At 33.3% G+C, this 72089-nt stretch overlaps 6 protein-coding genes across 7 annotated transcripts; 4 read left to right on the forward strand and 2 right to left on the reverse strand.

The window, feature by feature from the left end:
* The first annotated feature begins 9141 nt into the window (after positions 1–9141).
* On the forward strand, positions 9142–21835 carry LOC136348476 (uncharacterized). The gene is made up of 4 exons (XM_066299320.1): positions 9142–9431; positions 9502–9608; positions 13096–13767; positions 17635–21835. Exons 3-4 carry the CDS (start codon positions 13100–13102, stop codon positions 18257–18259), a joined length of 1293 nt encoding a protein of 430 aa, XP_066155417.1. The 5' UTR covers positions 9142–9431; positions 9502–9608; positions 13096–13099; the 3' UTR covers positions 18260–21835.
* A 244-nt stretch (positions 21836–22079) lies between these two features.
* On the forward strand, positions 22080–34922 carry LOC136348373 (nose resistant to fluoxetine protein 6-like). 2 transcript variants are annotated; one of them, XM_066299167.1, is made up of 13 exons: positions 22080–22385; positions 22441–22628; positions 22681–22838; positions 27856–27935; positions 27990–28189; positions 28247–28416; positions 28466–28634; positions 31098–31285; positions 31336–31435; positions 31484–31673; positions 33921–34063; positions 34120–34243; positions 34301–34922. In XM_066299167.1, exons 1-12 carry the CDS (start codon positions 22133–22135, stop codon positions 34237–34239), a joined length of 1959 nt encoding a protein of 652 aa, XP_066155264.1. In that variant the 5' UTR covers positions 22080–22132; the 3' UTR covers positions 34240–34243; positions 34301–34922. The 2 variants fall into 2 exon arrangements, with proteins under 2 accessions (XP_066155264.1, XP_066155257.1); XM_066299160.1 differs by lacking the exon at positions 34301–34922 and having other exon boundaries at positions 34120–34285.
* Positions 34923–35860: 938 nt separating this feature from the next.
* Positions 35861–37084, forward strand: TfIIFbeta (transcription factor TFIIFbeta). The gene is made up of 4 exons (XM_066299458.1): positions 35861–36102; positions 36151–36302; positions 36354–36565; positions 36618–37084. Exons 1-4 carry the CDS (start codon positions 35957–35959, stop codon positions 36918–36920), a joined length of 813 nt encoding a protein of 270 aa, XP_066155555.1. The 5' UTR covers positions 35861–35956; the 3' UTR covers positions 36921–37084.
* LOC136348595 (COMM domain-containing protein 2) lies at positions 37016–38055 on the reverse strand. The gene is made up of 4 exons (XM_066299537.1): positions 37801–38055; positions 37587–37747; positions 37360–37530; positions 37016–37307 (listed from the first exon to the last, which is right to left on the reverse strand). Exons 1-4 carry the CDS (start codon positions 37865–37867, stop codon positions 37080–37082), a joined length of 627 nt encoding a protein of 208 aa, XP_066155634.1. The 5' UTR covers positions 37868–38055; the 3' UTR covers positions 37016–37079.
* A 117-nt stretch (positions 38056–38172) lies between these two features.
* beta3GalTII (beta-1,3-galactosyltransferase 6) lies at positions 38173–39661 on the forward strand. The gene is made up of 2 exons (XM_066299357.1): positions 38173–39143; positions 39194–39661. The coding sequence occupies exons 1-2, from the start codon at positions 38305–38307 to the stop codon at positions 39468–39470; spliced, it is 1116 nt and encodes a 371-aa protein (XP_066155454.1). The 5' UTR covers positions 38173–38304; the 3' UTR covers positions 39471–39661.
* LOC136348451 (uncharacterized) lies at positions 39651–41683 on the reverse strand. The gene is made up of 3 exons (XM_066299269.1): positions 41444–41683; positions 41313–41390; positions 39651–41258 (listed from the first exon to the last, which is right to left on the reverse strand). The coding sequence occupies exons 1-3, from the start codon at positions 41564–41566 to the stop codon at positions 39918–39920; spliced, it is 1542 nt and encodes a 513-aa protein (XP_066155366.1). The 5' UTR covers positions 41567–41683; the 3' UTR covers positions 39651–39917.
* Positions 41684–72089: the final 30406 nt, after the last annotated feature.

A 72089-nucleotide genomic window follows, 5' to 3' on the forward strand; every position in this document is an offset into this window, starting at 1 on the left:
TACTAACAGCAACATGGGCTTATTCGGTCAAATCGCATTTGTTGAAGCTTCAAGCAGTGGAAAACATTACCCTTGAAGGGAGCCTTGGCCTTGTTGTGTCAATAACCGCACGATAAGAAAGGACGTCAGTATCTGACCAATGTAGAATATTATCAAATACTATGCAGTTCTAAGAAGCCGCGGAACATCCAAATGAACTATGCGAGAAGGCAAGAAACTCGAACCACAAGAGGTCAAGACATTAATTTTTAGAGCAACGAATAATCAAGAGATTAGCCTATCCACAAAGAAGAGTCATTTGACGACTCACCTCCTGACAATAAATCTTTCGAGACCGAGGAAATTTATTCGAAAAATCTGAGTGTAACAAATCCCCACCTAAATAGTGCGTATTAGTTCTGACTTTATTCCCAGAATCCCCCATTAGGGGGATCACTTTTCCCCACAATTACAAACAAGACATCCTTCTCTTGGAATAGGGAACAAAAAGAGCCACATAACTTTCTGGTGTTTAGACTTCCTTATACCCAACCGACAACCCGTAAGGGAGATAATTGACGAAGTAAGAAACATCCTGGAGCACATAAAAACGTCGAAATGCCACCCGTCGGTGGAAGAGTTTTAAATAGGACCAGAGAAATCCTTTTGATTTACACTTAAACACTTAGAAGTTAATTTAAATTAAAGAGGGGGTGAATTGTCTTGAAGACGGCCGGTCCAGGTCTGTAATGATAGTTACCGTTAGACTGTTATCGGAAAGCAGAAGATCTTGCTAAAGATATGGGCGCGGCAAGTAGACTAACTCATCGGGTTGTGATGGCTGAAAAGGATCTCACTTTCATAAGCAGACGATTCTCAAGCAACTCAAGGTGTAGTTAAGGGTGTATTATGTTCCATTTACCATCGCCGGACCATTTTAGACCTGGTGCTGAATGGAAAAGGTTCGGCGAAAATCTGGGGATAAGATCCCTCTCTTTGTACCGAGTAGAGAAAGAGTACATCTTACTGATTAGAGATGGAAGCGTCGCCTTTTACAAGGGAATTCTCTAGTGCAAGTGGGGTTTATTTTAACTATAGAGCACGCGTGTGATGTATACATCACGCGCGTACCAACCTTTGGAAACATCGTTGGCCCATTGGAGAATGTTCGTTTTAGTGCACTGCTGATCTGGATGAAAAATACATTTTTAATAGGCACTATTCCTGTGCAAGAGACTTCATTGGAATGTAAATTTATTTATTTAGTTTTTTTTTACTATCACTTACCATCAATGAAAGGAGTAACTAACGTGCAGGTTTCAGCTTTAGAGTTATCTTCAGCAGTATGTATTACCTATATTGATGTTTAAACATGAGATGGCGCCACGTGCCTATTTCTCTTTCTCCACTCCTCCGATTTTCGAAATACCGAAAAAGCAGAAAACAAAGTTTTACTTTTTATTAATTGAAAATATTTTGGCTCATTAATTCGAAATGTTCCTCTTTAATATTCTAAGGCCAAGCACAATTTGCTGCGTTAACCCTTTGCAGTTGTGTTGATATTTAAAAAAAACTGCAGTCAACTTGGAAGTATTTTTTCTTTTTAATCAAAATGAAAATATTTTTGTTCAGACATACAACCTAATTTACTGGCCTAGTAGGTAAAATTAAAAAATACACAATTTTTTCTTTTATTCGAACCCTTAAACAGTGAATAATTATTGTAGATGGTGTTTGAAAACATGTATCAGCATATGAAGGGTGTTTCCTTGACTTATCGTAAGCAAAAAAGGGCTTAATAACAAAAGCCCGTAAAGGCACCATTTTAGAAATACAGGATGTTAAAAATTAAGATTTTTCTTAGTTTGTATATGAAATACAAAACTGTGCTTTTGGACACATATCATCGTTAATATTAGCTACTTTTGAGGGCTAATTTAATTTTCTTTTAGGCCAGAGACGGAGATTTTAAGGTTTATTTAAAGTTTTTTTGCCCCTAATTTCTATGCCACTGGAACAATTAGCATTTTAAAACTACATTTTTAACCGTCAATGTTTTCAACACAAAAAAATACTCTTGGTTAAAAACTCTAAAACGAACCGTATGTCATTTGTTCCAGTGGCCAGAAATCGGAAGCAAAAAATCTCACATAAACCTTAAAATCTCCGCTTTTGATCTCTGGAAAAAAAATGCGCTTAAGAATAGCTAATATTCATGCTAATGTATATACAAAAACTCAGTTCTGTACTTCAAACGTTGATTGAAATATCGTCAAAAAACTGAATAAACATTTATTTTTAACACTCTGTATCTCGAAAACAGAACTTTGCGGACCCATGTTAATTTATTTATAAAAACTTTTTCTTAAAATAAGCTAAGGAATTGTGGACAAATGTTTTGAAACAGCCTGTATATAGGGTGGGCCACGAGTGACGCCTCGAAATTTCGTGACAAAGCTAAGATAATTTTTAATTCTTTCTTTTTTGGGATGTTTACAGACGCACTAGGACTATATTTTTAAATTATTTTCAAAGTATACAGAGTATAGCAAACACATGTAATTAGTAAAAATTGCAATTTTTAAATGTTTAATTAAAAAAATAGTATAAATGTCCCCTTCGAATATATATGACTGTTTCTCTCCAGCAGAGCATTTTTGCACAAAAATAAGTAATTAATATTAGTCTGAAGAGGTTATTATCTGTGAAATCATAAATTTAAATAAAACCATTATGAAGCTTTAAAAAAATGCAGTTGTAACAACAATTTAAAATGATTCAGAAGAAAAATTTGGATTTCTTCTTGTTATTGTTATTCTATATAGTAATAATGACGTTGCGTTATTGACGATTTGGCATAATACATCGAAATTCAAATTTTGTAGTGATAAAGTCGTACGTGAAGTAAAGTGCTAAAAAATTAAAAATAGTTGCTGAAAGAAAAGAATAGACATCAAAGCACGTGCGCTTATTGCGGCTTACCACAAGAGTGGTAAAAGCAACCGACAAATTGCTAGTGAATCGCATTTAGTTCACTGCATCGTTTACTATATTGTAAAAAAAATACCAATAAACTAGTAGTTTTCTAATCAAAGAACGGATTGGAAGACCAAGAGTAAATACATCTGCAGATGATCGTGCAATGGCAGTGATTAAGAAAAGAAATAGACGTACAACAGCTTCAAAAAGTAGTACAGAAATAAGTACTAAGCGGTCAAAATCAGTTAATGTTTCTATGGTAAAACATAGCCTAAAGGAATATGAGCTTCGTGGACAAAAAGCTATGGAGATACCCCGACTACGCAATTTGAATAAATAGAAACGACTACATTAAGCCCGGGAATACCAACATTGGACGATAGACAACTAGAACAAAGTCCTATTGTCCGATGAGTCGATATTTGAATTGTTCAATTCACGAAGACGTGTGTTTGTTCGTAGAACAGTGAGCGAACATGCAAGAGAGAAGTGTCTTCTGCCTACTGTTAAACATGGAAATGATTCAGTAATGATTTAGGGCTGTTTTGATGGTACAGTTGTGGTTGGCATCGTGAGAATCAAAGGGATTTTGAGAAACGAAAGATACCGCGATATTTTAGAAACTTGTGCCATACCTTCTGGACTAATACTTTTATATCACAATTTTGTGTGGCAATAAGATAATGACCCAAAACACACCTTCAATTTATGCGAAGAATATTTACACGATTTAGAAAAGGAGGTATTGCTAAATTAATAGTTTGACCTACTCAGGATCCGGATTTATGTCCAATTCAATTATTGTGGAACGAATTAGACAGAAAAGTCCGCCAATTCATCTTTACATCAACCAGTGACTTGTTTAATGATTTATAAGCAGGTTAGGACGAAAGAACACCTGAAATCTTGGAAAACCTCATGGCATAGAAACGCCGATTATGCGCTGCAATTATTTAATGATGAGGAATACAAAATTTAACTACATGCAGTATTTTTCATTTTTTAATATGTTTTGAGTTAACTAAATTTTTATACAAGATTAACGAATAAAAAATTATGTCTTTTTATGAATTTTGGTGTCAATTCTGATGAAACAATAGGTGCCGAAATACGTGTGAACGGTAGTGTATAAGTTATATAAATACATTTTCATTTTTCGAAGTAAAAAAATTATAAGACTAATGTCTAAAGTAACAACAAACGCTAAAATAATACTGCACAATATGTAAAATATAAATTATTACAATTAAACTAAAAATATAAAAATTAAAAAAACAACGAAAAATAACTTGTATGTATGTAGATACATACGTATATATATTATCACTAACACTAATCTCAAGTTACAACTAAAGAACTATACAAACATGCAAAAACTATTATTGTTTCTAGTGTGTGTTGTCGTTCGAACTTTGTTACTATTATTATTATTATTTTTGGCAACAACATACGAGCGCAACAGTGAAACGTATTATGGCGCCTAGAGGTACTCACAAAATTGACTGTGCATAATGCAAAAATTGATAAATTTGTAAAAAGTAAATATTACTACATACATTTTTTGTTTTTTGAAAATCTATACTTACTGAAAATAAGTGTAATATGTGCTACAAAACAATGCACCAAAATAATTCTAATACAATAAAAATAAATAACAAACAATACTAAGCAAAAAGAGTAAGCACAAAATTAACCGTACAAACACAAATGTGTATATGATATAGTCACTTATTTGAAGAGGTTTAAAAATAACAATTAACATCTTCAATACTTGATAACACTTCCCTTTGCCTCCATTACGACCATCAAGCGAGTTATCAATTCTACCAAATTTTCTAGTCCCAATGAAAGAAATGTTTTCCCATATGTTAAAAACTATTTAAAAAATGTTTTCTAAATTGCTGAAGTTGCTGCAATTTTGCATTTCATTTTTTTTAATTTGCCACAAATTATCAACCAGGTTAGGATCTGGCAATTACGGTGGAGGATTTAATAATTTTGATGCCTTATACATATATTAACCAAAGCTTTACAATGCCAACGGTGTTCGTCGAATCATTGTCCTGATCAAAATAAAATAATCTCAGCATGTTCCATTTCTCTGCTGATGGTCGCGAATCGGCTCTTAAAATATCAAAGTAGACATTTTTGTCCATTACTCCTTTACTTTCCTTAAGTTGCCGATACCATTCGGACTCATAGCACTTCATAACATTAACGATCCACCTGCATGTCTTACTGTTTTCTTTATATTTTTGTCCTGAAATTGTGTTTGGTTTCCTCCATACGATTTGTCTTCCATTCGATCTAAATAAGTTCATTTTCGTTTCGTTTATGAAAATGACAATATTTCAAAACTCAATAGACTTTTCTCGATACTTTCTTGCAAAATTGAACCATTTCTGTTTATTATTTCTTCATATAAAAAGTTTCTTCCTTGCTATTCTGCCATTAAAGCCGCTTTTTCTGATAACTTTTCTTACTCTTTCAGTTGGTGACACAAGTTTGCTAATTCTCTAGTCTACTTTTTTATTAATTTAAGAACACTTTTCTTCGGATGAAGCTTTAATTCTCGTGCAATAAATCATTCATCTTTTTCAAAAGTGATCTTTTTTTGTCCTCTTTTAGGCTTGTCTTGTACCAATTCTTGATAACGATATTTGTTTATTATCCACTCTACTGTGGAATGTTCCCTTTCTATTAAATTACCGATTTCTCGCATAGTTTTTCCCATACGATAAAGCTTTATTATTAATTTGAGCGTCGCGATGTCGGTTTGCACTCTTTTATTTGCCATTTCTAACACATTCATGGAATAAATGAAATAGTTGAATAATTTTAGAATCCACTTATCAATTTCGAAGGAATTTACAAAAAAATTGTTTTGATAAATATTTACAGCTAAAATAAAAAAGAATATCATGTCCTGTACGGTTATTTTTATGCCGAAATTTTTTGCTTATTATTGTTTTCAAATTATTTTTATTGAACTGAAATTATTTTAGTACATTTTTTGTATCATATATTTTATATTTATTTTCGATAAGTATAACTTTTTAAAAAACGAAAAAATATACGTAGGTATATTTATTTATTTATACATATATATATTCAAATTTGAATTATGTACGGTCAATTTTGTAAGTAACTGTATATCGCAGCGGTTAAGTGCAAAGGATTAAAACCGGGGATGTGCGTCAAACATTCTTTCTGAGAAAGGTCTTTGGTGTTTCGGAGTACCGACTACCTCCTCTAATTTTTTCACTCACCAAAAACGAGGCACAACTCTTTGAAATTGTGGATACAAAATTTTCGGCACTTTCACCAAAGCCGCTAGAATATTTCGAGATTAAAATCAGCAAACGCGATAAATTTAGATGCACGCCACTGGTTTTTTGAACCATCTGCCCATCACCGCCTTATTTAGTACCCTTATGTAGTGTAAGAATCACAACTAATCAGTGAAATTTTAACTTTTAAAGTCGGTCACAATCTGAGTGACTTATTATAGATTTTTTCCAGGAAGAGTGCTTAAATCGTGATTAAAAAAAATCTTTTTTATTTCGGTGCATTTGCTCGCCTTCGCCACTTCTTCGCTTTTTGCCCTCTGATTTAATAGGATTAGAATCGCCGGTCGAATCTTGATAACATTATGGGACGAAGGTGACCTGTTTGTATTTCAATCTAAACTCATTTATATGCAAAAATACCACGAGTAGTTCCTTACAATGTGACCGTAGTAGATTTAGCAATTTCGTCAACTAATTTTTTGCGAACATTCATTTGGCAGTAATTGCGATTGCATCCTGTGCAAACGAAATGTACATCCATCACCATAAAAACGTTACCCGCTGCAATGTGCTTTCATGATCGTCTCTAGTAAAATGTAATGAAAACATGCATTAAATTGGGGTTCAACGATGTTGTCGTGTTCTAAATTGTCACTAAGGAAGTCCTACATCCTTGAAGCGCCATGCCATAAACCCCCATTCGATTATATTAATATAGCCTGACCAATCGCCAAAATGTCAAGGTTTTCATGTCATTATTATTATCAAGTTAGAATAAAAATATTCTAATTTATTTATAATAATAATAGTTAAAAAAGGGCAAACATCAAGGTTCGAGAGTCTCTTGTCCTAGTAGCAGTAGCAACTTCAGTGACAATACCGACGAGATATTATGCAAGGGTTTCTTCTGTCTAGAGTCAGAGCCCACCCTATTACGGCCCTGACGCAACGACCGTTTCCTCGTTCTATTAAAGACAATTCCGCAACACCGCGCAAGGTACCAGAGAACCACCGGACAGAGCTTAATTAAACAGTTTCTTAGTTGCATGCACCTGAAAGCGTGACCGGGTACACTGAGAAACATGCAGCAGCTCATCCTTCCGAAAGAAATAATCGTTTCAGCATCGCTATCTGAAATGATTTTGTTAGTAAACGTGCACGCATTTACTTCTTTACTGATAATACGTACACAGAGAGATTCATTCAGTGAGGTGAAATTCCAGACTTACAGCTCAAATACCATAATTTTATTTAAAAAAAAAGATACCTTATTAATCTTAAAAGCCATTAACAAATGAAAAATAACTCTTATTTTAGCAGCTGTTCAAAATTACCTCCTTCCATCTCAATGCACTTTACTATCCTGTTCCTTAAAGATTTTTTCACTCTAATTTGTATTTCCTCGTTGTTTCTAAATTCATCAGTTGCTTGTTGGACATTTTACCATAATTCTTTACGAGTATTAATTCTCCTTTTGTAAGCTATTGTCCTCATACCTGACTTTATTGAGAAGTCCAACGGGTTAAGATCTGGACTTCCCACGAGTCATGGAAACTCACTTTCACGATTGATGATGATGATGATGATGATGTGGAGAAACGTTAAAATGTAGGCGCGCTAGCAGCCACCATCGTTTTTGAGGATTTAAAATAATACGACACAAATTAGCTTATGGGTAAAAATCTGGCAAATGAAAGAGATGTCGGGAATAAACGAAAATACCTTTGTTGAGCAAAAATAGACATTTTTTCATTATGTTGAATAGATTTGACCTTAGTTGTACTTAGAAAAAATTACCCAAATACACCGATGGGTTGTTATTAGCGACCTTTAGGAACTACGTAAAAATTAAATCAAAATTCTTACTTGGCATCTTACAAAACCTAAGTATTCCAATTTTGGTGTTGATATGAAAACCTAAAAAGTTATTAAGGAATTTAAAAATAAAATTTCAACCTTTAACACCTCGTAATTCTGAAACACATAACATTGGTATAAGGTACGTTGGGTCCAATCGTCATATTTTGTTGTCTCCTATCTTGGATTTCGCCATGTCCCATTCCCAATTAATCGCCCTGTATAAGGTGTTTCTGAACACAGTGCCATAAATTCAACCACTTAATCTAGGTTCCAAAATATTGTGAAAACTTCATATAAATATGTATCGACAGGCCCTTGGGTTTAAATATACAAGATGTGAACGATTGGTTAATAAGAAGGGGTTCTTATTAATATTTGCAGAATATTTAGAAATAAATAAATGAAATTTTGTATTTTATTATAACTTTTATGCTCTTTTCGAATCTTTATAAACAATTGCGAAATTTTCCCAAGGGCGGGTAATGCAGTGCTTAAAATGTACCTAAATTTTTTTGTACTTAACTTTATTGACGTTTCTATAGGAAAAATATGAAATTTGAAGATTTTCGAATAAAAAAGGTACTCTTGTTGGAACTCGCAGTTTTCGAGAAAATTTAGACTTAAAATTTGGTAAATACTATTTTTTATTAAATGAACGTCAAGTTTAAACCCCAAAAACAATTAAAGTTACTTAGTTTAGAAGAGCGGAAATCAGTAATTTATTGTCTTACCAGAAACCTTTTAATATTTTTCAATTCATCGCTTTCTAAAATAATTATTCCCGCAGCAAAAAAACGACGACAATCTATAAAAAGTTGATTAATGAGGCCCCTGCGCAATAGTCGCTTACTGAGAATAATATAAGTCATATAATTGTCGTTTAAAAAACATATAAAAGTTTTTTTTCTAATTGATTTCTGCTGAACGAAAGCTGAGCCGATTTTGCTAGCTGTAGTATCGAGGCACATAAACATAGACAGACATTGCTTGTTTTTCAGTGTATTTTATTCAACTGCTACCAAACGAGTATTGTAGGTAGGAACGCGAGACACGAAACACCGGCAATGTCCTACAAATACCTTTCTCCAGCCAGCGAGCAGTTTCAACAGGTTGTTGGGTTCGGTGGTACCGCCGCAATAATGATCGCGGTGTTCCAAGAGCCTTCATTGTTCGTTAGATGTTAATCGAATTTGGTGGCTTATTGTTTTGTGAGTGATTAACTTGCAGCAGCAATTTTTTGCCGAATTATTTCGCAGGTACCCGATAATGGAAAATGTATGTTCATGGGTACCACCAAACAACGACTCGACTTTTTCTGCAAAGGTAATAACAATAATTTCGAACACTGATTAAGGCGAGTTCCATTCTAATAGCTTTGTTTTCTATTCCATAGGCATAACAAACACATCATTGGGTGGTACCGTTTGGCAGTTGAGAGCTCCCATTGTCGATGCGCAAAAGTAGGAATGTTGGCGATGCTGGACGGTGATAAAAGTTGAGGTAGGATGTCATTAAAAATAATTAATTACAACTATTAGATCATTTGGGCATATTTTTAGCATTATTCATGTAGTCAGATTTTTAATTTGATTAATACAGTGTTGGTAACGATTTGTGATAGAGGTAACGTAGATGTTATAGGAACTTGTTTTTAATAATTATCATTAGAATTATATATATCCAAAGAAAAATGCTAATATGACATGTTCATAATCAAAACGCCTAAGTGACTATAGATTTCTTACTTTATAATAAGAGTCGCTGCATAATTCTTGGCTGTACCCAAGTTTATCCTAACAGGTGCTCAACACACAGACAGTTTCTTTCTAAAAATTTTGATTAAATGTTGAATTTAGAAAATTTTAAATTGCACTCTGGTTTTTAAAATCTGGCATTATCAGCTAGTGATTTGGAGAATATTTAAAAGGGTTCCAATACTACATGAAAGCACTTTAGTACCATATTTTGACAACAACATAAAAATTTAAGCGTATTTCGTTCATTAATTTAGCCAAAAAATTCTACACACAAGGAAAAAAGCGAAGAAACTTTTAAGAGCAAACCAAAAATACAAAACTTTAGAGAGAAACGAGTCTATAAAATGTCTAATTCACTATTTTTTTATTGGAAAAACAAGGGTGTATCAAAAACGTTCAGAATACTCTCAAATATTTCGCATTAACCAAATTTGGAAATTGTTACGTCTCACAACATGTGCTACGTCTTTGATTAAGTGGTGTATTTAATGTTCCAACATATATCTACATATATAATTAATTACTCTTCTGTTAGGAAATCAGAAGCTTCTTGAAAGATCCAAAATCTTGCATGAATTTGTATTTTTATTAGAAAATCATCAAGTTACCAAAAGTTGTTTGAAAATGAGAAATTTTCTAGAGAAGTTCCAGAATTTCAGATTAATATAATTTGAAAATTGGTTACGTTTCCCAAAACTCGTTACTTCGCTAATTAAATGATAAATCTAACACTTTGGAATATATCTATGGAATTCATTCCGTTGGCGGATTTCATAAATACGCACCCATAATAGAGTTTATTTAACAATTTAGCAATTTATCATTCATAGAGGACAAAAAGTCCAGCATAAATTCGTTAAAAATTGAAGGAAGTATTTTTCAGGAAAACGCTGGAACATTGTGTTTAGTTGTACATTTTTTACATATGATGTATGTTATAACGTTTTTGAATTCTTTTTGACAAATTCTGAACATAATTCAAGTAACATACCCATGTCTCAATTCAAAAATTATTGAAATATTTGCAATTAGAGTGGCCTACTAAATCCGCTGACCTTACTCCTATAGATTTTTTATGGGGTTATCTGAAACATAAGGTGTATTTAAATAACTTCAATAACATAGAAGAGTTAAAAAATAAAATTACTCAAGGAGCTCAACACATAGTTTCTCAAATAATATGAAAAGTTCTTGAAGAATTTGAATTGCGGCTTGCTCACTCTCAGTAAGTTAACGGCTCACAGTACGAACCAGTTCTATCATTTCATTTTTCTATATTTTGTATTTTTTTTAATGTGTTGAACTTAGATGTAGATATGTTACATGAAATATAGTCTGAATTTTAATAGAACTCAAAAATGTCGTAATATTCATAAGGTTTCGTGAAAAAAAATATAAAAAAGGATATCTATCTGGTACATGGGTAATCCTGTATACATGTCTGTTATGTTACAAAATGCACAACTATAAATCATATTTTCGACTTATCCCAGTATTTTCATGAAAAATATTTTCTTCAATTTTTAACGAATTTATGTAGGACTTTTGGCGCCCTATATAAAGTGTTTCTAAAAGGTCTATACGAAAGCCTACCACAGATTTCTGAAGAGAAAACATAACGATTTACACTTATCTTTCTTGGTCCAAAAGTGGACGGTCTTCAAAATAAAGGACAACAAAATGAAGATTGAAAAGATGAAAAAAGTTAATAACTTTAGCGAAAAATCAGAATTTATTTATATTTTCAATTCACATTGTAGAGGACGCTGTCAGCATTAGGTTAACCACTTTTAAAGTGACAACTTTTTTATCACCCAATATAAAATTTATTTTCCTACATATTTTATAAAAAAAAAAGGTATGCCAATACGAGTCTTGACGGGGATTCCTTCTTGAGATATTTGAAATTTAAAGTTTGCTGTGTATCTTGACAAATAAGTATAAGGTACACATTATACAGTTGAAACTAAAAAAACCAAAAAATTCAATTAATCTTCAATTTTTGTCATTTTTTTAAAATCTTTAGCTTTTTATTTGATTATACCAATTTTTGTATCATTTATTTTGCTGTACTGCAGAAATAAATGTGTACTTTAAAGTAATTTTTAAAGACACGCAGTCAACTTTACAGTTCAAATATTTCAAGCAGGAATGCTCAAAGGGACTTGTAGCAGGATACTTTTTTTCATAAAACATGCAGGAAAACACAATAAGTCATAAATAAATTTTATACCGAGTGATAAAAAAGTTATGCCACTTTAAAGAGAAGTGACCTATCGCTGACAGCGCCCTATACAATGAGCATCGAAAAAATAAACAAATTTTAATTTCTGGCTCCAAAAAATCTTCGATGTGACAGCCTGTTCAGAAAATAGAATTACAAATCAAGTAATTTTTTTTTTTTTATTCTTCACTTTGAGGCCCTGTGTTGTTAAAACTGTCTATTTTTGGACTCAAGTAAATTAGATTAAATCGTCATGTTTTTGCCGTCATATTAAGAAACGTAAAGTCTCTCGTAACGAGTGCCACTACATAGCATGACATTTCCTAATGAGTATCATATATCATTTTTTCTAATTGTATGTATCTAATTGTATGTATATGTAACATAATGTATGTAATTGTATGTAATGTTTCTAATTGTATGTATTTTTCTAAATGTATGTAATGTTTGCTGTACGAAGAATTTGTCGAAAGAAAATGGTATAAATTTGAGTATCTTTAAACTTCCTGTATCCGGGCGAGCTATAGGAACCCTTACTGCTACTAGCCTATGAATAAACCAAGTTATGCAGTGAAGGTATTTGATTTTATTATGAAAGTAGTTGCAAAATGAAAAAAATCCTCCTAGCTACTCGAACATTATCATGGTTCCGAATTCTAAAATTTTTTTCTACATTCTAAAAAAAATTGGAAACTGCACTCATTTTAAACTCATAATTATTGATATAAAAACCCTAGTAGTGGCTCATTATTACATTATTTAACGATCTTTGTTCTAGATTTTAGCCCATTAACTAAACAAGAGAAATCGCCAACCAATTACTACATAAAATCATCTGGAAATTAATTTAAATATGATCTAAAAAAGCTTCCTTAATAGCCGCTCATTGCTAGTTCGCCCGTTGGTGCAACCTTCACACTCCAATACTTCCGCAGATTAATTCGGTTATGATCACGCATAATTTACGGCTATTTGCTTGCTGACCTTCCTGTTTCCAATTTTCCAGTAAAATGGCCACTGACAAACCTGAGGACAAACGTCCCCTCAAAAAGAAGCTTTTTCCCATGCTCAACGAGCCACGCAAAGCTATCCAGAAAGACAAAAAGAAAACCTTCAAGTATGTCTTCAATAAAATTCGTCTGAAAAAGTGCGCCAGTGCCACCATCTCTAAACCCTTCCCCACGTATCATGTGGCTTATTTGGGGAATGTCGTCACTGGATGGGCAAAAGGGGATGGTTGCATCGAAAAACCCTTGGCGACCCTCTGGCGCAACTACATTCAATCCTCCCGTCCTGACGTCAGCATGCAGCTCACAGTGTCCGGGGGAGGCCTCAAGGCTGTGACCAAGAATCATGGACTCACAGAATACTGGGCGCACAGATTGACTACGTGTGCAGCCCCTGCAGAATTCCCCAGAATATTCTGCTGGGTCTACAGGCACGAGGGACGAAGACTGAGGCACGAGCTCAGATGCCACGCAGTGCTGTGCGTGTCCACCGAAGTGGCTGTGCAGATCGAGAGGGAACTTAAAGACTTTCTGAGCAGAGCTCTGAGCGACTTCAAGAAGGAGAAACTGTCGAGGCAGAACGCTCGGTTAAGTCTGGTAAATTGCATCAATGAGAACGCGAGCATGCCGAGGAGGAAGATCTTGCTTGCTGTGGGATACCACAATTACAGGTACAGTGGCGGATAAAAGTTTAGAAACTTTTTTATTTTTAAGTCAGTTGAAATTAAAGACAAGTTATCAAGGTGTTGTTGCTACGTAATAGTAGTTTTTCATCAGATTGATTATTAAAACGCATGGTTAACGAAATTAATATTGGAAAAAAATAGTTATAGATAAAACGTATTTTTGAGTCGTAAATAAAAGTTTCTAATCTTTTATCCAAAAGAGTTAATATTACAAGAAAAAACAAGCTTAATAGTATTTGATACCATATCCCTTCGAATTAACCACTGCCTGACATCTTCTAGGCGCTGAATCAACAAGATTGATACAAATTTCCTTGCCAATTTTTGTTATACTATAAATGTTCAATAGGGTTTAGATCGGGTAAATACGACGGTCATTCAATTACATTCACCCTTTTATAAAAAAAAACAATTTTTTATTAACGTGAAAGTATGTTTTAGGCCATTATCTTGTTGGAATCTCCAACGAATTCATACTCTGCGTATAGCAACATATTATACTCTAATATATGTATATCAGCAATGAAATTTGTCAAGTGTTCCTTGTACTTCCACAATGGGTTCAATATCTGACGGGCTGAAGCCACCCCAAATCATAACACTACCACCTCCGTGTTTAAGCGTTGGTACTTGGTATCCGACGTCGTATCTTTCTCCTGCCGGCTGTCTTACATAGTGTCAACCATTCGATTCCAATATTTTAAATTAACTTTCGTCACTCTAAAGCACGGTATGCCATTTTTTAAATGTACAGTCCAAGTGATTCCGAGCAAACTACAAAGGACCCTAATGCTCTTTTTTTGGTAAATAGGGGTTTTCGTGATAGTGACCCTTCCAAAAAGCCTATTCTGCATAATCGACGTCTCACAGTCCTTTTGCTTAACTGGAGATAAAATTCTTCTGAAATTTCTTGATTAATTTCTCAAGTTGACTTGCGAGAATCTTTTTGTGAAATTCTTTTTATCGCTCTATCAATTGTGGAGGTAGTTTTCCGTGGATGCCTTGGACTTTAGGATCTTGTAAGACTTCTGTCACCACTACGAGAAGCAGCTATAATTTTCGATAGGGCAGTTTTGCTAACTTCTATATTTTTGGTAACAAAAACTGATTTTTGATCACTTTCATGCAATTCACTTATCTGTTGTTTTAAATTATTTGAAATACACTTAGCTTCACCCATGACTTATAGTATTATCACTGGCAATTCACCCAAAATATTTTTATACGTTGAGAGGAGGAACATGAATGAAAAATTTCTAAATTTTTGTCAACAGAAAAACTTATCTTGCCTCAATGATAAACATATACAAATCTAGTATAATAAATAAATTCATATAAGAACGGCACAATTAGTGAATAACAATTTTATGTATATGAGGGATTTCCCAAAAAGTATATTTCAACAAAAATTTAAAAATATAAATGTTACTAAAGTTTTGTCAGCAACTCTAGGTAATCCGTTTTATTTCTCATTTTTAGTTTTTTAGTATGAGCAATTATTCAAACTCTTTGACCTTTTCTGAGGAGGTTTGGACTTATAAGGCAAGCACAAATACTCTGGTTTACGTTCCGGTGCCAACTTTACCGATTATGTGAATTTGGGATAATCAAATCGTAACAATAAACTAAAATGTATGTGGTGACCGGCAACATGAGACATGGGAAACACTGAAATTTGGGTCGAAAAACACATGCAATTTGATAACTGGAGACACGCTACTGTAGTATTCACATAAGAACGGTGTCAAACTCAGTAGACACTCAAAACCCAATTCACACAAGTGGGTACGAAATTTCTGAAACATCAAACAATGAGTACTTTCATATCGACAATATTAATCTGGATCGACAAATCGATCGAGAAAGAAGGGATTGCAGTGAAACCACAAATTACAAAAAAAAACCACCTACAACACTGGATTGCTTAATTGTTTATGATAGCTTAACTTTAATGAAAATTTTTAAATTTTTCATAATTTTCAATTCAAAACATTTTAAAAACTAAGATATTGACACACCAACTCAATCTTTCGGTCGAAAAGCTTTTACTCAAATTACTTTTCAAAAACAGTACAAAAATTGAGCAAGCAGTTTTTCACGAGAATGGTGACTTCGAATTTTCCGCTTTGATTTTTTAAGGAATGAAGGTTCTAACTTCCGGGTTAAGTCGATTTACATATTTACTATTTTCCATAAATGCGAACAATCCTGCCCTGATAAAAGGTGACGTCATATGCCCGTAACGGATTTTCATGAGTTATGCTGAACATGATCCGAAATTCAAAAGTTGTTGAACATTTAGTTCGAAATTAATTTAAATGACAAAAATTATTCAAATTATATGATAAATAAGTTCAGTGTCAACTTTGACGCGTTTAATTAAGTGAAAATGGAAGTTTAATTAATTTATTAAGAGATGAATAAAGTGGGTATTAATCATACGTTTTAAATTAAAATTAACTTGGTAATGTAATTTATGGCATATTGAACTCTTCAAACATTGCGACTTTTTGCTAAGTTTCGGACTTTGTAATTCTTACCATTTGAAATTAGCATTTTCACCTCCTAGTACTATAAATAATAACAAAGGCCGTTTTGGCAGATAGAGGCATTACAATCAAGAAGTAGCATCATCGTTATTTAGACCATTTAGTACCCTTTCACACAATGTATCACGGGATTCACTTCCCATTTTAATTTTTTTGATGAGGAGACTTTGTAGGGGGTAGGGATGAATCATGTACGTTACCATGGGTCACTCTTGAAACTACACACATCGGAAAAAGTTTACGGATATTTTTATAAATAAACTGAAGATCTTCTAAAACTAATTAGAAAATAAAGTTATGCATTTATGATGTTTCATAGGGTTTAATCTACAACAAAACTAACCTTTTCTTTTTTCTAAACGATATTGATTTATTCGTAAGAAGTAAATATAACTAAATATGCCCTTTTTTTAACTTAATAAGACATGCTTAACAACAGAAAAAAATGAAGTTTAATACAAAGTATGACCTGCGCAGTTGTTAATTGCCACCCTAATTGTATCATTCATCCTTAAAATAATGTTGTTGAGTTCCACTTGTGGTATCCTTCGACATTCTTCTTACAGTGGCTCTCGGAATCGAAAGGCATCGTCAACGTTGGTCATATATGGCGAAATTGTTGTTTGAAGCATGTTCCAGACATGCTCAATTGGATTCAGATCTGGCGATTGTGCTTGTCATGACAATGCAACGATTTCTTCTTTGGTCCACCAGTCTGTCATAATACCGACGACATCTAGAAAAGTATTATCATGCATGATGAGAAAGTTTTGGCCAACAGTGCTAGCAAATGGTCGGACTGTAGGATCAAGATGATATCGATGTACTGTCGAGCTGTTAAGAATCGACTTGGAAAAACGAGGTTGGTTCTGCCTTCAATCGTTACTCTGGCCCATACCATTATCTTACCACGTCTATAATAATGGACTTTTTGGACATGTCGTTCAATATTTCCAGACCATCTTTACACTCTTATTCGATGAGAATTTGTATGACACCCTGGTAGTTTCACATACGCTCAAAATTGTTCCTAGGAATCACACGCCGTACATTAAGAAGGTACTCATTGCATTCAGTATGGGGTTTCAGATTCTATTCCAGGCCCCAGTTAAACAAAGATTCATATCATCTGCTTCGAATTTATTGCCCATGTATAGCGGCACCGTTGCATACATTTTAGCTAAATAATTGTAAATTTTTCTTAGCATGCTTTTTTCCTGTGTTATTTTAAAAAATAAAATAAATAAACGATCCGCTTCCAGTTATAGATTATACATATTTACCAACATGTCTCATATTTTAGGCCTCCATTGGAGTGTTCCAAATCAGCCCCAAAGCTCTCCAGTATCGAAGAAATCTTCAATGAGGAAGAGGACGATCTTTTCGGATGTTCTCAAAAGCTTTACAAAGACATTCTTAAATCGTATGAAAGGATTCATTTGCTGGAACGTAGCAAGTACTACGACTGGAGGAAACCTGGAGGCAACTGGAACAAGGTCCCTGCAGTGCAAAGTCATACAATAGAACCCTCAAAGAATGTCTCATTTACCGATGAAACCCTAGTCCCGGAAGTGCTTGAAGAAACACCACCGGAAACTCCAGACCAAAAATCGGAAATCTTGGACTTCAAGATTGGGGGCGAAGTGCATGCGTTCGTGAATCCCATTATCAGCAAGGGTCTGATGGATCAAGAGCAGGTGTCTTTAGTTCCTGTGGGAGAACCTTTAACGGACTTTAGTTCGTTGAAAGTATATAAAAAGAGAACTTTCGCGGACGGGGGGAAAGATTTTAGCGCGTGCGCCATGTTCCTGTCGGGAGAGACCGTGAGTCAACTCGAGCATATTTTTCAAACTCACTGTTCCTTTGGAGGCGATCGAGGGGAGGAAGACATTACCGGGAGCAAATTAAATACCACATTAACAGTGTAGTGCGTTATAGAGGTAAATCAGGGGTGCTTGTATATATACTTATTATTAATACATATATGTATTGCATATAGGACTACTCGGTAACTAAAGATCCAATAGTTTGTACTTAATGTACGGAATTGGATAACAATCCAACATCTGCAACTTATTAATCTCAAAATGGTTATGACAAACTTAAAGGGGTTATACGGACCCTTGCGGTGAAGAGTTCTTACATAGAAATCCCTAGTCAGCAGTGAGCAGTTTTGGCTTCAGTGTCATGTTTATTCAAAAACGTAATGTTTATTCATTGATAGCAAAATATTTAATTTATTTTTATTAAAAATAACGCAAAAAAAATGTAATAAAGATTCAAAATGACGACTCTCCCAACCGGGTTACGTAAATTTGTTGCTTCAATTATTGAATCGCCCACTCGTCATAAGATGTGTGGATCTTACTGCAAGAAAAGAGAAGCTGCATCACTCTTTTCAACAGTTCCTCTTGTTTGGTTACAGGAGGTTCATATACCAACAACTTGACGTATCTCAAAAGAAAAAATCAAACAGGCTTAAATTGGGACTATGTGCTGGCCACCTAATAGATCCGTCTCTTCCCATTTAAAAAAACGTCGGTGTAAATGATCCTACATAATACGGACAAACTCTACAGCTGCACCATCATGTTGGAACCATATTCTATCTTGCATCTCCATAGGAACATTTTAATAAATGTCCTTAATAAAACAGAGGAAACAAAAAAACGTTTATTTTGTTTGTTTCCATTTCATTCACTTAAGCTGAATATCGCAGTTTTTTGTCGAAAAATTACTCTGGAGCCAAAAGGGCTTATTTTTTATTAGAAGTTTCTATGCAAAAACTATTCACCGTAACGTCCCCTATAACCTTATTAAGTTTGGCACAATCTTTTTGGAAAAGTCTGTCTGTCAAGTTTTCATATAGTGAGACTTTAAAGCAGGATCCAAAAATGCCAATTGTACAGGATGTTTTATTTTTAAGGCACCTTGTGGAGACTCGAAGTTACATTCGTGTTCGGGCTATTAAGATATACAAGGTGTCTGTAAAAGGTGTGTATAAAATTCTACCGTAGGTTTCTGACGGGAAAACATGACGATTTAACCGAATTTACTTTAGTCCAAAAGTGGATGGTTTCAAAATATAGCATGTAAAAATGAAGATTAAGAAAAGGAAAAAAATTAATTACTTCGTTTGTGATGCTCCTATCTGAACAACATGTTGCATCGGATGCGTTTTAGGGGCGAAAAATCAGAATCCGCGTACATTTTAAATGCAAATTGTAGAGGGTGCTGTCTGCGCTAGATGATATCTTTTTAGAAGGTGCGTAACTTTTTTAATACCTGGTATAAAATCTATTTATGACCAACTTTATGTTTCATATAGGTTTTATGAAAAAAAGGGATCCTGGTACAAGTCCCAACGAGCATTCCTTCTTGAAATTCTTAAAGTTTAAAATTCGCTGCATGCATTGAAAGATAACTTATTACATCATATTTATTTGTGCAGTTAAAACGAAAGAAAATCAAATATTCCATTAATCTTTAATTCTCACCATTTTTTTCAAATCTACATGTTTTCGTTTGACTATATCAATTTTTTATTATTTATTTTACTGCTGTACTGTAGGTACGGTATTGTGCAAAAAGATAGCAACTATTTGGATAATATAATATATTATTCAATAGAGATGTTATAATCAATATTTAGTGTAATAGCCCTTTTGTTTTATTACTGCTGCACATCTTTTCGACATAGATTCAATTAATTTCTTGATGTAGTCTCCATCCAATTCGTTCCAAGCTGTCTCGATTGCGACAAACAAATCATTGGTGTAACTATAATTTTGACTTTGAATTTTAGTGTCAACGTAGTGCCATAGGTTCTCAATCGGATTTAAATCCGGGAATTGAGACGGCCAAATCATTACAGTAATATTTTCTTTTTGAATCCATTCTTTGACAAACCTAGACACATGCTTCGGATCGTTATCATGTTGAAAGATTACTGTTAGTGACATAAGTTCGTCCATGTAAGACACTTAATGTGTTTGGAGAATGTCCTTGTACTTGAAACGATCCATTATTCCACTGATTCTAACAATAGGACCCATTCCAAATGAAGAGAAACAGCCCCATACCATGACGTTTCCTCCTCCATGTTTAATAGTACGGCAAAAGTATCTTTTGTCCAGTTTTTTGCCAGTAGGTCTTCTTACGTGTAATATCCCATCACTATTAAATAAATTGTATTTGAATTCATCGCTGAAAACCACTTTTTTACAATCATCTATTGACCAATTACAATGATCTTGTGCAAATCGAAGTCGGACCTTTACATTTTTTTTGGACAACAATGGTTTCTTCGCAAGACGATGTGCTTGTAAAGCAGCATCAAGTAACCTCCTTCTTACCGTACTTGAGCTAACACTTGTCGCACCCGCTTCTTCTAACTTGGCCAAAATTTGAGAAGATGACAAAAATAGATTTGCTTTGGAGATTCATAGTAGTAATCTGTTCATTCTGGGAGTGGTTTTTCTGGGTCTTCCTGGTATGGATGCTGGACCAGCTTCACCAGAAATTCTAAACTTTTTAATTATTCGGCTAACAATAGACTTATGAAGTTTTAAACTTGTCGCAATTTCACTTTGCATTGCGCCGTCTTGAAAACGCTTTATAACCAATTTTCTAACTTCCGGAGATATAGTTTTGGCACGAACCATTTTGAATTTACTAAATATTAATATATTCTTCGTTCACCAAGCAATAAAACCGAATAAAATGAAGAAAATGACATGGTATCTAGTAGTTGCTATCTTTATGCACAAATAGACTTAAAAAAATATATATATATTTTAGATTCAGGTTACCCTTTTTTTTTAAATGAGCATATATTGGCAATTGTAAGAAAACAATATTTATAAATAAATAAAATAAAAATAGATATCCACAAAGAAAACATCATTGACATCATATTATTAAAAGTTGCTATCTTTTTGCACAATACTGTATATGTATTTTAAAGTTAATTTTAGAGACATTCAGCGAACTGCATGCTTGAAAAAACTCAACAAGGTATGCTCACAGGGAATTGTATCAAAATGCATTTTTTTCATAATACACTGAAGAAATCACAAATTTAGTTATATATAGATTTTGTACTGGGTGATAAAAAAGTGATTATCCTTTACTAAGAATTCACCTAGCGCTGACTGCGCCCTCTACAATGGGTATCGAGAACATACACGGATTCTGATTTCTCACTGCTAACAACCCCCGCATGCGACATTTCGTTCACATAATAGCTTTAAAAACGAAGTAATAATTTTTTTTTAATCTTCACTTTGATGTCCGAAATTTTGATAATCGCCCACCTTTGGACTTGGGTAAATTGGGTAAAATCGTTATGTTTTCGCCTCGTAAATCTATGATAGAATTTTATACAGAACTTTCAAAGACACCCTGTATATCTTTTGAATTGTCACTGCATTATCAAAAGCTTTCCATACATTTGTTACACTGTATAAACGCAACAGGATTATTTTGAAAGATATTTAACTTAATGTTTGTTTTATTTACCCACACAACTGTCGCGTACAACCAGGCTTGCGATAGCGTTGTTCCCAAAACATTGTCTTCCGATGTTTTAATACTATTTGATCCTTTTCACACATGAAAATTTCTACAGAGAATGTTCATTTTCCACAAAGGACATGTTTATCTGCCGCAGTTTCAAAGAATATGAAAGAGCAAAAATAAGATAACACCGTGTAAACACTATGCTAAATGAAAGCTATTATTTGAAAAATCAAACAAATTTCATAGTACGCATTTTTGCTGGCGATTCAAAGCATTAAGTCATGAAAAAACTACAATTTTTAACAAGCCTCTTGTTACTGGTAATTTTTGGAGTGAAAATGGCACCTGGACAAGAGATTCCAGATCTGTCAGACCTGGATTCAAGCCAGTTGGAAAACATCGCTCTAGACTTTCCCATTAATTTTGCTAAATTGAAGAAGAACTTTTGCGAACAGATCAACGGCGAGGAGCGAAACGACTCGTGCTTCAAGCAGCTCAAGATTATCTGCGGAAATGAAACCTTCTTAGATTTAAGTAAGTACCTCTCTAACTCATCATAATTAACCCTCAAACGCTTCCTCCCTAATAGTGTTCGATGCGTCGTCAAAATTTCCCTACAGTGGCATGCTCGTCAAAACCCGGTTAGACTTGGGAAGTTACTCCGAATGTATAAATTTAGACCTCACGGTAAACAATACAAGAGTACTAGGGAAACACTGTACTGCAGGACTTATTGTACCCACCATAATTCTTCCAGATGATCTTTACAACTTTAATGTGAGTTCTTTAAAGAATTCCAGGCAATTTCGAACTTGCACAAGATTTGCAGGAGACCTATAGACTCTCCACTTGCATTCCTGATCAATGCACTGCAAAGTACCTCCTTTCTTTGGCTAACATGAGTTCTGCATATCCGCTTTTCAATGACAATATTTGCTCAACCAAAGACACTATCAAGGATTTGCACTGGGATGCCTACTTGGTAATGTAAGTTGTGCGCGACTATACGGGGTGGTTCGGAAAGTGCCTCGATGCATTGTGGAAAATCTGTGATTATTGCGAAAAATTTGAATCACTACAACTACGGAAAGTTATGGTGGATATGCAGTTTTCTAATAAGAAAAATAAGCTGCACGGCAAAAATGAAGGAAGTTCACGAATTTTGAGATTGATTTAAAAGTTGCCGATTATTGCATGCCAAATTTTCATATCTGAGGATCTGAACGTTTACTATCGTGTCTGATTCGTTCTTTGGTTCGCAATTAGAATATTTTTTAGTTCCAGACAAGTTCCTATCTGTCGTGTTTTTAGTAAAAATTCAAATTTCTCAGTAAAGGAAGAAGAGAAAGTTCGGTACGAGGTAGGGTTTCCTCCAACTTCAATTGCAACCTGACAACTCCTTTGCATATTATCGATCAGGTTGCTGAAGTGGCCTCCATTAATTTCTCACCAAAGTTGCGGTAAAAGCTGTCTGAGTTTTTGATGTGTATGTGGATGTGATTGTTCACAATCCTAGAATCTTTGCAGCTGATACCAAGAATGTCTTATCGGATTAAAGCCCAGGGACAGAGACAGCTAATTACCAGGTACCATGAAGTTTCAATGCATAATTGGACAATTCTCGTATAGTGAGGTGGCGCATATCGTCCAAAAATAAGAAACTTGGCCAAATAGTAGCACGACACAAAGGGACGGCATTACTGACTACTCGTTTGATGTAAATTTGCAGATACCCGTTCTCGTTATTACCAACAACTTTGTATGTCCATTAAAATAAATGTCCTCCCCAAAAAGCTTTTAACGTATGAACGTCCCGGACGGTTCTAAGATTTGTGGACTTCAGAGGCAGGGTTCACACCCAAACGTGTCGACTCTCTGAAAACCGTACAGGGTGTCCCATTTTTAATGGAATTGTTAAGAGATCCCGCTTGGAAATAAAGATACTTAAAAATGATATACGCAATACTTTTCTTCTTTCGCAAAAAACAAATAATGGTATAAACAATTTTCCATAGATCTCTTGGTTTCTATAATACAGAGTGAAATTGAAATTGTCGAATTTTGGGGCTTCTTCTGTAACTTTTTTTTAATTTAAAAGAACTTTGTAATATGTGAAACCGGATCCTCATATATTTTTTTACATACAATTCATTAGTATATAAAATTTCCTACTCGTCTAACTATTTTTGAGATACAGACCAAACTTAAATTTTTTTTAAGGGAACACCTTGTATTTAATTAATCTTTATATACCTAATACACCTTTTTGAAGCACTTTTCAGCAATATATAACACTATTGGGAAGCATCCCTGTACATACACAGTCCTGCAATAGTGCGTAAGACTTCTTTAGCTTCTATACTAAAAAAATGTATGTTTTTTCTTCTGCAGGATTACACACGACTGAAAGCGTATTTCCAGAAATTATTTTCTAATCTACGGAGTAACCTCAAAAAATGTGACGACATATAACTTCGTTTCTTTAAAGGGAACCCCCCAATTTTTTATTATTTTTGGACTTGTCGTTAAATTTTAATGTCGGTTTATGTAGGGTGTTCTATTTTTAAAATTTACCGTTTGAGGGTGATTCGGAAAAATTTGACAGCTGCAAAGTTGTACAGAACACGATATTGTGTGCTAATCGCTGTGAATTACGGAATCAGTCTTCTGGGACTCGAAGAGGACCTCATAAGCTACGTTTTGACGTATTTTAGTTTTAAAACATTCTTTCAGAACTGCTGAAACACGCCTCTGAATTTGTATGACTTCAAACCTCAATAACTTGCTCATTTGAAAAGGAATACTTCAATTTTATCGACGGTATCGTTTTCAAAATTCAAAAATCTTCAACTTTTGTTAACATTAACTTATAATTAAGCCCAAACATTTTTTAGTTTCCGAAAATTCCCCTTTTTTGGCTTCTAAAGACTGATGAAAATGAAACAAGGATGGATTCTTTATCTACGAAGGAAAGATTAAACCTTTTTATCTTTTTTTAACACTCACTTTATTCTTTTTCTTTTAAGGAAACTGTAGATCCAATTTATATTATTTAGTTATGAGTATACTAGTGCATCTCTTATTAAATTACCTTTAATTTGATATACTACAGTGAATAAGTTTCCATTTGAAAATAAAAAGTTAGTAAGAATAGCTGGAGAGAGGAGAACAATATGAACATAGAAAATAATTTATTCAATATGTTTTGTAAAATACAATTATACGTGTTTAAGCATTTTTAAAAAATATGAGATTTATGAAAATTATATACGGGTTGCATTACTTTTTACAAGCGCTGTATTTTCAACATACTCATATATTAATCTGGTTTCAGTATATACTTTTTTCAAAGTACATATTGTACTACTGAGATAAGTTATCCTTGAACATAACAAATCGAACAACATAAATATTACTTAATTTGGATTTTATATACTTTTTTAGTTTTATATCAATTTTCACCACTTTTTTGATAAATTGTAAGCGTTTTCATTTCAATCATTACTGGATATTAATTTTGGCAAAAGTTATAATTAATTTGTCATTATACAGGGTGAAATCAATAACTCCTTTTTGATATAGATTTCTGAACACCTTGTATAAGAATCTGAAGACACTATGAGATACCTTTGTATGCAGTTGTGAAGCTTTATACTTCGTTCACATTCCTTTTTTTGATTTATGACAAAATATCCGTTCTGAAACGAATTACAATTTTTTAACAAAGACACACATTCATGTTCGGGATATTAAAATGTACAGGGTGTCTCTAAAATTTTTTTTATAAAATTCTACCACAGATTTCTGAGACAAAAACATAACGATTTAACCCAATTTACTTTAGACTAAAAGTGGAAAGTTTTCAAAATGCAGGGCGCTAAAGTAAAGATTAAAAAAAAAGAAAAGAAAAATTACTTCATTTGTAATACTCCTACCTGAACAATATGTCGCAGAGAGCGGGGATTGGAATTCGTATGCATTTTCAATGCATATTATAAAGGGTGCTGTCAGCACAAAGCGAACTTTCTTTAAAAGCGCATAACTTTTTTATTATTTAGTATAAAATTTATTTATGATCTAATTAATGTTTTGTTGTAAGTTTTATGAAGAAAGGTCTCTTGATATGAGTTCTTCCGAGTCCCTTCTTCAAATATTTGAAGTTTAGAGTTCGCTGTATTCCATGAAAAATAACTTTAAAGTATATATTTGTTGATGTAGGACAGGTAAAATTCGACGTTTTTAGAGGGAATCTACGAAATAGTAAGAAACCCAAAAAAAAACTAATAAAATATTCTCAATATATTTTTTTGAAATAAATTCAATGTCGATTTAAAATGTTGTATCATTATTTGTTCTGGCCTTATAAACAAAAGTTAGATTTCTAGCATTTTCGAAAATCCTCTTATTTTTTTTATTTCGCTAGGTACATAAAAATAACTTTTACATTATTAGGACACTTTTATGAGTAAATTACTGTGATAAAGATAATAATTGTTAAGTCCGTGGTTTTTAAAGTTATGACATAAAGTTGTATTTTTTTAATTATAAATCTTTTTTATTTTTGGCATCATTAAAAAGACATTTTTTCCTCTTTAAGATTAACTATAATTTGAAGGATTTCATATTAAATTTATATTATTCTATTTTTACAAAAAATATTTTTGCCATAGGTGACTGTGATATTGACGTAGAGCCAATGATGCGCGTAACTAAGACTCGTAGACAAATTATACAATTAAGAAATTGACAAAACGGTTGTCATCATAGTAGTTTTTAATTTTTAGATATTTTAGACAAAATGATTGAAAATTATGAAAAATATGATATGTTGAAATGCTTTATTATTATTATTATTATTATTATTATTATTATTATTATTATTTCTTCATGCTTCTTAGTTACAGGCGTCATTTGTTTATCTAGATCAATATGACAGCTATCTATCGCAAAAAGTGTTTTTTGCTATAATAGGTGTATAAAATTAATGCGAAACGCTACAGATTAGTTAATTTTAAAGATTAAAAAATGTCTTTTTAATGATGCCAAAAACAAAAATGATTTATGTTTTTAAAAATGCAACTTTATGTTAAAACTTTAAAAACCACGGACGTAACAATTTTTATCTTTATCACTGTAATTTATTCAAAAAAGTCTTCTAATAATGTAAAAGTTAGTTTTATGTAACTGGGAAGGTAAAAAAATTAACAGAATTTTTCGAAAATACCAGACATCCAACTTTGGTTTATATGGCCAGAACAAATGATGATATAAACATTTTTAAATGGGCATTGAATTTGTCTCAAAAAAAGACATCGAGAATATCGTATTAGTTTTTTTTATCTCTCACTGCGTTATAGATTTTCTCAAAAAATATCGAAATTCGCCACCCGGGTTGAAACGTAAACAATCAACTAATTTTCAGTTCATATCATTTTTTCCAAATTTTCATCTTTTTATTAGCCTACACCAATTTTTTATTGTTCATTTTGCTATAATGTATTAATAAATATAAACTTTAAAGTTATTTTTCAAAACATGCAGAAAACTCTAAACTTCAAATGTCTCAACAAGGAATGCCTATAGGGACTTACACTAAAATACCTTATTCTCATAAAACCTATGGAAAAACAGTAATTTAATGATAAATCAATTTTATACCAGGTGATAAAAGTTATGGCGCTTTAAAGGGAGTTGACCTAATGCCGACAGCGCCCTTTACAATATGCAGTAAACATGTAAATGCAACCTGATGTCTCGCTCCTGAGAACTCTTTGATCCGACATATTGAGCACATAATAGCATTCCAAACGAAGCAAATTTTTTCTCCTTTTTTTAAATTTAATTTTGACATCCTGTATTTTGACAACCATTTACATTTAGACTAAAGTAAATTAGTTTAAATCGCCACGTTTTCGTCTGACGAATCTGTGATAGAAATTTGTATCGATCTTTTAAAAACACCCTGTATTTTCCTCAGTAGACTATGACACATTTTTGTTTCTAGCATTTGCATTTGCCTGATTTTCCTAGTCATGAGTGCAACCACTACCTGTGATCTGTACTTCTATTACACGAATAGAGAAGGTTTTGTTTCATCTCAATTTCATAATTTTTTTTCAAAATATTACACAATTGCAGACCGCACCCACATAGCAGTGCAAGCATTCTCAATATTCCGTAACGGCAAGAAGCTGTTTAAGACATTCAAGCATACTTCGGGAGATCAAATTCAAGTGATTCATGGATTGCGAGTTATTAGCATGATGTGGATTGTTGTTGGTCACACTTTCTTCTTCCTTACTGATTATCCCTCGATGGATGCAAATTTCATTGAAAATGTGTGGTAGTCAAGAAGCCCTATCGTTTCGCTTTAAATAACAGCAAATTTTGTGTAGTTTGAATGGACATGGAATTCATTCTATTTGTCTACGGCTCACCTAGCTGTAGATACGTTTTTCTTCCTGTCCGGGTTTTTAATGGCCTATCAATACTTGAAGCAGAATCCTCAGAGCTTTGATGGTCACATCAAGAGAATTCCATTTATGGTTCTACATAGATATTTAAGGTATGACTGAGGAGTTTAAGTATGGTTTATACGTCGAAGGAAATTTTAGACTGACTCCATCAATGGCTGCCGCATATTTCATAGTAGTAAGCTTGGGCAGACATTTAGGAAACGGGCCTCTATTTTTTCTTAAGGCGGCTGAAGAAAAAGACAAATGCTTAAAATACTGGTGGACCTTCTTCACTTATCTGCAAAACTACGTAAACTACAATGACATAGTATGAAGCTGAAATACCGTGCGGCTCTAAAATTGTTAGCCCCCCTTCCTTTTTTTTCTGTTTAAATTTTTTTGCACATTGGTCGGTCAATTCGCTAACCATAGATTCCCTAAGCGAAAATAATGAGACTTTCCTTATGCGCCTTTTTTCTTTGGCTCTTTATACTCACTATACAATATTGGAGTAAAAAAAATAATTAATAACTTCGGTGTTTCTTGACATATTTCAATAAAGTTTTGCAGTGATGCACCGTTCGATAAAGCGCATTTTTTCAAAATTTAAATTAAAAAATTTGAAACGATAATTATTCTTCTATAGAAATAAATGACAAATGCGTTCTCACTATAAACGAAAAATGGATGCCATGCATTAAGAAGCAACATGCTGTAATATCTTCTAAAATAAACGGTAAATTAAATGTTGCAAAATCAAAAAATTAAAATAAAGAACCATCTAGGTTAAAATAATTAAAAACATGTTCACCATTGGCGTTGACCAAAAAAATTATGTGAGGGGTATACATGACTCCTTATTTTCTCTACTCTGGTTTCAAATTTTCTCAATAAATTGTGGAAACAGTGCGCCTTATGGAACTATGCATCACTGTAAAATTTCATTAAAATATGTCAAGAAACACCGAAGCTATTAGCAAATTTTTTTATTTTTTTTATTTCGTGTCTGTATGGTAAGTGTGAAGTGCCAGAAAAAGTCGTATTAGAAAAATCTAATTATTTTCACTCAAGGAATTTCTGGTTAATGGTTTGGCTTACTAATTTGTAACACTCTGTACATTATATTCTAATTTTTTTAAATCGAAAACCTGCATTAAATTGGTTTTTTACCAATAGTATTTTTTATACTTTTTAAATGTTGCTTGCCTATGTCACGGGTAACGCAAAATAGTCGATTTAAAAAAATTAAAACATGGGTTAATTGACAATTTAAATTAAAGGCCTTTGAGAACCATGTTCAATGATGTATTGCGATTAAAAATATATCGATTGATTTTTAAGAAAAACAGCTACAAATTTCATTAAAAAATGTAATGCAAATTCAATTAAATAGCACGTAAATAATGAAAAACTTATTTGTTAATAGGAAATTGTTTTCTTTTCGATTTTGTGCTCACAGTCTTTGGTTAAAACAAAATAACAAAAAACTGTGAGCATAAAATTAAAAACAACACAATTTCCTATCAAAAACAAGTTTTTTCATTGTTTACGTACTATTGTATTTAATTGACCTTGTATGCTTTTTCTATAAATGTTTTTCTAAAAAACGAATTAATAGATTTCGAATCACAAAACACCATTCAATATAGGTTTGAAAACCTTTAATTTGAGGTGACCATGTTTCTTGACCCATGTTTCAATTTTTTAAAATCGACAATTTTGCTCTATCATTGACGTAAGAAACATTTACTGTGCTTTTCACAAACTCCGCATCATATGGAACTTTGTTTTATTATCATTAATAATAAATATTAAAGTACGGGGAAAATTTATGCTTGTATTTGGAGTAAAAACGGAGAAAATAGTTGGTCTCGCGTCATTCGGTTCCCGTTAAATCTGATATTTTTTTCTAATAATGTTAAAAAATTGATTATTTTTTGGAAAAAAATTATTATTCTAAAAAAGGTTTTTTAAAATCATATTTCATGAAGGCGGACCGTATTTAATTGCAAAATAATCATTTCCATATTTTTTGTCCATTGTATAATATGGCGAAAAGAAAACGATGCTGTAACGTTACATTTATTTTTTTTATTGCAGGCTGGTTTTCTCGACCATTTGACATGTTTTTTTTTTAATTTAAAATCAAGTCTAAGCAGTCAGAATAATTCGAGAATTAAAATAAATGTGTTCTCACATCAATACCGTTAAAATGGCTGTATTGAAAAATATCGACTTCAGAAGATGCTAGGGGGAAATGTTTTGTTCAAAAACTTTTTTTTTATTTTACCTGCCAATGGCTTAGCAAAAAAAATTGCTAAAATATGAAAATGTTTATTTTGCAATTAAACATGGTCCATATCCATGAAAAGCAATTTAAAACAACTTTTTCCAAATTAATAATTGTTTTCAAAAAAATGAAATATAAATCTATTTTTTGATATTCTTATAAAAAAATCAACTTTGACAGTTATTTTTATGCATTTTTTTAATCGAACGTGAAGCACAATCTTTCACACCGATCGAATTTTCGTTAGTAAAAATAATAAACCAAATTTCCATATGATGCTGGCTTTCTGAAACACACTGTGGAAAAATAAACAATGTCGAAAGATAGTACTTTTTGTCGTATTTAAAACTGCTTTTAAATTTTTGAAAAATAATAATTTGTTAAGAAATTAATGAGGTATAGCAGGGTGGGAGGAGAAGGAGGAGGGGGAGGGGCGGGGATGGAGGAGTATACAATTTAGAGTTGTACATTCACTAACTGATCTACAGGAGTTCTTTTTAGTGCCTTATAAATACTTGGTACTTATCAGCTGATTGGCAACTATTCCTCATATCTCCACTAATAATGATCCCAGTGGCAATGTTGGTGAAGAACAACTTCAAATGGGTGATGTGGCAACTGCTGATTTTGAACATATTACTCACGTTAGTGCCTATGACGATTAAATTTGCAATAGAGGATTACGCCAAGTAAGCAATAACTATGAACTCATTAGATGATCAGTAATGAATGATTTCAGTGGGTATGAGACACATACCCGGCTCAATGATTATTTTATAGGATTCATGTTGGGAGTGTATATGAGAGAGAAACGCGCTTTAAAACAACGATTTTCAAATGTAAGCTCACTTGCCAGGATTAAACTGGGTTTTAAATAGAGATTTTAGAAAGTTACAGTAATCTTATGGGGTGTTGCTATCTGCACGATGGTGGCTGTAGCTGTGGTTATGAAGGCGATTCAGCTCAAAATTCACTTCACTGAGGACATTAGCTACATGCCTTATATTATTCTTGTGAGGGCTGCCTGGTGCTCGGCTTTGGCTTGGGTGGTTTACGCATGTCATCATGGATATGGAGGTATAAAAACAAATTTGTCGACAATTGCCCCTTGCAAATTTATGAGTGCAAAATATTTTTTGCGAATATGGGCAACAATGCGGACGGAACTAGGCACATGTGCCACATTCGGCCAACTGTGCAATGCGCTGGGTGGTATTGCGACGGGCGGTGTTGATATTTTTAGGTGAACAAATTATGCGAAAAGCTTGCTAATTCTTAGATTATGTTAAAAAAATAATATCAGTTCAAATAATATACTATCAAATTGTATAAAGATAGGCAACATGTTCCAAAAAATTAGTTGCATAACATAGAAAGAGATAATTGAAATTTAAAAAAGGTAGGGTGACCAAATTAAAAAAAAAACAAGTTTCATTTTCTACTGATTTTATGAAATTCTACTGAATCCGACCACTGCCAATCTTGCCAAACTTCTAGTTTTCTACTAATCTAACTTGCGAATGGGAGGGGGGTTCACATAGACTGAAAAAAGGTGGATGAATGCACCTAAGGACCTAAAGGTAGGGCTTCGATTTAAGATGGAATAGGAAGACGACGCAAGAAAGCCAACTGGGAGAATTTCTTTAAGCAGACGTGCTCTATTTCCGAATCCGTTAGGTTTCCCAAATGGCTGAGTTCAGCAAAAGAAAACTAACTAGGTAGAAAAAATATTGAAAAAAAGTCAGAACATGGACTGTGGATCGAGGAAAGATCTTGGAGTTTCATCTAAACCCTCACTTCCCTAGAGGAACAGGAGACGGTGAACACTCTTCATGGGAGGAGTCCAGTGCAACAAAACTGGAAGCTGGCTCGAAAATAGTGATACACGAAGTCATCAAACGAACGGTAGATTAATTTATCCGGAAATCAAGGAAGCCTCAGACCTACTGTTGCCATCGCCAAGACGGGTATTAACGACTAGCGTGGTGCTGAGATGTATCTCTTAAGCATGGAGATTGGCAAGCATTATCTTCTCAAAAGCGAGAAATTATATACGGGGTCGTCCCTAAGGGTATTCTATATATAAGGAGCTAATTCTCTGACTGAACTGTTCTAAGACGAAAATGTTATATGAATGTATATCCTAAAAAGAGTCGTTTCTGAAATGCAGGGTGTTAAACATTAACAAAAATAAAATATTTTTCTTCATCTTTTCAAAATGATGTGAGATATTTTATTGAAACTCGATATACCTACATAGTAGTTTGAACAGTAAATTTCTCTTCTATTTAAAAAAACATGCAGCAACCATAGATGTGCGTAAAGATTACATTGTCAATTGTTATAGAGAAATTGGGGGTACATCACTGTTATTTTCTAAATTGGCTAGATTATAACACTTGTTGAAAATGACCGCCATATATATTATTGTAACGTTTTTGGATCAAAATTTAAATAACCAACCATATTTCGAATTTCTTCAATATAAATTAGATCTATTATTCAATTTGTTCCTTAGTGAAGTAAATCAGGTCATGCCGAACAAACTTATTGGGTTACAACAAGATGGAGCACCGTCCCATTTTACTCAAAATGTTCGCTTGTACCAAAATGAAACCTTTTCAATTCGATGGATAAGAAGAAAGTACTCAAAAGGATGGCCAACGAGATTTCTTGATCTCACTCTTCTCGATCTCTTTTTATTATAGGGACACCTGAAGTCTAAGGTTTACAGTACGACACCACATGATATAGACAAATTCGAAAAACGCCTAAAAAATTAAATTAGTCAAATCATTACAGATTCAGTTTAGGGCTATGCCAAGAAGTCAACGGTGAATATTTCGAACAGTTGCCATATTAAAATATATAATTGTTTATTTATAATTCAATTTATTTTATAATATTATTTAATCCTTAGAAAACAGTAATATTTCGGATAGTCAGGCTGAAAAAATCTTTAAAATAATGTATCACTTGAAGTTCCTTTTTATTTAAACTTTAAAGGGTAGCTGTTACCTAGCTAAGGGGTCGATATTTGCAGTGTCGAAACACTACCAAAAAATGTATAGAACAAAAAAAAATTACATATTTAAGTAATTTTGGCAAAATCAAATGCCACGTAGATATTGAATTTATTCCAATTAGTTACCACACTATAGATTTTTATGTAAAAAATGTGTAACGCCAGAAGCCGTCTTTAGAAATAAGTTACTTAAGTACTAGTCAGTTTCGAAAAGCATATTTTTCATGGATATTGCACGAATTACTAAGGTTGCTAAGGATACTTCAATAATTTGGCTCTAAAAGGCTTTAATTTTGCAGGTTGTATAAATTGGTTCCTGACATCCTCCCTGACTTCAGTATTAAGCAGATTGACTTACAGCATCTTCATAGTGCACTGTATTGTGATTTTCTGTTTAAAAATGACTTCCGAACAGTTAGCCGAAGCAGGTCAAATGACTGGGGTAAGCATTCTACAATCTTGTTTATAAATACTCAAGACTGATTTCTTGACTTACAGGTGAAGGATTCCATTGTTATTTACATAGCTTCAGTATTACTGTCCATTTTCTGGTCGCTGGCATTTGAGAGTCCAATGATTATCTTGGAAAATCATTTCATTCGGAAGAAAAGCAGATAATTATGTAGACTTAATAACAATTTTAATTTAAATAAAAATTCAGGGATTATTTTCATTTTAGAGCTTTATATACAGGATGAAATACCGAAAATTATTCCACCGAAGTTTTCTTTTATAATGTAAGAAACACGAATATGTTTGGGCCCGTCAACTTTAACATCAAGAGGTGTAAATTTGTTTGGTGTCATCATTTTTTCAGATTTAACTTCTAACCGGAGGTGATTTTCACCCTAAAAATCTTAAATAAAAAGGGGTATTTATGTTAGGCATTATTTTAAAAGGAATTTAAATGCATTCTCAATACTACCTTATTTTTTTATTTTGGAGGATCAGTTCTTGAGAAATTAAAATTTTAAAACAATGCTAAAAAATAGATTAGAAAAAAGGCGAAAGAATGCTAAGTATGGAAAACTCCGTGGCAGGGTGTTCTACGCCTGTCTGTAAAAAGTTCCTCTGCCTTCGGCTAAAAACCTTGATGAGAGCAAAAGTTTGAAACCCGGTATCTTGAAAACAAAACTACTGGACTTATGTTCATATAAATTTTTCGTCTTAAAATCACTCAAAAAATCTGTCTTTGAAGTTTGGCCACATATTTAAATATCATGCTGTATATCAATACATGTTATATGCTAAAATCAAGGGGTGCCATTGAAAATATGCATACAAATATAAGTACAGCGCTATCTAGAAAGATAACCACCAGCTCAAAATTATTTTCTATTAATTCAAAGAAATGTTGTCTAGTTTAGTAAATTTTCTAAGTATAAAAGATGTTATTAAACAAAAGTATAAATGTTGATTTCACAAAATGTTTTGCAAAAACAAGACTTTTTTATATTTGCATCAAACTGCAAGACCGAATCTAAACGTGTGATACATTATGATATTCAGAAAAAAACTTAAATGCAAAATGTGAAAATTTAAAACAGCGTTCAAAAGAAAAAAGAAAGTTGATGATAGTGTTGAAAATCGAAACGACTGATTTCAGATACGACATCATCAACTTCTAAAAGAGAACAGGTTGCAATGAACCAGTCAATGGCGAAGTAAGTCCATCATTTTGACTTACTTCGCCAAATAAGTAAAGGAAAATCAAGAAAAGTTTGACCAAAATTTCATTTTTTGTCGAATACCTCTGAAAGACTTAGGAATTTTTCAACTTTTGAAACAGCACATTCTTAAACTTCAAATTTTCCCCCACTTTAACTGAGCTCGTAATTTTATGGTTACGAAGACCTCCATGCATGATCTCCAGAAATGGACACCCTGCATATATAAATCTTATATCGTTAATTATTTAGTTAATATTCTGTCTGGTTTCCCGTATCTAAGAAGAATATGGGCCGTGTAGACATTATCCGTGTCTGGCTTCTTTAATTGCTTGATAACTTGTAATCAATTTAAGAGTTTTAATACATCCCGTCAAGGTGTTAATAAGGGTTTTACTTTCTAAGGCCGTAAAAAAATTCAAAATAAAATAACAACAAAGTAATAAATAACAAAATTCGTTGTAAAACCTTACATACTCTATGACTAACTAATGCATACAGCGTTGCTATATTTACGTTTTCGAATACCTTCCACTGTCAGATAACTGACATTGACAGACTCACTAGTAAAACACAATAATAACTAGTAAATAGATTTCGTGGATTTTATAACTTTTTCCATCTTTTTGCTAAAATTCCTACTATTAAAACTCCAAGTCCATTAAAATATGTCGAAAGAGGCACACATAGACCGAGATCTTGATTTATCTAACGCAAATCGCGGAGTTTGGTTGGTGAAAGTGCCCAAATATGTTGCCAGCCGATGGGAAAAAGCTCCTAGTGATATGGAAGTTGGCAAATTGAAAATTACCAAGTAAGTTTTCCTCAAACATCCTTAAAACCTTTGACTTATACCTCATAGACAACAGGGTCAAAAGCCTCAAGTATCCCTCACTTTGTCTGCACCTATATTGAGTCTCAATGAACCTGGAGAGGAGAGTATTCCAAAAGACCATAGATTAGATGTGTCTACAGTAACAGCGCAAACTTTAGGGGTTTTCTCACATGTTATTCGTAGGTTGACTGAAAAAAGTTAGTAATCATATAAAAAAGGTTTATTTACAGCTGAGAAAAGTGATTCTATAGTGCCAGAAACTGAGAAGCTGCACATGGAGGGAAAAATAGTGCAAAAACTAGAATGCCGGCCTTATGCTGACAATTGCTATATGAAGTTGAAATTAGAATCTATTAGGAAAGCTTCTTTACCTGCAAGGAAGGTCAAGCAGCTAGACAGAGTAGTGCAAAGTTTCAAGCCAGTTTCTGATCACAAAAACAATGTAAGATTATTAATTAACTATATAAAACATTGCAAATAATTTTTTTTTTCAGATTGAATATATGGAAAGGAAGAAAATGGAAGGTAAAAAAGCTCGTGACGACAAGGATGCTGTCCTTGAAATGTTGTTTCATGCTTTTGAAAAGCATCAGTATTACAATATCAAAGATTTGGTGAAAATAACCAAGCAGCCAATAACTTATTTAAAGGAAATTTTAAAAGAAGTTTGCAACTACAACTTGAAGAATCCTCATAAAAATATGTGGGAACTTAAGCCTGAATATAGACATTATAAACAGACAGAAGAAGATGCCAAAAAGGCTGACACTGATGATGATGATGATGATGATGATTAACTTATCAATTTGTTATTATTGCTTCCATTTTAATGTTTCCAACTAGTTCATGGTTATTATTCTGTAAATATGAACATTCTATTAAGACAAAGTGATAATATTGAACAAAAATTGTTTTATTGACATAACAAACTTATATTTAGCAAAATTACCTTTTATTTAACCATTCTGAGTATAGTTACTTAAAACCCTTTGAACTTTCCTGGAATGCCTGCTTCTAGATTCACTCAAAGCTTTCTCTAATTCATTCGCAATGTGTAGCAGATTTGTAATATCAGTTTGGAGTAACTTATGTTCAATATGAGCTTCTGCCCCTTGCTCAGTTTTTAATGTGAGGTCCATAGCAATCAGCGGAGTCACTTGCTCAAGAAGAGCTCTTGAGCCCAACTTAAATATTATGTGTTAATTCAATTACATTTCCATAAAAAGGAATGCATACTTGTACTTCTAGCCGCCACTGTAAATCATCATAATGTGGCTCAGATAAACCCCTACTCTTTAATTTCAAAACCTCACTTTTATTCTTTTCATAAAACTGGATTAATATTGGAGTTAACTCTTCAGAAAAACCTAAAGTGAGGAGGGAGTCTCTAAAGTCTGCTTCACTTAACTAGGATTTGAAAACTGTAAAAATAAGCAAATCTTACATAATCATATTAAACAAACCTGATGCTTATAGGCCACTAACAACAAATTTACTAAGCCATACACACAGTTCAGTATGGCATCAGGAGTTACATTTAATTTCGAAGCTGCTGTATTGTATAATTTAGGGCTGGGACCTTTTTGAATGTAGTCGACAGTTAATTTGCAAAAATCTGCAACAACTTAAGGCAAAACAAGTATAGGGAAATGTAGGAAAACAAGATTAAATAGGTACCTTGTTCCGGTTGAGAGAGGAGCAATTTTAAATGGTCTCTGTGGTCATTTCTCAAGGAAATCAACATTCTTTTAGCAGACTTGAAGCGCAACTTTCAAGAGTTTTTAAAAATTCTTTTTATACTATTTGTATTAAGGGATTAATTAATAATTAAAAAATATAAAAATTGTAAAGATAAACAATGACAAATAATGTAACCTATCATTTATAATTTTTCAGTATTCGATTTCTATCTAAGGAGGAAAGGATCACATTCAGAAGTATGTCTAACTTTGTTTAGGTTGTGATGATCGAGAAAGTAACTGACCTCTTATGAGTTTGGCTAAAATATCAACTTCTTTTTCAACGTATTTACTAGAAAAAGATCGCTAGTTTTATAGATCACATAATTTTTATTATAACCTCACTTTTTCTGTGTACAAACAAACATAGTTTACTTTCCCTTACATCTTACTTAAAAGAAAACATGTAAAACCCCTTCAATACTCATTTTAACTGAATGACATGAGATTTAAAGAGACCAGATATTTTCGATCTATAATTTTATCATTTTTTTTCTTTTCACTAGGTTGTATGCTCACTTTAAATCTAACTCCCATAGACAAAACTTGTATCCTTGACAATGAAGATCGAGAATACCACATAATGCAGAACTCAAAGTTAAAAAACCCAGAACTTATAATTCTTATAGTCTCAGCTCCTAATAACCTGGAGAGGCGTAATGTCATCAGGAGAACTTGGTTGAAATTGGGAAGAAAATCTGCAATACCTGCTGGGTACAAATTTAAGCATTATTTTGTAATTGGCAGTTTGAACCTTAGTACTGATCAAGTTCTACATATGAGTGCTGAGCAATCTAGTTTTGCTGATATTTTAATCTTGCCTATAAATGATAGTTATGAGAATTTAACTGAAAAAGTGTTGAAGAGCTTTACATGGCTAGATGAACAGTTCAACTATGGTTTAGGCTACAAATATGCTTTGAAATGTGATGATGATTCTTTTATAAATTTGCCAGAACTACTAAAAGAAATCCCAAAAATGGAAAACATGTTAGCAAATTCAAATTTGCAATTCCCTTTAAATCTTCCCCCTGAAAAACTTAATCACTTCATTTGTGTTAATGTTCAATCAAATGTGAAGACAAATAAAGAAAATTTTACAGCCAATATGAGCTTGTATTGGGGATATTTTCATGGCAATGCTAAAATTAAAACTTCCGGCAAGTGGAAGGAAACTGATTGGATAACTTGTGACAGATATGCTCCTTATGCTTTAGGTGGTGGATATATTTTGTCGAAACCCTTAGTAAGCTTTATTGCTAAAAACACTGATTATTTAAGGTAAGCTATTAATTCACTCTAAATGGGGTTTTCAAGAACTTATTGTATAGGACATTTAAATCAGAGGACATCAGTGTGGGGCTTTGGTTATCTCCAGTGACAGATGTGATTCGAATACATGATATTAGATTTGATACAGAATGGATTTCCAGGGGATGCAAAAATTACTATTTAATAAGCCACCCTGTGGGAATTGATGAAATGAAGGAAATGTATAATAGTCTTATAAGTGATAAGAGGTTGTGTGTTAGTGAAGAGGAGAGGCGGAAGTATTATTTGTATGATTGGTCAGTGCCACCAAGTCATTGCTGTATATCTGCAAATTAGCAGTGATACTTTAGATTATTTGAGGGTTAAAAGTTCACTTTTATTCCTGTAATAAAAAGCCATAAATATTATGCTTTATATGGCTGTATGTATTTATCAGGAGTAATATAATTTAGCAAAGTTACAATTTAATCATAAAACATTTATGGAATATAAACTTGTAAAAAATAAAATAGTAACTAATCAGAAAATGTCTGCTATATTAAAACACCAGTCTTAGATTTCCTGTGTTTGGTCTTTAAAATGTGCAGATAGGCCTGCCCAAGATTGGGCAGCCTGTCAAAAATTTTAGTTTTCTATAAAACTTGAGTCACTATATTATCCATAGTACTTTAAAACACAAAATAAAAATGCTTTCAATAGATGTGGAATGTCATTAAGATACAAAAAATTACACATCAACACAATCAATCACATTACCAAAAAAAACTAAACATATTGGCACACTCAAATAAATAAAGTTTCATCTTTAGGGTCCCAGTGTGTCTTCTTTGAACTCTCAATGTTACGTATGTTTCTTGATGGTGGTATATTCTCACACTGTACTTTAACCTTTTTGTCTTTAAAAACGGGTATCTTACTACCCATTTTAACTTGCCTTCTGGGTTTATCACTAACTTTCAATTTGTGGATGTTGTTTTTCTTTACTTCCTCTCCATTTCTCAGTCCCAATGGGGTTCGGCATTGATCTATTGATTTTATGGCTCTAGGACAAACTATTGGGTCCTCATCTTCATAGATCAAATTAGTGAGTTTTTTATCCAATTCATTTACATCTGCTGTGAGGTTTATTATTGGAGGAGTGACTGGTTCAGATTTGGACTTTTGTGGTGATACATTGTAGGAGGTTGGAGAACATATGGGAGCTATTTTGGAAATTATTAAATTAGGTGGAGAATGGATGCTGGTGATTAACTCAGTATCTATTTTGAGTTGAGGAGATGCAGGAGCTGATTTCTCAGAAGTAAAAGAGAGAGTGTTAGCGGTTAATTCATTTTCAATTTTGGGTCTTAATTCTATTTGATTCTGATAAGGCTGCATAGTGTCAGTTTCTTCTAATCCATGTCTACTGCCCATATCTGAATTTTGATTCATTTCCCTTGGTTTTGATTGTTCTTCAATAATATCTATTGGCAGAGTACTATCTGGTACTTGAGCATAGAGTTCCACTGCTTGAACTACTAAGACCTCTTCACTATTTTGCTCATTATTCTCTTCATCCATAATCAACATTGGACCTGTCTTTACTGAAGATTCTTGCAATTCTGTAGTAGAAAATTCTTTTACTTCATCATTCAGTTCCTCTAAACCCTCTAGTAAATCTTTTTTATCATCAACTTCTTCCACTGAGCAAACCTGGTCCTTCCCAGAATATTTCTCTTGTATCACCACATCTAAATCAGTCTCAGTAAAATCAATATTAGTTTCCAAAAGTACAAATGATTTCCTTTTGTAAGCATCATCATTTTTAGCTACTTTAGGAGTTGCCAAATGGCTGGACAAAAGCCTTGGAGAAACCTGCTTAGGAGTTCCTATAGCAACAATTGGAGAATTCAAAAGGGCACTATTCTTAATTTTTTCCAAATTTTTGTTCTTAACTATTGCAGGGAATTTTTTGTCAGGGGAGGCACTAACTACTATAGGTGTTCTTTGCACTCCAATACTGGGAGATCGAGGATCTATACCTAAGATTAAGTGGTGTTTTAGAGGAGTTTCTATATTAGGCCTGTCAGTTTCTGAGCTCTCAATTGTTAAATCTGTAAACTTTAGGGCTGCAGATGAGAGCACCTGCAAGATAAAGAATTGCTGTTCACACATACCTTAAAGCTGCAAATCTTTTACCTCTATAGGAGTGCGGGCAATTTGTTTGCTCGGAGATCTTGGATCCATGTGTTGCTCTCTTACCTCCTCGTGGGATGTCTTTACAAAATGTTAAAATATTGTTAATGCTAAATTCATGGTTTAACACGTACCTTTGGAGTTAAAACTGGGGTAGTAGGGATACTTCCAGTCTCTTCAGGTTGGCTATAATTTTCACAGGTGCTCGAGTAATATTCACTATGGTTTTCCGTTAACTTGCTGGCGTTAGACCCCATTGCGGTTGTTTGACCAAAACGCTCAGAAATTGCTTGAAAAAGGATTTTTTTTTTATTTCAAATGTTTAAAAACCTAAAAGCCGTTGCTAAAGTCGCATATGATTGATAGTTGTGACATATGACTTAACTGGATGTGTCATATATAAATGGCATTATCAAAATCGCAGCTTTTTACTGGGAGCGCTTCGAACAGTGTAAAACTTGTTTCAGTAACAATTGAGTAACTCACTGTAACCAAGATGGATTGAAATGTATCTTAGACTAAAGAATTTTCTTGATATTTGCTCGTTTTTGATATGTTTATATGCAAGAAGTCGAATATAAAAATGGAGTTGTGGCCGTTTTGGCTCCGGTATCGGAACAAAATAATATTAATTAATTTATATATGTAGTATTTCCATTTTTATAAATTCAAGAATTTGTGTTTTATGCAAATATTGCACAATCGACTTTTCAGTAACTTTTACCGCTAGGATTCATCGAATCCTCGCAGATATCAATCAATTTACAGAATTATTGGTTATTTACATTACGATATAGTTACGGAAGCGGTCCAGTTTATTGATTTTGACTCGATATACGTATAGCAACCGCTATATACATATCAAAAGTTCCAGATCTTCTTGCGTGTTAAATCACAAAAATAGACTGAATAAACATTTAGTTAAGACTTTAATCACCCTAAAATGTTTTATTACATTTTCTGCCAAAATTCTTTATTCGTAAAATGTTTATAATGTATCGAGATTTTTTAGAATTTGTATCGGGATTTCTACTAGCATCTTCTTGTCCATGTAATCCATCCTTAGGGATGCTTTTTTTCTAATCCATTAAAATTTAAGCAGGCAGCCTGTTTTAAATCGAGACAAAGACCTGAAGTAGGAACTTATACACCTTAAATAATTTGAAGGTTTTCTTTGACATGGAATATCAGGAACTTGCTTAAGGTGCCTGGGAGGTTTCCATTTATTGCAGATCTTTTTGTGCTTTTTTGAATTTCTTAACATCTTTTACGTTCTTTAACGATTCCAAGATAGTAAAATCCTTAAAATAGGCACATTCCCAGGAATTGCAACATAGCATCGTTCTTGTATTTAAAATTATCATTGCTCCAGATAGCGCGATACAAGCTATCAGAATTAGCCGTTGTTCCTAAATTATAAGGTGTTGTTCAAGATCTTTGAATAATTATTTTTTCTCTATCGTATGAAGTTCTAGGTGTCAAATGGTTTGATTCGTGACATTTCAGTGTTTGAAAGATATTTCAAGATTTTCTTGATTGCAGTGCAGAATACTTTTAAGAATTCCGTGGATGCGTCTAAAAATTATAGATTTTCTTTGGGCTTTTCCACCCCTCTGTGTCTTATGGCGTGCTAACCGTTTTTTTTAATTTCAAGAAATACAATTTAAGCTTCAAAAAATAGCTACAAGACACCGGACATTTCATAGTTAGGCCTTTTTTGACCTTTCTCAGCTTTTTTATGCCCTACACATCCTGAAAACGAACATATTCCAAAAAAATTACATTTACTTTTTCTCTATTGTATATGCGGTTTCGGAGCTAAAAGCATTTTTTGAAAATATGCAATGAATTTTTTACAAATAGTTTTAAGTCGTTTTCCGTTCCGAATCTTTTTTTATCTATTCAAGCATCGTAAAAACATCTTTTTATGTGAGTTGATTGAAGTTTTACTTCTTAAAAGGCAATAGTTTCAAAAAAGTTATTGAGATAAATTATAACTTTTTATGTATGATACCTTGTATATTGTTGGTTCGATCAATAGCTCCTCTTGGCTGATTTTAATGACATGAGGTTTAATATATTGTTCTCTAATAAGTTCTGAAAAAATTATTAAAAATATATTTTATTATAACGAACAATGTGTTAAAAAGAACATGCTGTCTATTAGCTTTGAAAGGGATTTCTATACAAAACATTGATTCTTATGGGAAAAATATATTTGATTAATTTTTCCGAAACTATTTCAGATATATATTGATACCTTACATCATTGGAATCAACTACAATAGAGTTTTCAAATGAACCAATAATATACAGGGTGTCCTCCTTAAAGAGTTACAATTTCTCCCAAAAATATAAGAAACTTGGATTACTAAAATCTGTGTAGAAAAGAAGCGTAAAGATGTAATACAAAGTCACTAAATATTTGAAATAAGAAAAGATTTACAGACATTTCTAAATTATGCACGTTTTCGAAAAATACCTTGTAGCTATTAAAGCCTACTAAATTTAAAAATACGTTGTCAAGTGAAATAGTTTATATGTATCTTTCTAGATGGGAAATGGGGAGGAGGGGATTCTTCTAAGATTAAATCTGACCACATTTGTACAGGGTGTCCCTCATGTGACTCTCAATATGGAAATCCCGGAAACCATACTAGAAAAAGCGTCTGTTAAATGGAGACAAAGTTATGTCTTTATGGAGGGAGTACTTTGCCTTTTAAATTTTTTTAAAATTCCGATTACTTCAGAAAGTATCCGAGAAAAACTGATAATTACTATTTTCTTTTTATTGCTTGCCTTAAATTACATAGAAATATGAAAATTGAAAACACTTTCTTAAAGTATTTTTTCCCACGTTACAACATGAAAATAATTTTTACTACGTTTCTGTTTTTAATACCATTGTCAACTTTTTTTTGCAAATAGGGACCTAACCGTTTTTTTATGAATTCGGCTAGTCATTGATAATTGAAAAACCACTATTATCACACTTGCCGATTTGCGGCGTCTAGTTAAAAAAAGTTAATTCTTAGGATTTTGTAAATATATGTTAAACATTCCGGTTGTTCATACATTCAAAGAGCATTTCCCAGTTACTTTTATGAAGGGTAATAATAACTCCGATTAAATGCTAAAAGAACTGATAACGTGATTTTCAAGAAAAAACTTTTTTTAATTCTTGAAATTAACAGAAACAAATAACCAACACAAATTACATTTTTAAGCTAGTTGTGGCAAATTGGCAATTGTGACGTATGGTTGTTATTCAATTGTCAATGATTAGCCGAATTAGTTTAAAAATGGTTAGGTTCCTATTTGAAAAAAAGGTTGACGATGGCTTTGAAAAACCGAAACCTCTTTTATTCGTATTTCGTATTTCCGAAAAACTATTTTCACGTTGCAGCGCGGAAAAAGGTTTTAAAAAAGCATTCTACATTTTCACGTTTTTATTTAATTTAAGTTAGAAAAAAATAAAAAGGAAATAGCAACTATCGGTTTTTCCGGATATTTCCAGAAGTAATCGAAATTTTTAAAAAATTAAAAAGGCAAAGTACTCCTCTCATAAAGAAACAATCTCGGCTCCATTTAACCGCCTATTTATCTCTTACTGAATCCCAGATCTTTATGTAGAGAGTCAAATATTGGACACTCTATACGGTTCTTTAGGGTTTTGAGAGTTTTTACTTAAGAATTTGGGGTTGAAGAAAAGTATGAACGGTCTTGTACCCTAAAAACTATTTTTTACGGTACAAAACGCTCACACCAAGAAACCTCACAAATGTGTCTACATAGGATTTTTGAAACTATAGTATTTCTTTGAACCTTTTTTGTTCTGAGAAAATAAGAATATATCTAACAAATTGAGTACTTTAAAGGTAAAGAGAATGCACTTTCGAAAAGCACAAGTTACCCTTGGCTTGATCGGTATGTCTGTAGATTTATATATATGCTGTTAAAGCTTGATCAACGGTACCCAACCTTTTTTATACCTTGCACAAGTCCGCAACAAAATATTTTAAGCCCTTTTCAATAATTTCAAGAAATATCAAGCACATTTGAAAAAATGGCAACAAGGCGCTTTTCGCTTATTTCAAAGTAACTATAGTTGCATACTGTATAATATGAGCTGTCAGAGTCCGAGCAACGTGGCCAAATTGTGAAAAGTTTATTTAGATTTTTGAAATTTTTTTGGGGTCGCGTGTTTATGAATATTTTTAGTGTTTTTGGACTCAAAAGACTTTAAAATCTACGTCTTTCTACCAAAATATATGTGCCTACCCATATTTTCTGTTAATTATCATGAATCCTTAGCGGAGAAACACAACTTGTGCAACAATGAAAGTTACTCATTCTTTTCTCTTAAAAATATCTCCGATAGGTATTATTCAAATCCAATGATGGGTGTTTATTGATTTTTCTTTCGCATTTAGAAACTTATTTTTTACGAGTGCCCGTTGTTTGTTTATATTTTTTATTAGCGTTGCGTAAACACTAAGCGGAGGTTACGACACCGATACATCTGTTTATTCGTTTTTTATGTAACGTTAAATATCGAAACTTAACGACATCAAAATGGGTCAAGTGATAAAAATGCTGTAAACAATTCTTTATTAATAATAATTTGGGCATCGACGTGTCCAAAAATCATGATTTAGCGATTTATTGGAGCCGCTAGTCTCCGTGCTTCAATCAGCGCTCAGGATTTTTTAAAATTCTATAGAGGCAAATTATTAAACACAAAAACTCTTGTTTATACAATCGCAGCAATTAACCTATTTCGACGGTGCGTCTGAATTTATGGGGGCTATTAAAGCTGCTTTAAAAAACCCGTAAACTGTTTGGGTTGCACAATGCGTTTCCGAAAATACGCGTATCCCGCTGCGTTTTCTCAGACCAGATGGGATGTTTCTTTGACATTGTCCAGTGCCTTTTAAATAGTGAAAGTTGTCGGACGCTGTGCGAATTTGATGGCTATTTCCACCAATAGGACCACGTGTCCCATTGGCCTGTGGGCAGGAAGCGGAACCTAAACTAGAAACAAACACGAAAACCGCATAAACAACGAGTCTAATTTGTCCTATTTAATGACCCTCCCTTAAGTGGTTTCCCAAAATCGAACTGTAGTGATGACCGTTTAAAAGGAAGTTCACACGCTTGATAAGTTTTTGATTTTTACCTCTGAGAACCAATTTTTCTCTACCACATGAGGACAGATGTAGATCTATTGAAGGTTTCGTAAAAACTCTTTTACACGGCATTAACAGGGTTTGAACAGATGTAGGCCAAAAGTCAACCGCACAACAATGGTCGATAAGTGATTTATATGACGCGCCGCCATTGAAAAACTGACCCTTGGTCAAGCAAAATTTTAATATGCGCCCTCTGCATTGTGCCCTTAATGGGTTCTTTTTGTTGCAAACGACTCCAGGGTTAACATTTTTGACCCTCGTAATTGTAGCGTGGATAAACATATCGACAATTTTTCAATACTTCCCGATGTTGCAGAGATTGTTCTGTTTTTGACGGGACGGGAGGATATTTATTGTCTTTTTAATGGTTTTCCCATTTTAATGAGGCCAACGGTCAGTTCCCAGGTACAAAAGGACGCATATACAGGGTGTTTCAGAACTATGATATCACCCTTCTAAGGATTGTTCAGTGCAACAATAGAAGACATCTGAGTACAAAAACTTGTGTTCGCAAATGTTTTCCTAAGGCGCTATCTTATGATGCTCTAAGACGGTTATGCGCATAAATCTGTTTTATTAAGTTTTAGAACATGTCACTTTAATATATTAGAACAGCGTAATACCACAGTAATTGTTCAAAATGTCGTCCTTGAACTTCGTTGCACCTGTTTAAACTGCGTACATGGTTTCTGCGGACTTGGCTAAAAATTCGATAATCGTTTTGAACGACTTCAAATGCGGCAGTTATTCTTAGTTAGATCTTGCTCTCTTTCCACTGATGTTTCAATAACCAGAGACTTTACATGTCCCCACAGAAAGAAATCTAAAGGTGTTAGATGGAGCGACCTAGGGGGTCACGGAGCAGAACCGCCGTTGCCGATCTAATGTTGGGCGAACCGACGATTCAAATACATACTTAATAGGTACGTTCAAATTCATGAACGAGATTTTGAACAATTACTGCAGTATTACTTTGTACAAACAAATTATAATAAAACGTACTAAAACTCGATAAAACCCATTTTTGCACATAATTATTTTAAAGCATCATAAGACCGTAGTGTCTTAGGGAGACATTTGCGGACGTGGATTCTTATATTCAAATGTCTTCTATTGTTGCACTAAGCAATCCCTAGAAGTGTGATCACATAGTTCGGAAACACTCAATATAGAGGGTCGACAAAGTGTTGGATGTATTTTGCAACTGGCGTAAAAAGGAAACCCTGGCAATCGACCCCTTGCAAAGGTCATCTACGAAAAGGAGAAAACTGAAATACCTTAAAGACTCTTTTTTCATGTTCACTTTTCTCGTGAAATATCCACGTGACCAACACGTCGTAAAAAGCAGTGTGTTCTCCATGGACGTGCAACAGCGTGTGCTGGAAATTCTGGGGCTGCCCCTCTCGCAATATCCCTCAGCGTAACAGCGAACCACGTCTGCTGCTAAGACACAAAAAATGATTACTTATTTATTTATTAATTAATTTTGATTTTAAGAGCATTAGCTTATGTCATAATTACTTTACTATTGAAATTTAAACAATAAAAACAATTTTTAAAGTGTAAAACGTTAGCTGTAAGTTCTGGAGGAATATGCTGCCATTCTTCTGCAGGAGCAATAACAAGCTTCTGGATGGTTTTGGGAGAATTTTTTTGAGAGTTCGCAGTTCTAGAAACCTTTTTCCAATAATAGTCTATAAGGTTCATGTCAAGTGACAAAGCAGGCCATTTTAAACGGCTAATTCTCTCATTGTCAATGTAGTCATTTGCTGCCATAGTAAGATGAGGGTTGTCGTCCGTAAAGACCAATCTGTCCGCAACAGCCTCTCACCATGATCCAACAGGTAGATTCAGAATGTCTTCAATGTATCTATTCCCCGTCATCGTCCCTTGAACCTGAACTAAGTCGGTGCGCTCATTGGACGTTGTACCAAACCAAAACATAGTACCTTCTCTCGCAAAAAGAAGCTCGGAATGAGCGTGAGCAAGTTCAGTAGCTCTGGTTGGCTCTCTCCAAACTCGAATTCGGCGGATATCATTTGTCAGAAAAATTCTGATCTCTTCAGAAAAAAGTAGGAAATTCCAAAATAATTCAGGTAAAAGTACATGCCGTTCGGGCTACTACACTTAACGAAGTCTGTGTTGATACTGTAGCTGAGACATTTTGATCGACCCCATTGAAAATCAGGCTGAATAATTCATCTTCTTAGTGTTGAACAAGAAAAAACAACTCTAAATGAATGTCTAATTTCCTTTCGCAGCTATGGTATTGCCATAGTAGAATTTCGTCGAATTGTTAAGTGTATACAGGGTGTCCGGAAATAACTTCAAAATATATTTGAAGGCGATTATGGAGATTAAAATAATAAAAGAAGTTTTTATAAACATACTCCAAAAATTGCTTCTTAAATAGGTTAAGACTCATTCAAGGGGAAACGTCGAAGGTGGTTTTTTCTCATTATTTTCCAAACGGTTTGCGCTTAAAATTACGAAATTCGATTTTTTACAATATGTTGAAATGGGATAACTTTTTTGTGTTAACATGGTAGTTTTTAGACAGGAGCGACATATGCAGAAGGTCTTTTAAGTAAATGTTACTTATCTCAACTTTCTGTTCGTGATATATCTTAATATTATAAATCAAATCACTAAATCGCAAAAATTTTTAAGTAAAACAAGTTTCCTTATTTCATTTTGTTAGGATAGTCAGTTTTTCAGAAAACAAATCTTTATAAACCGATGCGCGATTACATGGATATTGAAATCTATGCGGAAAAAAATTAGAGGACCTATTAAGATGAGCGAATGTCATTTTCAACATATGTTATGAATGAGTGATAAATCCTTAAAAATATTAGTCTTGTTATTACTGACTAATAAAAAAAATATTTGTATTACAAAGATGTCTACTCTGTTTATTAAAATGCATTTCCATGTCCATGTAATCATGCATCGGTTCAAAAAAATCCTATTGTTCTGGAAAACGGTCTATTTTCACAAGATGATTAATATTAAAAATATTTGCAATTCAATACATTTTTTTTTATTGAGAAATATCACAAAGAAAAAGTTAGGGCAACATTGACATTACTGTATGCGACGCCTCTGACTAAAATCTGAATTTATTAACGCAAAAAAAGTTTTTCTATTTCAACTTATTAGATTATACCAAATGTCATAAGTTTAGCGCACACTGTTTTGAAAATATTGCGGAAAAACCATCTTCAGAGTTCCCCTTTTGAGGGGTCCTAGTTCCTTTAACAAGCATTTGAGATTTTTGAGATATCTGTATAAGGACTATTTTTCATTGGTTTGGTCTCTAGAATCGTCTCTCAAAATATTTCTACGTTATTTCCAGACCTCCTGTATAGCGATGCTGCCTCCACGCTTACAACCGCGTCTGGGTCTATGTTGCACAAGGCAGCCTCTAGATGGCGATGTCATATGGGGGACCACATCGCTTTGAGAAATGTCTATTCGTTCAGCTACAACTTCTAAGAATGCCCTTCCTTATCAATTAAAACGACTATTGTTGCATGATCAATTTATGGTGTCATTTTGCAATTTATGATTTTGCTCTGAACCCTAAAATGGTATCAATCCATACCATCAAAATAAACCTCGAACCTTTGTTTAAGAAAAAAGTATGTAAAAGGTGTTCGTTGATACAAAAAGAGTGTCACTGTTAATGATAAATAATAGCTATAAAAGTAAAATTAAAAAAAAAATCAAAATTAGGACTTGCAAAATTTTTGAAGCTTTGCGTATATTTCAAATATTTATCATAAAAATAGTAACGCGTAGCGTTTGAAGTTGTGTGTTAACGAAAATATTAATATTAAACAAAATTGAATTCAGATTTAAAAAAAGTAAAAAAAAAACCGTGACCTCAAATTAACCTCTTCGAATTATCGTTTGGTATCATACACAAAGGGAAAAAATCCCAAAATAATGTTTATTCATTTGATTAAATGTCGTAACAGTTGAGATGAGGTTTTCGATTCTAGAACAATAATAATTTTAGCTTAATCTCTTCGTCCTCGATAGCATATTTTTTAACTCACACGTGCCGATAAAAACTAGGTCTCGCCTGGTATGTAATAATGTTAGGAGACACAAAATATCCGCTATGTGTTTATTTTTTTATTTATCATCAGACATATTTCATTGATAAATATATAATTTGTGCTGATGTGGAGTTACAACGCTATGCGTTTCAAGTTACGTTTACTGTTTAAAAACATGCCATTTCTTACAGAGTGATGCAATTCTATCTATTGGCCTTATTGCCCAAATTCATTAAAAAACATGTAAATTTCGCAAGATGTCACAACATATCCCAAGAATAATAAACCAATAAAAACTAAAAATGAGTTTTTATTTATTTAATTACTTGGAAACATTTTACTGATGTCATAACGACGTCGGAACGATTATGGAAGATATAAATGTTCAAATGTTTTGTAGCGTTTTCACGCGGATATCAAAACGATTATGACGATTTTTTTAATTGTCGAAAATATGTGTGTAAACACTGATAATGCCACTTATCGCATCGTAAAAAATCCGCGGAATTTTAAACCCTAAAAATGTTTATTTACTGAAGCTGAGTCTCAACCAGATATGTAATAAACTCGGAATTTCAAGGAGCATTCACAAATCCAATTCTTGAAACGTTATGCGTTGACAGGAGAAATTTATAAAAGTAGATACAGGGCGCCCGGAAAGGTATGCCGTAGATTCTAGAGCTAATAGGGAAGGCTAAAATAATACTGGTACTTCATATAAAAAAAAAATTCTCAGTGCTCTTCGTTATCAAGTTATTCGCTCGCAAAAAAATATAAAAAAGTATTTTGTTGTAACCTTCAAACAATTATCATGGTCACAATGAAAATTGGGAGGTTGCGCTTATTTTCATATGTAAATAGATGTTGCATATCTCTTCCTTATACAGAGGAAATCAAAATTTCTCATTTAAACTCATTAATTTCGTAGTGAGTTAACGAAATCAGAATTTTTGTCGTAGTTTGATTTTTTCATAATTTTTATACGAAAAAGGTATACCTTGCTTCAATCGAGATGTTGTACCGTTTTTGAAAAATTCCCATTTTATTATCAATATGCGCCATACATAATTAAAAAAGTACTGTCAATATTTACATAATTATTTCTATAGAATGTGTAAAAAAATTGTCAATTTGGATCTCAAAAAATGCTAAAAATGAAAAAAAATTAAATTAACCCTTCTATTATCTTGGTGTATTATGGCACTAGGTCAAAAAAGTGCAGAGACAAGCTTTGACAGTGATTCTTTGAGAAATTTTAAGATGAAATTTTTATATAAACCTGAGTTTGGAACAGTAAAAATTCTGGACATACGGAGTATTCAAATTAAAATATTTATTTCTTTTTTGACTCTACTTTTAAGCATTAACGCGGCATTTTTACTAAATTTCGTATATGAGGAAATCTGCTCTTATGCTGTGAAACTCAAATATTGTTAATATATCAAGAAACCGAGGCATACAAAGAAAATCTGGTATACAATGTACAAGCTTTCCAGGCTTGCTTTGTTCAGAAAGTTTATTGATAGTGGACGTGAAAAATTTACTAGTGGTTGCCAAAACCTGAATTTTATATGTATTAAAAAATTTAATGTGAGTTTTTGAGTAATAAATTATGGGTTTCTTTTAAAATGCCCCAATTTACTAAAACCGAAATGGAAGACGTGCATTTTGCTCGCGGAAGGTCTAACGGTAATGCTTAAGCTGCAAAATGAATGTATCAAGCGCTGTTTCCGACCCACTGTCTCTAAACGTCTAAAATTTATTGATATTTACGTAAGACTCTGTGAAACTGGCAGTTTCCAGAGAGCAAAATATATCCCAGAAAGGCCTTTAACAATCCGAACAGTCGAAATTGAAGAAACTATCGTAAATAAAATCGAAGAAGATCCTTAGGGTAATACACGAAAAATTGCTTATACATTAAATATAGTATTATTTATAACTGTGTAGCTAATTTTAAAAGCTCAACTATTTTAACTTTATTATATGCAACATGTGTGCAAGGCTTTATTACCTAGGAATTTTCCTGTCAGAGAAGATTTGCGCATTTGGTTAAGTATACTGGGTGACATAGAAAAGAAAACACCCTGTAAAAATGGTTTTATTTAAATCATTTTTGGTATGAATGTTTATTACACTAAAACAAATGCTTCATTAAAAATTGACCAAATTTAATTGTTAAAAACCAAAGAAAAAATTAATAATTTGTCGTTTCTGCGATGTGTCATACATTCCTGTACACGTCTAGGCATGGACCTAATGAGGTGATGGATGTCCTCTTGGGGGATTGCATTCTAGGCTAACTGGACAGCATGACACAGCGTCGCTAGGGTTTGTGGGGCATGGGGTAAATTATACAACCTTCTACCTAAAATATCCCATACATGTTCAATCGGTAAGAGATCTGGAGATCAAAGTGGATAAGGTAGTAAATTAACTGCATTTTGCTAAAAGAAGTCTATAATCACTCTAGCCACATGTGGTCGTGCATTATCTTGCTGAAAAACGGGATTAACAAGAGTTTTCAGATAATGCACGAGATGAGGTTTCAGAACTTCTTGGATGTATCGTCGGGCTGTTATAGTGCTTTTAATGAAAAGTAAAGGTGACCTGCTACCATGTGTAATATCACCCCAAACCATTACCGCAACAGTCTGATGGGCATGCCTCTGTATTGTAAACTGAGGATCCCGTCTTTCACCTAGTCTCCTTCTCACTCTTGCTTGTTCATCATGCCTATCCGAACAGAATCTAGATTCGTCATTGAATACGATAATTTCCCATTCCAGAGTCTAATGTATCCATTCTCTGCACCACTGCAGTCGATTTTGACGATGATTTAAGGTGTGGGATAACACAAGATGGGAATGCTAGGAAATCAGTACAAAACTTCTTATCTGACGATACATGGTTCGAATTCCAATGGATCTTCCATGCTCAGCCAACCACTGGACCGCCGGGGTCCGCAACGTGACAAACCCAACTCTTAGAGCTATAATTCGAAGGTAGAGTCCTTGGCATTTTGTAGTTCTTCGGGATCATCAAGTACTTCTCCTTCTGTCTGTTTGTCGTTCTGGGAACCATGCCTGGCAACATCTCACTATAGTGTTTACACTACGTTTCAATCTAGTGGCGATTTCTCTAAATGATCGACCAGCTTCTCGTACACTCATAAATTCGATCTCTTTGAAACTCGCTCAATTAATGAAAATTTTGCTCCATTTTGCATCTAGCAATATTTGATTAATCTAAAAGCACTTTCTAAGCACACTAAACACCAATAAATGATATTTTCTAGTTATATTGTTGATATTTTATTGCAATTTGATAGTAAACAGAAATTCTAAATCCTGATAACTCGCAAATACATCGATAAATATGGTTGAAAATTTAATTGTTTTGTGTGTTTCCATATACACTAGTGACTATAAATATGGAAACCTATATATTTTATTTAAATAACGAGTAAAACATAAGATTTAGTTCAAGTTTTACTTAATATTTGGTGGCATATTCGTTTCCCCTAATAAATGCACGACATCTTTGGTTCAAAGAATAAACAAGTTTTCTACAAATCTTTTGGGGAATTAACTTTCATTCTCTTTCAAAACTTCGAACAAATGTTTGAGATTATGTATTTTTTCTTTACGAATTTGTCTTCCGAACTGTTGCCAAGGATGTTCGATCGGGTTAAGATCGGGGCTCTAGGACGGCCATTCCATTTTCGGGACATAATTTTCTTGAAACCATTTTTTAACACGCTCTGATGCGTACTTTGGGTCATTGTCTTGTGGAAAATTCCAGAACAGAGGCAGTTCCCATTCGGCAAACCGAAGCTATCTCAACAACGTGATGATTTAATTCTTGAGACAAATGACGTTTTGGCATTCTTATTGCGATTGAACTCTATTGTATCATATACAGATTCTATAAATTTATTTATTGTTTATTTTTTTCATCAAGAAATGCAAAAAGTTTCCATGCTTTTGTCCGCAGTATATTTTTGTCTTTATCTCTAATCGAAATCAATTTCCAATAAATAACAATATAGCAAGAAAGGCGATCAAGTATTAAAAGTAGAATTTATTATATATTCATAAATTTCAAATTATACCCGTTGATTAAAAAAAAAAAACGATATTTAAAAAGTTTTCATATTTACGGCCATTACTGTACAAACATGCATACCAAAAATGATTTAAATAAAACCATTTTTACGGAGTGTTCTTTTTTCTATGTCACACAATACATATAAATAATTAGCAGTAATTGGTATTTTCTAAGTAACGCGCTTTTCACAGATTTATCGTAACATCATTACTAATTTTCACAATAACTATACTTGGACGAGAGCGAATCAGCATGATCTAGTAGAAAATCATCATTATTTACAATTTTCTCTGAATATTTGAATTGCAATTATCGAAGATCATCATCTTACTCGACATTACATTTGTCCACAAAAACTAAGGTGAATATTAGCGAAGGAGCTTTTTCGAGTACGATCTTGCTGAACATTTCGATGATGTTGGTGTAACGACCAACGAAAAGATGTGGGTCATGCACAATGGCGAACCACCAGACTTTAATTTTGGATACTTAAGGTGACAACTGTTCCAACAGCTATATAAAAAGAGCAGGACCGCATATATGGCCTCCGAAATCACCATATATAAAATCTTTAGATTTTTTTTTTTTTTTTGATGATGTTACTTGAAGTTGCTTTTTTATAAAATGGTCATCTAACATAAAGAAGATCTAAGAAATGGGATATTTGAATCGTACAAGGTATGTATATTCGGAAAAGTTTGTCAAGGAGAGTTAAGGGGAATTTATTCATGTATTGTGGAACGCGATGATCCCTTGTAGAAATTATTGCAAATATCATTACATTATTACTTCGTTATGCAAAATTGCGTGAGAATATTATGTTGAATAGCCTGTGTGTTTGTAGAATTTAGCCATTGCGGAACCATGTTAATATGAACGGTTTATCTTCAAAGTCTTAAAAAATCACTCCTGCCACTTTGTCTACAATTAATTAATATTTTGTGTAAGACAATACGCTATAAGTTAAATAGTTAAGTATTAGACGCTGCAGTAAAAATATTTAAAAAGTACAAATAAATACAAATAAATTCCGTAGTTATATTTTGGTAATTTTTACATTGTGGTGATCTATTCTTTGATAGTTGATGACAATGTGAGTTCAGATATAAGACTCACAAAATCATTATTTTACAGTCACTTGTCACCGACTACTCAATAAAAAGAAAGTTCAAAATCAGATTTAAAAAATCTAGGATTGCATTTGGGAAATGAATGTTTGAAAAACGAAATTTTAGGTTATAAACCTAATAAATTATACAGTAGAGGGCAAAAAAATGTTCTGCAAAAAGCTCAATTGTTTTTATATTTTGTATGTTTTCTTTGAATGGCAACAGGGCACCGTTGATTTGTATCGAAGTCATCATGGTTGTTGAATATAGAAAGCGAGCTGCGACAGCGCGATTGCCAAATTGTGAGTAATATCTTTGAATATTGTTATCTAGTATATTTTGACAAATTTAAGTCACTTTTTATTTTTTTAGATATTGCAAAAATTTGCGATTTCTTTTCCAAAAAGAATTTTCTTTGACTAAGTACCACCTATTAATCACGAGAATTTTCTTTGGACGACAAACTACAATTTCATCGAGGAGTGGTTCTGAAGTTTCATTGACATCCAAAGAAGTTTTAAAATTTTTATAGTTTTTAAGAGTTACGTATCACGACTTAGTTTTAAGTATTCTAAATCTTATTAAAACAGGCACATGTTTTAATCGGAGAATTCAAAAGTGCAATAATATACAGGGGATTCTATTTAAAAAAATGACTTTAATATTTTTAGGATTTTTGGGAGACCCTGTATAATATTAAAATAATTTTACAAAGCAACCATAATAAATTCCTATATAGCCCGAAATTAAAATTTTTTGAAATCCTCGTATTTTGGTCAGAATATTCCGTGTCGTATAGCGTGAATAACTTTGTGTATTCATTTTGAACATAGAATTGATTGCGGAATGAACGCATTCCATCACTTCTTGCGGAATATTATTTATATTTCACAACGGGCAATCAGGTGGGGTCATACTCATATTATATTTACTTCTGTTCCATTAACGCATTGTTGTTTTATTGTCTCCTTTTCTTACAATTAGAGCTCCGAATCTGACATTTCTCTTGTTGATTGCATACATATTTTTTATTTCTCTCTTACGCGTTAATATTATAAAGGGTGATCGCTTAAAAAAAACCTCAAGTAAATGTTCAAATATCAGAGGCACATCTGGAATCAATTCATGTATTAGTTAAATGTTTCGTGGTAAACTTTAAATTACTTAATCAATGCCCTGCATTTACGGATTAATGCGAGGATATTTTTAATGATCACTCGTTATAAGGTCCCCCCTCTGCGGACGTGACAACACCACACCGCAGATGTTTTAATTGGATGGATCGGCAACCAGTCATACAATGAAGTCACTTATTTTTAAAAATAGTGTTAGAAAAATATGGTCTAAAAGTCGTATTTGTACGGAATAGTGTTTCATAAAAATACTTGCACAATCGTTGGCGTCGTCGTAGATTGGGTCTGCAAACTTTTCGCTCTTGCCCAAAACTTGTTTATTTGTTATATAATCTGTTATTCTAGAACTGCCTTGTGTTACCATAAAACTATCATGTTCGCTTAAATTATAATTCGTCGTAAAAATCGGGGCTGTTCGACAAAAATCACGAATAAGGTCTTTAGGTATTAAATCTTAGTTAGATCTGAAATTATACTACATATAGGGTGTCCGTTTTACGAGCTCAACCTTAGGGATTTTGGTTATTTGAAGAGATACGAGGTCGGTGAAATTAGGGCAAAGTTGCGTATTTTCGAGCTTTGTAAGATGCCGTTTGAAGAACTATAAAATTTCCATTACTTGAGATAATTGAAAATGGCTGGCACATTTTCGTAGTCACTTTTTCTCCTGGACAACATAACAATGTCAAATTTGAAATCCGACGTCTCGATTTTCCAGAACCATCATCAACTTTATATTTCTTATGAACGTCATTTTGGCTTTTCCCATTTTTAGATTCAGCTTTTTTTCCGATTACGATGACGTAACACATGTTAAGATTCGGACTTGTCGTTTAATAGAAATACCACAAATACTGTTTTTGTAAACAGTGCTTAGGAAATAACATGGAAACAAGTTTGGAAACAGCAAGTTACGTGTGAGTAACTTTTGAAAATTTGACTTTTAGAATGCTTTTTAGAGTCTTAAAAAAAACACCGTTTTGGAAACTTCTTGTGCGACGGAAATTTTTCAATATCATTTTAATAATCTTGTAGAGGAGATTTTTCTACAGATCTCCTGAAAATTTGATGAAAGTCGAACTACAAATAAGGTAGTTGCGCCGTTTAAAATCGTTAAAAAGTGTCGGTTTTCACACAAAATGACGAAATTTAGAAAATTTTGACGATTTTGAAAGACGCAATTACCTTATTTGTGCTTTGACTTTGATCAAATTTTCAGGAGATATGTAGAAAAATTCCCTCTATAAGATTATTAAAATCACACTGAAAAATTTTCGTTGCATAAGAAGTTTCCAAAACGGAGTTTTTTAAAGACCTTGAAAAGCACTTTAAAAATCAAATTTTCAAAAGTCGCTCGAACACATAAACTGAGTTTCGGTTTGAATTTTCATTATACAAAATTTGAATAAAGTCAGTCGAAAATTACAGTTTACAGAATTTTTTTTCGGCTGTACGAATACTTTTTTGAGTGACTGTAAATTATTTGAGTCGATAACCGTCTGTTTGCACTCTTATAATGCAAAAAAATTGAGATCTAAGTTTTTACCAAAGACTCTTAAAATTCAAAATCAGATTTCACCACTCTTGAACTTCCCACAAATTTCCCTTAAAAACTCCCTATATTCACTCTATAATAATGAACTCTCTATGCACCCTCTAATCTAATAGAATAATATTAAAAAACAAACTTCCCCTTCGGAATTTATACCAATCTTCCTTTAATCCCGGACTACCTGCTAATTTGAGCACCCCCTAGAAAAGTAAGGGATGAACACATTTTTTGACCTGCTTTTTTATGGGGGATTTGTTGCGGTGTGTCAGTGTTTAGTAACTACTTATCAGGTAGTTTTTCGAGTCACTTTTTTCTAAACCTGCACGGGTGCCACCCCATATGTTTTACAAAGCATTTAGGCTTTTTTTGTAGCGGTTTTTAAAAGAGGGAGATGTGTGTGTAAAAAGACGGCTTTGTTGATGATTCACTGCGTATTATTCGTAATTGCAAAAGATTTAAGGCGATAAGCGAGGCAATTAGAGAAACATCTTGTGGGTCGAAATCTTAGTGTAAATAAGGGATAGAATGAACTTAAAAACTCGCCTTTTCCCATCAAAATTAACCGAGCACACAAACAATAAACGCACTAAACAAATACTTAACTTATCTAAAAATAACAATTTTGTTTTTTCTTGTGGTGCACTTTGAATTTGGTCGGGCAAATAGCGAAAGATATCAGCTCGTATCAGGGGCGGATGTCGATAGTCTATCTAAACAAAAAAAAAAAAACAGATAAAAACGACTGACTTGAATAAACTCGACTTTTTACAATTTTCTTACTTCGTTCTAGACGAGCTATTTCCCATAAAACTATATTCGGCAAAACAAACAAAAACCCATCAAAGCCAACCCCCCCGCCCCTCAATCAATATAAGTGCGCTGGGAAAAATAACAGCCATGGACCACATGGAGAGTAAATATAAATAATATAACCAATGAAACAGGATAGGGGTGGGTGACACCCTTTGTGGCCTTATTAAGCATTCCATATTATCTTGATAAAAACAACGCGAAAGCTCGTTTTGCAATTAAAAGAAGTAACGCTGGTCAGCAAGTTCATGGCAATGGTGTACCCACATAGGCAATTTGGAAGCTTCGGTAGTTTAAGTCAGTTTTTGATTGTTTCATTGATATAGATGGAGGTTAAATTGATGGCAGGTTTGCTGAGGGTTTGCAATGGACAAACAAAGGGTTGGAAAAAAAGAATATGTGCCCTTAGCAGAAAAATATGTGACCTTAATTTCAAATTAAGGGTGAAGAGAAATAATAAAATTGAAATTAAAATTTTATTGACGGTACCTATACCCCCTACTACACAAGCATCCGGAAAACATTGTTTAAACAATTACATTGAAAATTACATAACATGGGAAGTAATTCTTCTGTGCGCCACGACGTACGTCTATATACAGCGTGTCCGGAAAAGTCGTGTCATAAATTCAAGGGTTGCTGGTTCTTAATATAAAAAGGAATCCAACCGGCCTTCGTTATCAAGGTATCCGCTGCCAAAGTAAAAAGTTAAGAAAAGTATTTTTACTGGAACTTTTAAAAAATTATTATGGTCAGAATGAAAGTTGCGCGGTTCAAATAACTCATAGTTATACTAATTTTCATATGCAAACAGATGTTTCATATACATATGTATACAGGGTGTCCCACAAGTGTTTCATTATATTTCAGTGGGTAATAGTACATTGAAAAATAATATGACTCCCTATATAAACCATATTCCAATAATGCTTCATTAAGAAGATACAGGGTGTTAAACTTTACTTAAAAAATCTAACTTTTATTGATATATTCAAAAACGTTTGAGATATGTAAGTGAAATTTGGCATGTTTTGAGAGTTAATGTAGACGCATTTATTTATGCAAAAGGGCTATTTTTCGTTTCACCAGTGGCGTGCGTACGGACACCTCTCAGCACATTTTTAAAGAAAAACATGGTGCGCCACTGCTTTTTATCAAAATAAAAATTATTTTTAGAAGTTTAATTTCATCTAAAAGAGAAATGCTCACTTGACTCTTTTTCGTCCGACGTATTGTTTGCCAGTAAAAAATTGAATACCGTCTATATGCACGATATTCTCTAAATGGTTTTAATAATATTAAGTTTGTTTTAAATATTATTTATTTGCTATGACATTATAGAAATTGTTCAAATTGGTGGCCATTTTGTTCAATACATAATTGAGCTCGCCTGTTCATTGATACTCTGATACGTTGAAATATTTCAGGTGTGTTTTGAATTTGTGTGCAGGCGGCCAACGCTCTTGCTAGCAACTCCTCTTCACTGTCAATAGGTCTTTCATATACTAAACTTTTTACATGACCCCAAAAAAAGAAATCCAGAGGGTTTAGATCAGAGGATCGCGCCGGCCAATTTACTGGTCCGCCTCGGCCAATCCAGTGATTAGAAAAAACCTTACTTAATGACAATACATTAATTTGTCATTAAGTAAGGTATACATTAAATTGTCATTCATTGTCAAGTCATAACGACGCATATCATAATACGTCAAATACTTGAGAGTAGCTATCTGGATTTAAGTCAATCGTTATTATTTGTCAAACTTGCGGATATGCATACTATATGTGCATATAGACGGTATTCAATTTTTTACTGGCAAACGATACGTCGGACGAAAAAGAGTCAAGTGAGCATTTTTCTTCTAAATGAAATTAAACTTCTAAAAATAATTTTTATTTTGATAAAAAGCAGTGGCGCACCATGTTTTTCTTTAAAAATGTGCTGAGAGGTGTCCGTACGCACGCCAATGGAGAAACGAAAAATAGCCCTTTTGCATAAATAAATGCGTCTACATTAACTCTCAAAACATGCCAAATTTCACTTACATATCTCAAACGGTTTTGAATATATCAATAAAAGTTAGATTTTTTAAGTAAAGTTTAACACCCTGTATCTTCTTAATGAAGCATTATTGGAATATGGTTTATATAGGGAGTCATTTTTCAATGTACTATTACCCACTGAAATATAATGAAACACTTGTGGGACACCCTGTATATTTGTGAAAACGACAGAAAAAATACTTTTTCGACTTCTTATTTTGGGAGCGAATAACTTGGTAACGAAGGCCGCTAGGATTTTTTTTTTAATATGGAGTATTAGCATTATTTTAACGTTAGAATTTTTAGCCCTAGAATTAATATCATGACCTTTCTGGACGCCCTGTATCCTTGAATCGTGTTCCTTTCGTATGAAATAGAGAATTAGCGTTTTTGTACGAAGATGAGAAGAGTAGTTTTTCGTGATTTTTATCCATCAAAACATATTCAGAAGCGTTCGACAACAACGGTATTTACAAAATACCATTGACGTAAAACCCTGAAGTTAAAATGAATTAATCAGACAATATTCCCGTTAAAAATCCACCTAATTATTTCAATGGGCTTGATTTTTTAATTTGACCTGATGTCAGTAACTCTGTTATTCTCTTTATAAATCTATCTTAATCAACTTCCATATTTGTCCGATTATAAATAGAATTTATTTACCGATGAGGAGAGAAGCGTGTTAGGAAAAAATCTCGTTTTTTCTTATTCGATTACTTAACACGAGACAATGCGAAGTCCAAGCAAGTTAAACATCTCATGTAATAAAGTACATGCTCGTTTGGGAGGCAGAGGGCTTAAAGTGCCGGATAAATTCCTTCAGTTGAAAGGAAATGAAAACGTATGAACATGGAAAGTTTCTTTTTACATGTTCACTTTTTGACGTGGCAGAGTCGTGCCAGAGTCACCAGTGTAGCAAAATTATGCTTTTTTAAAAATAATTTTCTGATTGTATAAGAGATTTTAAATATACAGGGTGTCCCATTTAAAGCTGTGATTGAAGATTACTCAAAAGCGGTACGTTACGTGAAAAAAAGTTTCAAATAAATATTGTCCGGTACAGAGAGAAATATTTCATGAAGATAGCGACTTTTAGCCAAAATGTCATTTGAAGATCATTTCAAGGGCAACTTTTTTTTTATATAGCAATCCTCTATTTTTTTACAGATCCTTGTAGATTTTTAAAAAACGAATATATTTTATTTAAATAATTTTTTCATTGGACATATTTCCGCAGAATTATCTTTAATTTTTGCCCAATTTTTGAGATAATCGAAATTATTGCATTTTTTTTTTTAAGTATTATAATACCTATTCTGTCTAAAATTCATAACTATCCTTCTATCTAATGAAAAAATATGTACAATCTTTTTTTAATTTAGCAAATGAATTTAAAATCCTGATTTGCGAAACTTATGGAAGCAAATGTTGAAAAGAATGTCCTTCCTGCTCCAAACACGTCTTGATTCTTATTCCAAATGAATGTTTACTCTGCGAAGCATCTTTCCGTTTATCAATTTATATTCATTCTCTATTCTTCTCTTTACTTCGTCTGCAGTTGTTGGTACTTCTGCATAAACTTTGCCCTTCAAAAAACCCCAGAGCCAAAAAATCTGGTGAGGTCAGATCAGGCAATCTAGAAGGCCAGTTCACTGGACCACCCCGTAAAATTCATCAATCTGGATATATTTCATCTAGAACCGCAGAAAGCATTCTAGAACAATGAATTGGACAACCATCATGCTGATACCACATCACCCGTCTAATGGCAAGTGGAACGTTTTTTAACAGTTCTAGAAGATTAGTACGCAAAAAATCGCGGTATATTTTTCCATTCAAATTTGGTTCTTCTTTTAATGAATAAAGGTCTAATTAAGTGTTTCCCAATAATAATGCACCATACATTCACTGACCATGGTCTTTGATGTTTAACTTTCTCTAAGCCAGTATGGGTTTACAGCATTCCAAAAATGCAAATTATGACGATTCACTCCACCATGGTTTGTAAAAGTGGGTTCGTCCGAAAACAAAACGTTGAAGAAGAAATCTGAATTTTTATTTTTTTGCTACCTTGCCCAATTACGAAAATTTACTTGCTTTTTAAAATCGGTTCCATGGAGTTCCTCGTGTAAAGAAATGAAGTAAAGATGAAATTTATTCACCTTCAAAATTCTTTGGATATTTGTTTTTGATATTTCTGAGTCAGCAGCAATTTAACTTACACGGGAATGGAAGGCAACTGCAAGAATTGCTATTTGATTGCCTTCATATGGTTTCGGAGACGATTGCATTTTTTTGTTTCCAACGTTTTCGTTTCTTTGAAATGTTGAATGACACTGTTGACAGTCGTCCAATAGAAATCTCTTTCATTCGACAATCTTTCAGCATAAAGTTTTACTGCTCGACTAACATTTCTTCCAGCCTCTCCATAAATAAAAGCCATTTCTAATTTTTCATCCAACGAGCAGTGATTTATTTCAGTTATTGAATTTTGAAATGAAAAAAATAATTTTAGAATAATATCACACAAAAATATTAGTTTGATTTTCGAAAAAAATATATCAATTTCCTGTAGATCTTTTTATAAGGTAGACTCTAACAAGAAGAAATTTAGGAATTTTTCTTTTTCATAGAAAAAATTAGTTTTTTCGATTAGATAGAAGGATTATTTTGAACTTTAAACTGAATATGCATTGCAAAATTTATTGAGAAAAAACATGCAATAATTTCAACACACCCTAAAAATAGGACAAAAATTAAGGACAACTCCGCGGCAAAACCAATCAAAAAATTATTCAATTAAAATATATTCACTTTTTAAACATGTACACGAATCTGTGAAAAAATAGGGAATTGGCATTTGAAAAAAAAAATGCCCTTGAAATGACCTTAAAATGACGTTTTGGGCTAAAGGCACTATCTCCATGATATGTTCCCCTTTTTACCGGAAAACTTTTATTTGAAACTTTTTTTCATACAACGTACCGTTTTTGAGTAATCTTCAATCATAATTTTAAATGGGACACCTTGTATACTCGATTTCATATGAAATGCACCTCCCAGTAATAATAATAAAGTTTAGTAATTTTTGCAAAATAATGCTTCATGATAGATTATCAAATAATCCGAGCTTTAGTAAAAAAGAAAGAACATAAATTTTTCTTTGTCATTGATCTTCTAAATTTTTTATTCAATATATGCTACATTAACCATGTTCTGAAGCAGTATTAGTACTCTTCATGCAGACTTTAACCAATGAATTTTTCCAACAGGATAATACAAGATAGCATACTGCGAACATTGTTCGAAGGCCCCTTGACCAAGCACAACTTGAAATGCTGCTGTGGCCTGCGTGTTCACCGGACCTATCACCTATCGACCATTTTTAGGGCATTATGGTCGCCGTCTTCAAAATGTACCGAATCTATGTGACCTACGACAATATCTTGATATAGCATGGAATAACACACCCCAGAAGGATGTTCATCATTTGTTGCAAAGCATACTGTAAATAATACGTGCTTGCATTGCAGTATAAGGGCACGTGATTCATTGTTAACTCTTTAATTAATTATTTAAAAAAAGTTTTTAATGAATCTGATCATTTAATATGTTGTTATGAAACATTATTTTGTCAAAGATTACAGGACTTAATAATTATTACTGCTGGGTGGTGCATTTCATAAGAAAGTGAGTGTATTTAATATGCGGTGTGGGTGGGTGTCAATAAGTGCCGAAGAGGCTTCTAGGGGAGTTATTAAATGATGCTCCTGCTAAAGTTACTAGGGGCCAAAAAGAGGGCGAATTCCTTTTTACTACAGTGTGACGAAAGCTATAATCACCCTGCATACATGTTTGCGGTGTCAAAAAATGAACAAAACAAATTTTCAGTGTTTTTATCTAAAAATTCTTGCAATTGAAATCGCCTATACTGAATGAATGTCAAGCCATCTGTCATTTGACATGGGAAGCGGAAACTCTTGAAAAAATATAATAACATTTGTAAAAGGGCGCACATAGTCCAAGAAGTACAATTCAATAATACACTAAACCCAACTAATGACGTAGAAACCACCCCCAAGTAGACAATGGACGTCGTCCGGCCCTTGGTCAGTTCCCAACCGGCCTCGATGATTCTCATGTAAACCAGGCAATGTTGCCGCTTATTAGCCCTCGGCAATTAGTACTAATTTGACCCAAGTGCGAACTAGACAAGTCGTGTTAATAAATTACCGAAGAACGAATATCGGAAGCCGGGGCGCATTCTTGGCAGCGTCCGGAATGTGAATATGACGCCGCTGGCCGCCAGGGTCGTCCCGTGGGACAGGAAAAGCTTCGGGGGTTGAATTAGTCGCAGCTTGTATGATGGAGTGTCCCGAGGAATTTAAACGACCCCAAAAAATGCTGACCAACACGAAAAAAGACCGTTTATCATTGAGGTCGTTTGCCAGTTTTGCTGTAACATCTGGCCTAACTGATGAGCGTCTGAGACCTATTTAGAGTTTATTAGAGAAAATGTTCAGTTGCGTCCTTTAAAAGATGTTTGAATACCTCTCAAGGCACCCGAGTACTGGTGAATGAACCAAAATGAAAATTTACAGCTTATATTTCGGGTTAATTATCCTCGAAATTAAGAAAGGTTAATTAATATGCGGGAAACACATTTGGCTATGTAGATGCATCCTTGGACTAGCGAACAAGTGCATTCGAATTTCAATAGATTGCATAAAAAAACCGCTGCAAGGCCGATAAAAATGCTTTGTTTTTTGCTGAAATTTCTTGAATATCCAACTCTTCGTACAAAACATGTCAGACAGTACTTGTGTACACCAATGTACATGATGTGAAGAATATAATAGCTGGAGACACGTTTAGCCGATTTTCGATGCTGTACCTGTTTCGATAGAAAGATCGTTTTATCAAAAGTATCCACTTTTTTTGACATTTCGATTCGATAAGTTCTTCGTGCAACAATTCTGTCGTTGCTTTCATAATGAGTGCGTGCAGGTGGTCCACGGCAGCCCACCTGTGAGTACGAAACGAACAGAAAGCAAGCAATATATACAGAGAAAAGAAAAAAAGGCTTGGTCAAGTCATTCCTAATCCTTTAAATCGATTTTGTAATCGATTTGTAAACGAATTTGTAATGTTGTTGGCCAGTGCCTGAAACGTTTTGAAATTGGGCGTCAGAGTATCAAAGTTGATGATATGCCTCGGGACCCTTTTTCGGCCCCTCTTCATATATCGGTTAGTTAAAGGAAAATGTGGAATTATTGAAAATCCGAATTTTGGAATTTGTTTCAGCAAAGAATGCATCGAACAATCTTGTCTCGTAGTTCGGTGTTTTCAAAATTTTTAAATAACATGTCTAACATGTTTCCAGATCCGAACTTATCCATAGTAAGAGATTGATGTAATGGCTATTTCGTCTATCAGTAAACCATTTGTACGATCTGGCATAACGTTTAAATTGTCGCAATTAAAAACGAATGTAAAATAAATGAACTGTGAGAAACCGATTACATACAATGAGACCCATTTTAGAAGGAAAAACCCATGTAACTTTTTCATTTATAACTTGATTTCAAAGAACCGACGCTAGAAAGATAGAGGATAAAAAGCTCTATTTATGCTCTAAAAATTGTTTTCTAACTCACCCGATCGAGGCCTACTATAACTTGTTTTCTATGTTAAAAATCAGTAAAAAGAATTCAGGTGTTTTTTTGGGAAAATTAAGTCCGCCACTGAACTTAGCATTCTCTAAAATGGGTACGTATCAAATTTCATTAAAAAATAACAATTATTAATTACTTCAACAAAGTTTATTTTATATTATAATTGCAAAAAATATTATTTTATCCCGATAGCTACAAAAGCAACTTCTAACAAAGTAAATTAAACGAAAGACATAAAGTTAATTTTTTTTCGAATTTAAACCTAAATGGTCCAAATTTTCTAGAATTTCTTCAGCAAGAATGATGAACGCTTTGAATAATTTGCCGTCCGCTTCTTTGAAAAACCTCTATTTTTAATCAGATCGCATGTTCATAATTCCACTTGTGTGATAAAATATTTAAATTTGCTTTTCGAAAATAAATGGAGAGGCTGCAACAGTCCATTAATCGCATAGTCTCTCAGATCTCCCGACCCTACGTTCTTAGATTTTTTCTGTGGGGCACAATTCAAAAAAAGTTTTTGAATCGCGTTCTCACGACATTGAAGATCTTCGAATGGATCTCTAATGCAAATCTTGTGAAAAAATCCCAAACTCCACAACGATTGCAAATGTCCAAAGGACCATTTTAAAAAGATATGATAAATATATTGAGTTAAAGAGCGGATTTGTGAAAGCTTCCACGATTTAATTTATTAGTTTATTTATTCTATTTTCTATTTATTCTTATGGCCATCTTGATAAAGTAGTATTGTTTACGACTATAAAATAAACTTCGCTGAAATTGTTAAGAATTCTTATTTTGTTAAGAAATTTGATACGTACAGATTTTAAAGAATGCTGGATTTAGTGGCGTGATTATTTTTTCTAAAAAAAATACTCTAATAATTTTTTTTTTATTTTAGATTTAGAAAACAAGTTATAGTAAGCTTTGGTCGTGTGAGTTGAGAACAATTTTTATAGCATAAATACGGATTTTTATTCTTTATCATTTCAGCGTTTATTCTTTGAAAGCGAGTTGTAAATGCAAAAGTTACAGGGGTGTATCCGTCTTAAATGGGTGACATTGTATATTTTCCATTTTGTCAAAATATATCAAGGCGGATTAGAATTAACCTGAACTATAACTAAAAAGGAAATGTGTACCGAAAACAATTTTTTTCCATCACTTCAGGCGTACCGCAGAGGACAGATATTTGATCGGTCGCCAGCTTGGTCTCTATTTGGTTTAATCATTACGACATAGAAACGTGTGTGTATATTCCCTGTTTCTATGATTATATTCTATAATATATTCTACAATATATTCTATATTAAAGATTCAGTAGTTAAACATCTCGATTCGGCTAGACCACCGGTCGACTGGTTGGTGCGTAGTGTACGATGATCCTAATAGAAATTTATGCACGATTTTCGAATAAATTGAATTGACATTGTCTGAAAATCCGAAATAACTGAAACTAATTTGTTTCTCCTTTTCGAACAATATAAAGTTAGTCAAATTTAGTTCGAAGTTTCCTTCACCGTAGCACTAACATGGCTTTTTAAATTTTCTATTAAACCAAATTGACCCTGATTTTCCAAAATCAGAATAAAATTTTCCCATGCATTTCTAGAAACGCAATCACCTGACTGACCACATTTCTACCTTTTTATTTAAAAGTTTCACTAGATCGAATGAAACTTCACGCAATTTTCCAGTGACCTAAATCGATCTGATTTTGTCTCTCAGTTACTTCAACGGGCCTTGAATTTACTTAGATATTTTCTAAATCAGAAATGTCTATTTTCACGAATTTAAAGTAAAAATTTCTATCGACCTGTTTTTGTTCCTAAGTTTGTCCACATTAATTAAATACCTGTTTTTATGTTTTTTTTGCAATCTGAAGCCTGCGAAATTTTTCACGGTTAATTGCCATAAAGACACATGCACACGAAGATATACCCCGATTTGACTGAATTATCGGGGGACTGTTTAATCAGTTTAGGGAAGCCTGAATGGGCCTGATTTTATTTGAAAGTTTTGCAAACCCGTCTAATTTTGTTTCAAACTTTCACCTTGCACAACTTGCAATGATTTGTTATCATTATTTTCAGGGAATCCGTATCGACCGAACTGCATTCCGAAGTCTTCAACCTGAATTTAACTCCTAAGTGACGTCTCAATAACCGAAATTGACCTCATTTTGTTAAAAAGTTACACCGGCCATCTAAACATATTGAATGGAATTTTTTCTACCGAAAACCCTGAGACGTGTCAACTTTACTTTCAAAGGGGACATTTTTAAATAATAAATTCGTAGGCGTAGAGTCATCCCCCTAACAACTCCTTCAAAAATCTTAAATGGCACGGGGGGTCAAGTGGCACATCAAATAAAAGGTATTTCAATTATACAAGTATGCTAAACTTTTTTTACCTCGCCTTTAAATATTGTGAAATAAATTGAAAAAAATAATTTTTAAATAATATTTTACTTAATTAGGTGTTCAAATTGCGACCTATTTACTTCCATACAATAATAAAGTCTTTGTTGCATCTCTTCTCAAACATTTTGTAGCATTTCATGAGTTATTTCATTACATGCCATCACTATTCGGTATCGAAGATCTACTAAAGAGGTAGATTTGGTCATATAAACGACAGTTTTTAAATGACCCTTAAGAAAAAGTTCAATAGTGTTAAATCAGGCGATTTTCGGGCCCATTCAACGAAGCGTCTTCTATCAATCGAGTGTTTGGCAAAGTTAAATCCAAAAAGTTATGTACAAGAACTTCATAGAAGGGCGGAGCGCCATCCTGTTGCAAAAATATATCATTTTCTGCGATCTTGTCGTTTTCAAGGATGTCCACAATGTGAGGCTATATAAAGTTTTAAAGCAGATTGAGCTAAGATGCACCAGTCAGGTTATCAGGTTGAAAAAAAGGATCTACAGTACGATTTTCCAAACCCCAGCACATACACTAAATTTTTCTGGATACTGTGAATGCCGTCCTCTCATAAATCTAGGATTTATATCACTCCAATATCGACAATTATGTCTTTGGGGAAATCATTCAGAAATAATGTGCATTCGTCAGAAAAGCATGCCGAATATTAAATATTGGGATTGATCAAAAAGCATTAATTCATAACCTCATAAAATTGCATTTGGCGATCTGGATCATCTATATTGAGCTCATGAATGAGATGCATCTTATAGGAATGGAAATTTTGTTTTTGGAGGTTCTCTGAATACTACAACGTGAAATACCTGATTTTGCTTCTAATTCTCAGGTGCTTATAATATACTTTTCTTGTTTTACATGATCGAGTTCAATATGTCCCAAAATTACCATCTGTGCAGTCTCGTTTTTTTTTTGTTAAAAATGGATTCAATCTCTATGAATTTAGATATTAAATTCGTCAGGTAGGAATGGCTCAGATTCTTACCAGGTTGCTTTCCATTAACAACATTCTTCAAATTTCTCGGGCCATTTCATTGTTTTTGAAATAGACAGAGACAATTTCAATCTTATCTGCAGTGGTAATCGTCGAGTGAATCGATCAATTTCGCGATACAATTCTGATCAGTGTAAAATTGGAACAAAACTATCTGTTTAATGCTAAGAAAACCCATCTTACGAATTCGATGATAAACACCATTTTTTATACTATTGGTGAATTTATTATTCTTATGTTTAAGTTTACGTCATTTTTTCAATTAATTTTTAATAAAATTTCAGCATACTTGTCAAGACAATTGAAATACCTTTGATTTGACGTGCCCCGTGCCATTTAAGATTCTTGAAGGGGTTACCTCTTCGTTCGAGGGATGTCTCTACATCTACCAATTTATAATCTAAAAATGTCCCCCGTAAGAGTAAAATTGACGTGTCTCGGGGTTTTCCGAAGAAAAAAAATCTATTCAAGATATTTCAGGTAGACTGTTTTAAACGGGCCACCCTGTAAATGACTCTGTCGAGTTTTACTCCTTTAACATAAAAAGCAGCGTCTTACTGATCCGTAACACATGGTCGGATCAATCTTTTTGTTGTGACCCTTTTGCAAAATAGACTCGTGTCAAATCCCTTACTATCACTCAAAGGTCACAATAAATACCTGGACCCAATTTACGTTAGATTCAGCACACACACGCACATACGCACGCACACACACACATACACACACACACACATACACACCCATCTGCTTTAATTTATAAAGTGACATACTCCCCCGCGTGAGTCACTGTGCTCTAAATCAGGGGTGGTGCAGCTAAAAATATATTGGTTTTGATGTTTTTTGCTTGTTACGCCCCTGGTTAATAGTAAATGGGGGAGAGTTCCTTTGGGGATGCGGATGGTGTACGACGGACGCGACAGCAGCCATTTTAGATTTTATTACCGTTCGATACTAAAACACATATCGACGGCTATCCCCGATGATGTGGCTTTATGGGGGAGGGACGCCCCCTTTGCCACCCCCGTTGCGCGGCCTTCCACATGGAATGGGCTTTCAATGTTTTTTTCTTAACAAGATATACCCCGGCAAAAACATGTGGAGTGTCCTTCCAGGAATGAACTTTCTCATAAAAAAATGTCCCACATCTTGCGCAATGTCAATAAATGCAGTTAATCACTCGGGAGTCCTTTTTTAAAGTTAAAAAGCGAGACATTCGGACAAAGCCCGCTGAATGTGAATTATGGGACTACTGTCGGCCTTTTTCTTCGTTTTGGCACTCATTATGGACTCTCATGGGTTACGTTGTTCGACGTACATTTTTTAAAATGACCGACTGACCGCTCTATTGATTGATCCTTCTTCATGTGTCATTGATGATATATCGTTTTTTTTTGCATTTTCCTGGGAAGAGATAATTGACCTAATCAAGATCTATACACGTGTGGTGTCCCATAAGCAATATAATATTTGCTTAATGGAATCATAGTTATGTAAAAATATTCAGATTCAATCTAATTTACCTACGAAGATTATCCCTGAAGTCTCCGATCTGACATATACATGTTGATTTTTTGGTTAAAAATGTACTCCTATTACGAGGACTTAACTTAAAAAAGTTTATGTCTGAATTTGGAGGGTGCTTCGT

The sequence above is a fragment of the Euwallacea fornicatus genome, chromosome 2 (genome assembly GCF_040115645.1).
Source record: "Euwallacea fornicatus isolate EFF26 chromosome 2, ASM4011564v1, whole genome shotgun sequence".
In the NCBI taxonomy this organism is placed as follows: domain Eukaryota; kingdom Metazoa; phylum Arthropoda; class Insecta; order Coleoptera; family Curculionidae; genus Euwallacea; species Euwallacea fornicatus.

Excerpts from the sequence above, each read along its gene's own strand:
- LOC136348476 (XM_066299320.1), top strand. The coding sequence starts at position 13,100 with ATGGCCACTGACAAACCTGAGGACAAACGTCCCCTCAAAAAGAAGCTT. Across the intron at positions 13,768-17,634 it reads GTGGGATACCACAATTACAG|GCCTCCATTGGAGTGTTCCA; the intron begins GTACAGTGGCGG and ends CTCATATTTTAG.
- LOC136348373 (XM_066299167.1), top strand. The coding sequence starts at position 22,133 with ATGAAAAAACTACAATTTTTAACAAGCCTCTTGTTACTGGTAATTTTT. Across the intron at positions 22,839-27,855 it reads TGGGATGCCTACTTGGTAAT|CATTTGCATTTGCCTGATTT; the intron begins GTAAGTTGTGCG and ends TTTTGTTTCTAG. Across the intron at positions 34,064-34,119 it reads AAGCAGGTCAAATGACTGGG|GTGAAGGATTCCATTGTTAT; the intron begins GTAAGCATTCTA and ends CTTGACTTACAG.
- TfIIFbeta (XM_066299458.1), top strand. The coding sequence starts at position 35,957 with ATGTCGAAAGAGGCACACATAGACCGAGATCTTGATTTATCTAACGCA. Across the intron at positions 36,103-36,150 it reads GGCAAATTGAAAATTACCAA|ACAACAGGGTCAAAAGCCTC; the intron begins GTAAGTTTTCCT and ends TATACCTCATAG. Across the intron at positions 36,566-36,617 it reads TTTCTGATCACAAAAACAAT|ATTGAATATATGGAAAGGAA; the intron begins GTAAGATTATTA and ends TTTTTTTTTCAG.
- LOC136348595 (XM_066299537.1), bottom strand. The coding sequence starts at position 37,867 with ATGTTGATTTCCTTGAGAAATGACCACAGAGACCATTTAAAATTGCTC. Across the intron at positions 37,748-37,800 it reads CCTCTCTCAACCGGAACAAG|TTGTTGCAGATTTTTGCAAA; the intron begins GTACCTATTTAA and ends TTTTGCCTTAAG. Across the intron at positions 37,531-37,586 it reads TAGTGGCCTATAAGCATCAG|TTAAGTGAAGCAGACTTTAG; the intron begins GTTTGTTTAATA and ends TTCAAATCCTAG.
- beta3GalTII (XM_066299357.1), top strand. The coding sequence starts at position 38,305 with ATGAGATTTAAAGAGACCAGATATTTTCGATCTATAATTTTATCATTT. Across the intron at positions 39,144-39,193 it reads AAAAACACTGATTATTTAAG|GACATTTAAATCAGAGGACA; the intron begins GTAAGCTATTAA and ends CTTATTGTATAG.
- LOC136348451 (XM_066299269.1), bottom strand. The coding sequence starts at position 41,566 with ATGGGGTCTAACGCCAGCAAGTTAACGGAAAACCATAGTGAATATTAC. Across the intron at positions 41,391-41,443 it reads CCCCAGTTTTAACTCCAAAG|ACATCCCACGAGGAGGTAAG; the intron begins GTACGTGTTAAA and ends CATTTTGTAAAG. Across the intron at positions 41,259-41,312 it reads TTGCCCGCACTCCTATAGAG|GTGCTCTCATCTGCAGCCCT; the intron begins GTAAAAGATTTG and ends TTTATCTTGCAG.